Below are 57,219 nucleotides of genomic sequence, written 5' to 3' on the forward strand. Positions count from 1 at the left end.
TGGACTGAACTGTCCTCTTAAAGCCTGGAATTAAATGTGGCCAAAACACAAACAAGGATGCTCAGTCTTGTTCATATCCAAGGAAATGCAATTGGTGATCACATTGAAGTATTATTTTGTATTTAATTGGTAGAAGACCAACGTCTGCTAATACTGGCACTAGATCTGTACAATCTCTTACATTGTTGGAAAAATGTATGAATGTCTCGTAATGAAACAAAACAGCAACACCTGAAAACAATTGACAGGAAATTCACTAGTGCAGGGAAATACAGCAAATCCCAAGAGATTATACATTGTATGGTACTCTTTTTATGAAATTGAAAAACAGTATTAAACATTGTTTATGTGCATGTGCTTAAGGACAAAAGAACCAAACAAAACCGTGAAGGAATGTTCAGCAAATTTCCCAAGCAAATTTGTGATTGTAGTTAGTATACCAAGTTGGAATAGAAGAGGTTCAGTTTAATGTTTTTGGGTTAGGCATGCTGTCAAGGAATCCACTATAAACAAATACAAAGGAGCATTCTCCAGAGATTAATGACAATATTATGAACCAACAAATACAAATAATGAACTGAGTTTACATTATATCTAAATAAGAAAGTAAAGAAAACTAATTATTACATTGTAAAAGATCAGATAGCTGTAATATATAATTATAAATTTAAAAAGTTTTGCTAGTTATCCTTCTGCTAGAAAAATTACAGTTCACAGCATGGCTTCATAATCATTCTTTTCCTTGTGCATGAAAAAAAATGGACTTAATAAGAATTAAAAAAAAAAAAGTCAACTCGAGAAAGTCTGTCCTGTAGCAGGAGACAGTAACCACCTTCTGGACCTTGCAACAGCTGTGAGGCAAGGGAGCTCCTAGCGTCCTAATGACACAGTGCAGCTTGGCTCACCCTCAGAGGACACCCCCCAGAGCGTGGCTCACACCCGGGGGTGTGTCCTGCCCTGTGAGGGGCGTGTCCTCTGCGTGGGGGCGTGCCTTCGCAGGAAGGTGTATCTAGTTCCTATGGGGGCGGAACTGGAGGGCGGGCTGATTTCTCAAAGCCAGGCTGCACGTCGCCTTGTGGTGACGTCATCAGCGTCGCCCTGACTGAATCCAGTCGCGGAAGGGCGACTGGTGGCTAGTGTTTGGCTGAGGGGTGGTGTACTGCGGGCGGCATGCTACCGGCTGTGAAAACTGTGGATGCGGAAGAGGAGTACGCGGAGGATTGTCCCGAATTGGTCCCCATTGAGACCAACAGCCAAGGAGAAGAGGAAAGTCTTGACTTCATCATTAAGATCCCAGTCACTATTATCACCGGGTATTTAGGTAATTAAACAGTCGCTCAAAAAAGGCCGCGAACTGTGCTCTCGGCGGGGGGTGCTGCCGTGCCTTCTCAGGCACCCTGGCGTCCTGGCCGAGGACGAATGTCTTTCGACGTAGGGGCAGGGGTCTTTATTCCCTTCGCGTTTTCAAAGGTCGTTTTGAAACTCGGACTCTATTATCCTTGTGACCTCCTGATAACGTTGTCTTACGTTTGTGAAGCTCATCCACTTCAGTTTAGAATGGAAACAAAAGTAATCTTAAAAAAAAAAAAAAAAAGTCACCCGGAAAAAAAACCAAACTAAAACAAAACGATCTGTTGCTATTGAAGGGTGCCCCGATCAAGGGGGGAAAAAGCCCGTCTGTAGGACGTCTCGCGCCTTTGCGTAGTAGATTCTACTTCACAGGAACCAAACTCTTCCAGGCGTTCGTGGCAAGTGTTTACTGTCCCAGACTGTCCCCTCCCCCTTTTGAGGGCTGCTTGCAAAGCAGTGTAAGAGATTTAAAATAAGATCTTTGTCTTTCCTAAGCTGGGGCTGTTGAGGGTGCTCAGAGGATACTGAAAACACAGATTTGCGAACATGGTGCGGTTTTCTGAAGGACAGTTCATGTTTTCATAGGAAACCTTTACAAATCTCCTTTTAAAAACACTACAGTTAACAGGGGGGCAAGCAACAAACAAGTGACTAAAATATGGCAAAATAAAAATTGTGGAAAAATATGACTAAAGTGGTACTCTCATTCCTGGGTGCTGCAAGAGACAGGCTGGGACTTGGCACACCTTTTACATATGACTAAGAAATAGCTGGTGCCTCCACACCACTATTTTTTTTTTTCTTCTTTTAGAGTCAAACCAAGTATAGTCTAGATTTTACTTAGGCCTAATTTTTATACAGGAATAACGTTTTGGATTCAGAGGTTACCCTATAGACAATGAGCAATTTCCCCACCCAAAGAGTGTACTTCAGATTTGCCCCCTTTCTTTCTGCATTTTGTTTGCTGGTAGGTGAGAAGAGCAACGCAGGTGACGGTCTCAAGTTCTGTGTCCAGGGCTAACGCTGGCATCCATCCTCCTTGTTACTGACTGAACCTAGGGGACTGTTCGCCTCCTTTGCCAGTTTTTTCTTTTTGAAATTCAGGGAACACTGTTCCACTGGCCTCCTACGTTTTCTTTCTTAGTTTTCTATCTATTTCTCTAGCATCCATCCTTCAGTTTTGTTTCTGTATAGTTTCTGTTTTAATGTCCTACAGACATTTCCAGACTCAACACACCGTACACTAAATATCTCAAGTTCTGCTCCTGAGATTCCCAACCGTCTGCCACGCTAACAGTATCTCCTAACTACCACAGTCCTGAGCCCCCCTGGTCCTTCATACACTCATGTGCTAGCCCTACTGATTGGTACAAAGAGTTAGTTTGATTGTGTGACACCCTTTAGTGGCTTTTACTTGGATAACAGACAGTTCAGGGTCATTAGCAGGAATTCAAGGACCTCTGTGATCTGGTTCTTGCCTTCTTCCCTACCCTGTCAGATGGCCCAGCACATTGAACTAACTTACTTTCTTCCTTCCTTTCTTTTTTTTTTTCCTTCTTTCTTTCTTTCTTTCTTTCTTTCTTTCTTTCTTTCTTTCTTTTTTGGTTTTTCGAGACAGGGTTTCTCTGTGTAGCCTTGGCTGTCCTGGACTCACTTTGTAGACCAGGCTGGCCTGGAACTCACAGAGATCCACCTGTCTCTGCCTCCCTAAATGCTGGGATCACAGGCGTGCGCCACTGCACCTGACTTGAACTTTATTTTTTAAAGCAGTGGTTCTCAACCTTCTAATGCTGTGACACTTTGAAACACAGGGCATAAAATTATTTTGTTGCTACTTCATAACTGTATTTTTGCTACTGTAATGAATCATAATGTAAATAACTGGTCTGTAGGATGGTCTTGCTGACCCCTGGGGTCGCAACCCACAGGTTAAGAAGCACTAACTTAAAGGTATTGCTTGGAATATTTCTGCCTGTAACTCCTCTGGTTAGATAGCCCTCTTAAGTTCTCCATAGCATTTTGTATGTCTCCTGTTGAATGATCGACCTGTGACAAAATAGCTTTCTAATGATATCTAAGTTCGCCATCATTTCCCCGTCCCTTAACATTTTTAAGCTCCGTGGATGCAGAGACTTTAATTTGATGCATGGTAGATACTTTTGGATGAGTGTAAATTACATTTTGATGTCTTTTTCTCCATAACGTGGTTATTAAGATTTCAGGTGAAGTCTCTTACATTCATGGCTTTCAACTTTGTCATTGGCCTGTACATAATTATGTTTGAGGCCTCTAGTTTTAAGGATTTCCTCATTGTTCTATGTTCTTAAATCTGTCTATCCTACATGTCACCCTGCTATGTTGAACTATCCAAGGCATTTTAAAGATAAAGTGTCATCTCTTCAAAAACTTTTAAAAGGAATATGACCTAAAATATGTCCAGATACTCTCTAACTCTCTACTAGTTATACCCTAGGAAACTTACAAATGTATTTTAGTAGACATGTGCAAACTGTTGTGTAAAACTTTTTAGCATTACTGCTTGTGACAACAAAACATTGGGGGCAACCGAAATGTCCTACAGAAAAATGAAGGACACATTCCAATAATGGAACTACACTGCTGTGAAGTTAAACATATTTCATTATGAATGTTGAGATCTTTGGTTCACAAGATTAATGTTTTCTTCTGCTTGAGATGAACAACTAGGTTTGTTATGCCACCTGCTGGATAAAGTTAGTGTATTCTTACAAAGTTCTCTACTGAATAGTTTGTTGTATACACTTACTACCTCTGTACCCCATGTCATAAATCAGTTTTATAGTAATAGACTGAATAAGCATATTAAAAATAACTATATAGTCAACCTGAATTTGTAGCTAGTTCATGGATGTTAAAATAGGTTGAGAATAAGTTTAGGGAAGTAATCAAGTATTCTTTCTTAAGAAAGGGCATCATGAAAACGTTCTATATATTTTTTATTTTACAAATGACATTCATTTTTATTGAGAATAATTTTTAGACACCCTTTACTGCTGTATTATGTTATGCAGAAGACATTTTAGTTGTATTAAGTTAGAAAATTGACTCAACTTATAAGATTAGTTGCAGTTACTTATAAGATATACATAAATAATGTTAATTTTCAAAGATTGTTTTAATGTGTTCTGTAAAGTCCTCTCTACTATTATTAAATAGTAAAAAATGACACATAAGTTCTTAGAAACAACAGGACCTTTTACATTCTTTTTGTGTCTTCAAAATTAGTTTTTTACTTTTGTTGTTTTAATATGTCTTATAGGTGCTGGAAAGACAACACTTCTGAACTACATTTTGACAGAACAACATAATAGAAAAATAGCTGTTATTTTAAATGAATTTGGAGAAGGTAAGAAAAGCTTAGTAACTGTCATGGTGCAATAAGATTTGGGACTCTTTATTCCACTGCTGAGTTGATACTCTGTCCTTAAAAAATAAGATTAGAAAGCTGGGTATAATGGCACACACCTTTAGTCCCTGCACTGAAGGAAGAGGTAGGCAGATCGGATTGCTGAGTTCTAGGCTAGCCTGGTCTACAAAGCAAGACTAGGCTAGCCAAGGCTATACAGAGAAACTGTCTCTTAAAAAAAAAAAAGATTGGATGGTACTATACAATGAGGCCACTGTGAATAGTTTTAGAAACATAGGATTATGTTTTATTAAGCTGGCCTGGAATATGCATTATAGTGGCAAAAGAAACAAAGAGAGACCCTGCCTCACCCAGGTGAGAACCAACTCCCGAAAGTTTGACTTCAATAGTTTGTCCAAATCAAATACCTCTTATACACAAATAAGTAAAATACATCTAAAGAGATTAATTGATTGTGATTCAAAGTTTCCTGGCTGCTAAGGAAATTCTCTCTCTTTCTGAGCTATGCTTTCAGCCATTAAAAAAAAAGGAAGGATGGGCTGCAGAGATGAGATGGCTCAGAGGTTAAGAACACTGACTACTCTTCCAGAGGCCCTGAGTTCAATTCCCAGCAACCACATGGTGGCTCACAACCATCTATAATGTGATCTGATGCCCTCTTCTGTCCTGTAGGTATACAAGCAGGCAGAGCACTGTATACATAATAATAAGTAAATAAATCTTTTTTTTAAAATGGAAGGATTGGCTGGGTAGTGATGGTGCAAGCCTTTAACCCCAGTACTCGGGAAGAACAGGCAAGGGGATCTCTGTGAGTTGAGGCCAGCCTGGTCTACAAAGTAAGTTCTAAGACAGCCAAGACTACACAGAGAAACCCTGTCTCAAAAAACAAAAACAAAAACAAAAAAATAAATAAATAAATGGAAAAATTTCTAATAGTCCTTTTCTATTTTTTTGTTAATTGGTATTTTGTTGTACATATATTTGGTTATATTTATATTATAATGGTTATATTTACTTATTATTTCTTACAGTTTTCATCATTTTGCAGTTTTTATCGTTTTACATTTCACAATTTCCTTAGTACTTTATAATATTTTATGTAGCTTATTATTATGTAATACTCTATTGTCACCCAATTAAAACAAGAACAGAAAATATATAAGTGACTTTTTTTTTCTATTTAAAACTTTTCCCTGACATTGGTACATTGTATGTAAAACATATAAAATTATTCTTAAGACAAATATCTCATGTGTGCTTATTTCCCAGGTAAACCTTACTAAGAGACTTTTGAGACTTTTTATTGAATAAAAGTTTAATTTTTAAATGGCTACATGATAATTTGGCCAGAAACTTTTGTCAAAGTGAAGTAGAGTCTTAATCCATGTTTAGAGTCCTGAACAATTTAATCACAGGAAACACCAACTTAGTAAGGAATTAAAATGAAAACAATCTCATAAAAAAGCCAGCGTTTAAAAAGTATCTCAGTATATTTAGAAACTTGACAATGGATGAGAAGAAAAAATGTCTTCAGGGTAGCTTCTTTATTAAGAAATGGAATTGGACAAGTAAAAGTCCTAAGGAGGAAGAAAATAAGTTTACTAACTTTGAATTTGACTTCCCAGCTCATGGCTTTTTTTTTTTATGGCAATCATTTATTTCTTATTTCAAAAAGGTTGAATACTTAGGGTCTGGAGAGATGGCTCAGTGGGAACAGAGGAACAGAGTTCAATTCACAGCACTTATATGGTAGTTTACAACAGTCTGTAACACCAGGCACTTAGTGTCCTCTGTGGACTCCATGCACGATTGTGGTACATAGGCATACATGCAGGCAAAACACCAAAACACATAAAATTCAAATTAAGAGAGAGAGAGGGGTGGGGGAGGAGAGATTGAATAATTGGAAATAAGACTGTTGATACAGTAAATTCATAATACTCTTTTTTTACATATGAAAATAATTTTTAAAAATTCAGTGAAAGAATAAGCACATAGAAAATAGCAAGAAACACTTAAAGAAAATACAGTTGTCTTCCTAGGAATTTAAATTATGTATTTAATACTTTATAAATATGTTTCATGTGTTGCCTGCATGTATGTATACCATATGAATGCCTGGTGACTGTGGAGGCCAGGTGAGGGGTTAGGTCCCCTGGAACTGGAGTTATAGCTACCTATAAGCTGCAGTGCGGGTGCTAAGGATCAAGCCCAGATCCTCTGCAAGAGCAACAAGTTCTTTTCTTTCTAAGATTTATTGCAGCCGAGCGTAGTGGCGCACACCTGTAATCCCAGCACTCGGGAGGCAGAGGCAGGCAGATTGCTGTGAGTTCAAGGCCAGCCTAGTCTACAGAGTGACTCCAGGACAGCCAAGGCTAACACAGAGAGACCTTGTCTCAAAAAACAAAAAACAAAACAGAAAAAGATTTATTATGTATACAGTGCTCTGCCTGAATGTACACCTACAGGCCAGAAGAGGGCATCAGATCACATTATAGATGGCTGTGAGCCACCGTGTGGTTGCTGGGAATTGTACTCAGGACCTCTGGAAGAGCAGTTAGTGTTCTTAACCTCTGAATCATCTCTTCACTTCAATTAATGTAATTTTAAAAGTGTGTGTGTGTGTGTGTGTGTGTGTGTGTGTGTGTGTGTGTGTGTGTCTGTGTGTATATACAGTCCTTTGGAGGCCAGAAATGGCCCTTGAATGCCCTGGATCTGGAGTTACAGGTAGTTGTCACCATGTGGGTGCTGGGAACTGAACTCTGGTGCTCTGCAAGAGCAGTGCATGCTCTTACCCACTAAACCATCTATCTGTCCAGCCCTTATGTGTTTACATTCTTGAGAGAAAGTCTCACTGTGTAGCCCAGGCTGATCTGGAACTTGCTTTGGAGCCCAATTGTATCTTAAACTTCAGATCCTTCTGCCTCAGGCTCCTCAGTGTTGGGACTAGAGGTGTATACCATGCCTGGCTCTACTTAAATGCTATAAAAAGGAAAAATTCATCTAGCGTACCATACTTTAAATATTTACTGAATCAGATACTTCAGGTTTGATATTTGTTATTCAAAAGAAGAGAGAGTCTGGCTTGCACCACAAAAGAGTCATCAGTATACTTCTTGGGGCTTTTAAGCTGTTAATAGAACTTAGAGTCTTATTGATTGATTTAAAATTATGAAAGAATACATATTCTAAGCTATAGTTTCAGCATTGGAATCTACTTTGTTTCTGAACATCCTCCTCTTATTATTGCTTGACTGGTGAACGTAATCTAAAAACTGCTGTTTATATTTCTAGGGAGTGCAGTAGAGAAATCCTTAGCTATCAGTCAAGGTGGAGAACTCTATGAAGAGTGGCTGGAACTTAGAAACGGTTGCCTCTGCTGTTCAGTGAAGTAAGGAGTGTGTTTACGACACATACATTTCTGCCTGTATTTGTACCTATTTTCTTCTTGTCATTATTAAATATTGGACATTTTATTAGACTCTTGAATTAAACTTAGTGTACCTGGGAATATTTTTGTGTTGTGTGTTGACTATTTTAAGATGTTTGTAGAGATCATCTTAAACTGTTGGGGTAATCAGTTATTACTGTGTTTTTGGTGTTTCCAGGGACAATGGCCTTAGAGCTATAGAGAATCTGATGCAGAAGAAGGGGAAGTTTGACTACATACTCTTAGAGACCACTGGGCTAGCAGATCCTGGTAAGAAATGACATCGTTAGTCACTAGCATGTAGTGCGCTGATACCTTAGAGAAGTATTTTTAGCAAGTATTTTTTGCATATGTTTGTGTGGTGTGCATCCATGTATGTATGTGTGTTCAAAGTGTGTGCGCTTATATGTATGCAGGCTCACACAGAGACTTGAGGTTGACACATCTTCACTCACTTTCTGTCGGATGTATTGATGATGCAAGATCTCTTAGTGAACTGAGCTTGCTTCTTTCTTTCTGTCAGTCTTTCTTCCTTTCTTTCCCTCCTTCCTTCCTTTCTTTTTTTTCTTTGTAGCCTTGGCTGTCTTGGACTCACTTTGTAGACCAGGCTGACCTCGAACTCACTCAGATCCACCTGCCTCTGCCTCCCGAGGGCCGGGAGTACAGGTGTGGACACCACGCCCAGATGCCACTTTTGCTGGTCTGGCTAGCGGACTTGCTCCAGGGCTTCCCTGTCTCCAGCTTGTTTTTACTGACCTGCCATGATGGATTTGCAGGTGGGTGACCATGCCTACCTAGCTTCTGGGTGGACATTTTAGATCCAGTCTTGATAGTTGCATAGCAAGTTCTCTGCTTGTTGAGTCCTTTCACCAGCCCTAAAGCTTTAATTTGCATTTAATTTTTGTTGTTGTTCAAAGGAAAAGAAATTCTAGCTTGCATTGTGTAAGAGTCATGAAAAGCCATTAATAGAATTTAAAGTTTTACTGATTGGCTTAGAGTTGTTGGTAGGAATAAGTTATTATTTTTTATAAAGACTTATTTTTATGTATATATATATATGGTATACTATATGTGTTCGGGTTCCCCAAGAAGCCAGAAGTGGGCGTTGGATCCCCTGGAACTAGGGTTTCAGGTGGTTTTGAGCTGTCTGACATGGCTACTCTCGTGACTGGGTAGAGCATTATTAAAGTCTAATAAGGATTAGGCTCCAGGGAGCTGCAGTTAAGAGCACTGAATAGTCTTCCAGAGGACCCAGGTTCAGTCCTAGAACTAACACAGCAGCTCATCACCATCTGCAACTCCAGTTTTAGGGGATTCAATGCCCTCTTTAGGTCTTTGAGCCCTAAGCTTGTGTGTGGTGCGGATATATGCATGCAAAACACCTATACACATAAAAATAGTAATTTAAAAAATAATTAGGCCCCAGATGTTTGCATAATGCATCAAAAGTCACTGGGGTCAGGTTCCAAGTAGTTGTGGTTTGGTAAAAATGTGGAAACTTGGTTTTATTTTTAGCCATTTTTTCCTACACATTATTTAAGGATATTTTCATTTCAAATTATTTAGTTTTAATATTATGAGATCAATTTTTTCCATAGTGAATTTCATTTTGTTCTCTTAACTAGTCTAATTTTCTTTAAAAATTATATTAATTTGTTCATATATTTGTATTTACAAGGGAGGGAGGTTAGAGGAAATTAGGGAGGGGGCAAGAGATAGACTAATGAATATGAATAAATGTGAACAAATATGATTTTATGCTCTGGTACAAGTTTGGAGTGAACAACCTACATGAGTTATCTTTCTCTACCACCCTGGTTGGTTCTCTCTCTTTACAATGTGAGTCTTGGGACTTTAACTCAAGGTATCAGGTTTGGTCGTGTGCATGCACCCTTGCCTGCTGGGTGCCTCTCACTGGCTTCTAATTTTCATTTTTACTGTTCTTGGGTACCTTGCACATGCTAAGTAGGTTCTCTATGACAAAGCTATTCCCTTAGCCCTGTTTTAATTGTTCTGATTTATCTTTTACTCTGATCAACCTTCCCTTTCTTTATGTCAATAATCCCCTTCATATGCATTTATATATTCCTTATTATTGTAAATTATTTATTAGTTAAGTAATGATGCTGTTGAATTGATTCAAATTTATTTTATTAGTGCTCCAAGGCCTCTTTTTATATTACTTTATTCTTTTCTTGTGTTCAGGCTTGGTTTTGTGTTTTATTGCTTTCAATTTTTTTTGTTATGAAGAGCTACCTCAAATTTTTATTTTATTTTTCTTGGATTATGTTTCCTTGCAGAATGAATCCTTTGCTGTTTGTCTGTTCTAATACATTTCTCCACTCTTTTTCCCTTCCTGACATTCATCTGCACTTGATTTCCTCTGCTGTGATCACATGTGTGCATTTGTGTCTATGGTGGGGCGGTCAGAGGACTTTCCTCTACCTGTGTGCACTGATGGAAATTCCTCTTAATGTCTTCACTGTCTTACCCACGCATGTTTGTCTTCAGCACCGGCTTGAAAGCTGAATATTACTGGGACAGGTGAAGAGGGAAACTAATGGAAATGAGTGGATAGTCAGGCAGATGAGATCAGATGGCTATTAGCACCTGCTCTCAAATACCTAGCATTTGACAGTCTTGAGTGTGTTCTGCTTACCTAGAAGTACATAGCCAATCCTTGCTCCTGTGGGCCATCATTAGACCTCACAACCCTCGCTTCTTGGCTCTCAGTCCTACAAAGCAAATTCCCCCAAACATAGAAGTGGTTTAAAAAAATTTTTATTCTTGAAATACTTGTTGTCATTGACTTTTTCCCTTTCTTATTTTCTGATTAGTTCTACGTCTTGCCTTTTGGGGAGTTGCTTCTGATAAAAGCAGTAGGATTTTGTAAACTGTCTTCCACATCCTCTTTTGGGTGTGAGAACTGAGTTAGGAAAGACCACAGTAACTCATTGTCTTAGTCAGTATTGTATTGCTGTGGAGAGAAACTATGACCACAGCAACTCTTATAAAGGACAGCATTTAACTGGAGCTTGTTCACAGTTCAGAGGTTTAGTCTGTTATCCTCATGGCAGGGAACATAGCAGCACACAGGCAGCTATGGTAGCTGAGAGTTCTACATCCGGATCTGAAGGCAGCAGGAAGAGAGGCACTGGGCCTGGCTTGAACATTTGAAACCCCAAAGTTCACACTTCTAGTGACATACTTCCTCTAACAAGGCCACACCTACTCCAACAAGGCTACACCTCCTGATCCCTGTCAAGTAATGCTACTCCCTGATGACCAAACATTCAAATAGATGAGTCTTTGGGGACCATGTTTATTCAAACTACTATAACCACATAAAATTTTATTTCTATTTTGACTATTGCTTCTACATTTATGGTTCGGATATTGATCTTTTCTTATTTGGTTGTTCTAATAAAATTGTGATACTTAAAAAATTTTTTTTATCAGGTTTGAAGAAGAGACACTCTGTAATGTAGTTCAAAATGTCTTAACCTTGACACAAATGCCATGTTGGATTGGCCAGTTATCTTCTGTGAGGGGTGCTATCTTGAGCAGTTCGGAGAGTTCAACAGCATCCCAGGCTTCTACCTACTAGATCCCAGTAGAATATTCCTAGAAGCAACTAAAATTATCTTCCGATATTGCCTAATATTCCATGGGGAAAAGAATCTTCTGGTCCATACTCTTTTCTTCGCTACTCCTAAGCACCTGCATCTGTGGCTCAGATGGTTTTTTCTTGTTCATCCTGTAGGGACTGTAGCACCTATAAATGATGTCTAAAATAAAAGCTTGATACACATTTACAGTTCATCCTGGTAATAAGTAAGACTTAAAACCATTTGTTTGAATGAAAAGCAGTGAGTTTTTAAAGTTATAAAACTATGCCCATAACATACCTACATATTTGGCTAAGTGAAGAAATTAATATTTTGTATCAGTTTTTGATGTCATGATGCAGTAAAAACTTACTCATTTCTCTTTTATTAAAACCATGTTTTTAGCCAAGAAAGTAGAAATGATTCTTATTGGCAATTCAGTTGTTTCTCACTTAGGAGATTGACACTCTCCAGTTCTTAGCTAAATAATTGTCATGGTAAAGTAATTTCCTTGAAGAGGACAGACATTGATTCTTCTCCTGTTACTCACAAATCCTATTTCACTCAAATTGGAAAACTATTAAGTTTTTGGGGGAAAAATCAATAGGTATCAGGAACCCATTAGATCTTGTGGCCCTTGCTATATCTTGCATGAGTAATCACTGTAAACAGCTGACAGGTGTCTCACTGTGGACACAGAGTGATGCTGAGGGGAACCACATCTTGTCAGAGCAGGTGGACAGCTTTAGACAGTGGAATGAGTTCAGGAATCCTTGTTTGCCCCTGTGCTCATTCTTTTAGACAGCACCATCACTAACTGGGATAGTGATGCTTTGAAAGATCAAATACTTTCCCTTGCTGTCAGTTTCCTTTTTTTCTTTTTTCTTTTTGTGTTGTGGCACACTAATCAGGATGTGTGGCTTTGTGTTAAACAAGTTCCTGCCAAAAGCGATAATTTCTTTCTTAGGAATAATTTTTCTTCAGATGCAAGTTTTATGCCCAGTACTGATTAAATACATGATGACTAAGGAGTACCACTAGAGAACTTGTAATTTTTCTGGTTCTTTTTGTTCTATAGAGAGTGCAAGTGAATTTATTGTAATTTTTGGAAAATCACTTTTGCAAGTGATTTTTGGAGTTAATGCATTTTATCTCCTTTTTTCCTTGGGAGGGATTTATTATTTGTGAACTGTATGATAATCATTCAAGAAATGAGAAAAAGCATTCAGTGTGTACTCAGCTTTTGTGTCCAAATTGTTTCACAGTATTGATTAATAAATTATTTTGCCATCAGTAAAAGCATTATGTTTGATGAGTGTTAAGAGTTTATTGTGTTTGGAAATAGGGAAAGGAATAAGATGACTGCAGATCTTGAAAAGACCTATCTCTGCAATTCCCATGAAAAGATTGAAGTATAGGTTTAGTTTGGTTGCGTGTTTATCAGCTAATGAAAATTAAGACAGCTGAAATCATGTTTTGCAATTTGAAGAAATACTTTATTTGATGAATATTATTATACTATGTATTTTCAGGTGCAGTGGCTTCTATGTTTTGGGTTGATGCTGAGTTAGGGAGTGATATTTATCTTGATGGTAAGTTAAAATATTTTCTTTTGCTTTTAAGTCAAGATTTATGGTTGAGTCCATTTTGTTTATATTGTAGTTTTATTTCCTGTACCATTGCTCTTTTCAAACTTGTTTAGTTTTTGATGAATCTATTTTTTGTTCATAGGGGTTCTAAAGTCCTAGACAGTGATAACAGGATTGTAAAGTATTGATCTCAACTCTGGTTCAGGACTTCTACTGAAGCTTTCCTTTCAAAATGCTCTGTGACCCCCGTTGCCATGTGCACTTAGTATAATGCTAGAGCTTTGTGGTTAGTCAGGAGGACAATGGAAAGAATGATCTTTCAGTCTCTGCTTTCATTTTTACTTGAAAATCAGAATTAAAAATGCTTGTACACATACGCACTACTTAGCTCTTGTCATTCTGTATAAATTTATAAGCTTGATATTAATTCTTAGTGCAGCAATTCACTTTTCTTTTGTCATCTCTCCTTTTCCTTACATTTCTTTAAATTAATCATATAGACTTAGGGTAAAAATAGTTGAAGCTGGGTTTCACTGAGCAGTAATGTATATGGCATGTAGCTTGTTGAATTTTATGGACATTATCACATTCTGCTGTTATATTTTTAAAAACAATTTAACATATATTCAGAAATTGCTGAACTAATTGATCTTTCAAGAACTTAGGTATTTGCTGTGATGCTCTGTTTTTGTGAGCTAGGTAAATTTAGTAGAGGTTACAAATATATTATCCTAAGATTCTCAGACTCTTTAAACAATAATTTATTTAGAAAAACTTCATTTTGACCGTGAAAATAAAAATAACCTGTCCTATTTCACTATATGTTATGAAATGTGTCTTAGTATGTATGTATTTTAAACACCAAAGAAATTTTATTTTATTGTTGACTTAATTTTTAATTTTTATTTTATAGTTATCTAGTTTCTTAGGAACAGCTAGTCATTCAATTATATTTTAAACATATTTGCTTATTCCTGAGATTAAGTTAAATTATCACATTGGTAAGAGAAAAAAATACTTTATTGAATAGCATTTGTGAATTGAAGAATGTTTTAATTTTCCTTCTCAAATAGAATTGCATAATACTGATGGCTTTAAAGAGTGACTAAAGTGTTAATTTTTTTCTAGGTATCATAACTGTTGTAGATTCAAAATATGGATTAAAAGTAAGTTGAGCAAATAAAACTTGCTAATTGTCAAGAAGTAGGAATGTAGAGATTGGTTGTATTGTTTTCTGTTTCTGTTAAACTTTTCTTAAGAAAAATCTTTTTCAAAATAATAGTCCAAGTAAAAGATCTACTTGTTTGTGTGGTTTTTTTATTATGTGCTTTAAAACTTGGTATTTATTTTAGTCTGCTTTGGTGTTGTGATAAAAATTGGAGTTGCTATAATACTATTATATACTACTATATAATAATATAATATGATAGTATGAAGGTTACAGAGTCAGGATAAACTTTGGATATATGTTTCTTCTCACTAGAATCCATTCCCACTATTGGTTTTTATAGAAAAAGAGATCAGCCTAATAAAATATATGGGATCTTAGTTTTTATTATAAACTGTCAGGAAACACAAAGTATAAATTAGGCTTTTAAAATACAAATAATTGATTTATTTTATTTTGAGGATATAAAAATTAGTACATAATAAGAGGAGACTCTCAATTAAATGATATATTTCTATGTGAACTTTTGCTAACTTCTAAGGTCTTTAAATGTACCTATTTGATTTCAATTTATAAAATTCACTAAAATTCTTAAAAGCATATTGCTGCATAAAATAAGATAGTGCTTCTCAGGTTTTCAAGTGAACTGAGAAAATTTTTAAAGAAACAAATGTTGCAAAAGGCATTGAAGAAAAAGCTTGCCTCCGTCCTGGCATCAACCCTCCACCCACTGCCTATCTGGGCATATGGGTTGAGAGCAAAATAATAATTTCATGAAGGTTGCATATGGTGCATATACCTTTTGTCTCAGAACTTGGGAAGGTAGATAGAGGTGGATGTTGGTGAGATAGAGGACAACTTGATCCACATAGTGAATTTCAGGCCAGCCCGTGCTATATAGTGAGAAACAAAACAAAACAAAAACCCACAAAATTTCTTGGGAGTTTTAAAATCAGTGTTTAAAATTAGTTTAATATTTTACCCCTTGACTTAATTTTTATGTTGTTGTTTCTTCCAAATTTTCAATAAAATTATGTTTTAGGGAAACATAACAGGTCTGTCCAAATAGCTATCAGTCTACTTTACTGGTCCTTCCTACCCCTACTCTCAGTGCCCTAATTTGAGAAATTTCAATTCTGTTCTAGAGTTTAAAATTTAAATGTAGGAATACAATAGGAATAAACAAGATTGCAAATATTACAGTTTTATTCAGAAAATTTCTAAAGGCCCTTTGTGTGGATGTGGGTGTGAGTGTGTGTGTGAAGGGTCTACTGTTTAGCCTATGCAGTCCTGAACTTGGTATGGAACCTAGGCTGCCATCAAACTGTAATCTTCCTTCTTAGATCCTCTAAGTGCTGGGATCATAGCTGAGGGTCACCACACCTTATTTAGTGAGTCTTAAAAAAAAAGTTGTAATTTATTAAAAAACCCAAAACAAAACATTTAGCCAGCCTTTAATCCTAGCACTCAGGAAGGCAGAGGCAGGCAGATCTCCGTGAGTTCGAGGCCAGCCTGGTCTACAAAGTGAGTCTAGGACAGCCAAGGCTACACAGAGAAACCTCTCTCGAAAAAAAATTAAAACAAAACAAAACAAAAATATATTTAACTGCAGGTGTTCAAAGCTCGAGTAAGAGGGAGGGAGATAAAGGGAGTGAGGGAAAGAGAGAGAAACAAACTGACTTAGGAAAAGGACACTATATACCCATGTGTGGGTATGGGCTTCTCAAGAGAAAAAAGACACTTTAATGTCTGTTTTCAAAACATTTTTTCAAAACAAACAAAAAAACTGAATGGAAATAGTAAAAAACAAAAACCCACCAGAAAATTTCAAGTTCTTTATTTTAAACATTTTTATAGGCATGGTTGAATTAATTTCCTTTATAAGTTGATTCACAAATTTGGGGTATATAAAATAGCAGCTAGGACATTTCATTTGCTTTTTTTTTTTTTTGTATAGATTTAACATGTTATACCCAAAAATCAAACACGAGTGCTTTGTGTTTATAGAAATAGTTTTATATTTATAGTTGGATATAGAGAAGAATTAAATAGAATCTTTTTTACTTGAATGCTAGAGACCCCCCCAAAAAACAAAGCAATATTCTGAATAATGCAAACAGTATATCTTTAACCCCTTGCCACCTTGATAAAACCTCTTAAATTATTAAATCAATATACCTACACAAAACTGACATACTGTCAGGATAATGGAAACTTTAGATTTTCCAAGTCAGATGTCAGATAAATAACTTTGCCTTTATATAAAGAATTTGCCAACTTGTCCAATTCTTCTGGTTGCGAAGCTTGACCTCAGTAGCTGCTTGTGATTCAGAGAATTCTGAGGCAGTACAAGTAATGACAGTTGGATAATGGGCAGCAATTTAAGGGTGTCATGCTTCACAGAGCCAGCCCATCACAAGTAAAGCTGAGAAATGGTACCCTGTGGCCAGCCAGCCAAATTGAAACTGAAGTGGTAATTGATATCATAGGCTATCACTCTAATGGGATTGTCACCCATTGATCTGAAATATTCATTTTTTAATCATGGGCAAAGAATTGGACAACTTAAAATGACAGCTCTCTATTCTCAAGGCTTGACATCTAGGCCCTGACATTGTTCTTTTCAGTTCTACAAATGTGACAGCATTTAATGCAATAGAATCAATGGATGAAGTTTACACATAAAAGGTCAAGTAAGAGGTTTCTTTCTGAGTCTTCTGTTTTATTGCACAAGCTGTTGAAACAATTCACAATTCAGTCAGAAAACAGTTTGACTTGAAAAAGGCCAGAAAAATAAATAGACTGACATTATGCGATAATTTTTTCAAAGCTGAAACCACATTAGATCTCTAACCAGTCCCTTGTTTTTTTGTTTTTTGTTTTTTGTTTTTGAAAGTGCTGCTACTTCTCTCCTTTTTCTTTGTCTGATGTCTGACGTGTTTGACATTGGATTTATTTCGACTGTGGTCAGCACAGTTCTTTCTTAGCTAATGAATTTTTGGACCATTTTGATTTTTTGTTTGTTTGTTTGATCCTGCTTTTTTTTTTCTTTATTTCTGTGGGAAGGAGCTCCTGTAGCTCTTAAAGTTGTGACTAGTAATACTTTATTTTGAATGATTTTTTTTGTGTCTCCTAACTTTATTGAGCCATGAGTCACAAATAAAAATTATATAGATTTAAGGTATACAGTTTGCTACCCTGATATATCTGGGCATATGGAGTGAAACAATCAAGTACTAACCTTGTCCATCTGCTTCCATAGTTACCAGTTTTTGCTAGCATCTAGGGTGAGATCACTTGACAAATTTCTAGTGTTCAATCCCATAGTCTTAATTGTAGTTGCCATGCTGTAATTAGCTTTCCAGAATCAGCTTCCAGAATTTATTCCTTCTGAGAAATTAGGACTTGTATACACTGGTCATCCTCTCACACACCCCCTTCCTCCCTCCCTCCCTTCCTTTCTTTTGTTGTTTTGGTAATGGTTGTGGTTGTGGTTGCCTGCATTGGGAATTTGAACTTTTTGAATATGTTGGGTTGTTGAGTTTATTAGTACCAAAATTATTATTACTTTTTAAAAAGTACAAACAAAAGCTACATTGTCTAGCAGAGATGAGGTATCCATTGGAGATAGGCACTTTTTTTTTGGTTGTAAACCAAGCCTTTAACAGTTGAGCCATCTCTAAGCCCGAGATAGGTGCTTTTTAAAACATTTTATATAACTTTTTAAAATTGTATGCCTATGTAGGTAGAATAGAATATCAAAATTTACATTTTCTTATTTTATAAATAAAAGTCTGACTTACGACCAAATATCTTTTTTTTTTTTTTTTTTTTTTTTTTTTTTTTTTTTTTTTGAGAGAGAGGGTTTCTCTGTGTAGCCTTGGCCACGACCAAATATCTTTTGAGTGGCAAGATTTTGGTCTTTTTGCTAAGCTTGGCTAGGAGAGGTAGGAATTTCGTAAGAGAAATGGAGGGCTGATACTCAGAAAAGTAAGTGTTAATATGCACTTATTACTTTTTATATTAGGAAGCTTTCATGTGTGCATAGGCAGGGCGTTGTTCTCTTTCAATCACATGTATTTGTAATACTGGCAGGCTTGAAAAATACTTTAGTTTCAAAGAAAGTTACATAGGATCATCCAGAGGCAGATGTATCATTTTTTAGTAGATGAACTGCTCAGTGGAAAGATGTGTTGCTGCATGTTGTATAGCATTTTTCAAATAACAAAACTTATGTATCTATGTCAACAAATGGGAGTATTAACTATAGTTCATTCATAGACTGTTCTGAGACCTGATGATAGCTTTAGTTTCTAAATGCAGAGTATGCCATGCTGAATGGATTTGTTAATGGTAAGATGTCATGAATAATTATGAAAGCAGTATGAATATTGAACTTTTGGCATCTAAAGTATTGATACTATACATTCTATTCGTGTGCTCTATAATTGAGGAGTGAGTGTATAGTTGAATTTATAAAATTGTATTTATAAAAATGAAATGATTATGTCGTGGTTGTGATTTTGGTTCTGATTGGTTCTATTGCACCTAAATGGCAAATCTTGAGAAGAAAAAAGAATTGTCTCTGTAGTCTTACCTAAGTCTAGTAAATAATCACCAGTGTGTCTTAAGTTCTGAGCTGTAATAGTCAACTCCCCATGAATTTTGAAACTAGCCTGACGAAATACAATGTAATTTGTAAATAATGTTACATATTATTTTATGTAATTATTAATTAGCATTCTACATAAAAAGCTTTTAATAAAGATTTTAAATTGTGTTCACTTTACTTCTTCCAAACATGCTTTTAATAAAAACTAATCTGGCGGTGGTATGTAAAAAATACAGTATTCTGTGATGATGAAAGTATTAGATTTAAGTTTATATATACTGATCATTGTCATGATGCCTCAGTTAAAGTGTGTTAAAAATTAAGTAATTTATAAAGTTCACTTAAAATGTAAAGTGTTAATATAATCTAGTTGTCTGTAGTCCTCAGTAGTCATGTTTTTCTTACGATGGGGAGTCTCTATTGAGAGGTAAGATAATGAGGTTGAAAACATGAATTTGCAAGACAACCTCTGGTAACCCTTATAGCATAGATGACTTCAGATATAAATAGTATTGAGAGAGGGGCTGCTTCCAGAGATGAAAAGTACCTCATGACTTTCTAAGTCAGTAATATATAATAACTAACTAAAAAGTCTTTGATACATTTGTACTTAGTAATGGAACTTAAAGTCTCATTTAGACAAGACAGATTGCTTTAGAGTAAAATCCTCTGTGTTGGCATTCGATTTTTTTGTATTGTATTATAGTAATTATTTTAAAATTTTGTTTTGTTCAGCATTTAACTGAAGAAAAACCTGATGGCCTTGTCAATGAAGCTGCTAGGTATTCATATTTAAAGCTTATATTGATTGCTAACCAGCTAGACAAAAGAAGTTAATGTAAAGGAAAAGAAAAAATGTGATGATAGTTAAGGCAAATTCATTTTCTTTTCCTTTCACACGTTATTGCTGTCTACCCATCATGGACTTACAACTATCATTTTATTTAAGCCATTTATATTATGGGATAAGATGAATGGTGGGCTTAGGTCTTATTTGAGTTTAATGAACTTAGAAGATTTTAACATTTAGAAGCATTTTATTTTTATGCCTCTTTGGAATTGAAGTTAGTTTATTTTCTCCCAAACTGCCTCATTCTTCACTGTCACTCAGTACAGAGGAACAAATACTGAAATACTTTTGACTTTGCACTTAAAATAATTTTTAAGTATTTTTATATTCTTGTTTTGTCTGTAGACTTACAGGTATTTAGTTTTCTTACCATAAGCACATTTTCATTAATGGGATGAAGGTGTGAAACCAAATGTGCTGCAGGGTTTTGGGTTTTTATTTGTTTTTTGTTTTGTTTTGTTTTGTTTTGTTTTGTTTTTGCAGAGCTTAAGAGAGAGGCCTCCTGGGGTTTGTTACAGATGATCCTAACCTAGAAATTAAAGACTGAGGACAAATGATTCCTTGTTATCTTGGAGTTTGATAATTGAATTCTTTTGTAGCTCTTCCTAAATATTATGTTGTTATACAATTGTGGTTTAAGTTAGAATGAACTCAAATATGATTGTAACTTTTTTCTCACAAAATGGTTCTTGTAGAAAATATACCAAAGCCTAATAGGAAATATCAGGAAGTTGTGAAATCCATGGAAGGTAAAATAGAAGCTCTCCAATTTAAAGGTTGTGGCTGTTAATATTTAGAGATGGGTACATTTTGTCTTTAGCCACATAAAATTACTTAAACAAAAGTAGGACTATGTTATATATTCTGTAGTTATATTTTTTCAATTTTGCTTATGTTCTTTGATTTATACCATAAGAACAGGATTAGAAACTAGTAGTTGGGGCTGGCGAGATGGCTCAGAGGTTAAGAACACTGACTGCAAAAAAAAAAAAAAAAAAAAAAAAAAAAAAAAGAACACTGACTGCTCTTCCAGGGATCCTGAGTTCAATTCCCATCAACCACATGGTGGCTCACAACCATCTGTACTGTGATCTGATGCCCTCTTCTAGCCTACAGGTGTACATGCAAGCAGAGCACTGTATACATAATAATAAATAATAAATTTAAAAAAGGAAAGAAAGAAACTAGTAGTCCAATGGTTAGAATTTCCTGAAGAATTGAGGAAAATAATCTATTACGTTATATAACATTTTATCAGTTGAGTTATTTAACTGGACTTATGTGTATCTGTTTTACAACAATAACTCATATTCATAGTGATGAAGAAGGTATTTACTCAAGACCTTGTGTATTTTTATAATTTATTTATTTTTATTTTATGTGCACTGTATGTCTGTGGGTGTCAGATTTTGGAGTTACAGAGAGTTGTGAGCTGCCATGTGGGTGCTGGGAATTGAACCCGGGCCCTCTGGAAGAACACTCAGTGCTCCCAACTGCTAAGCCATCTCTCTAGCCCCTTGATGTATTTTTTAAGAGTAGTTTTTTTTTAAGTTAACTATTTGTGTTAAGGAAACTTTTTCTTTGAAAATTATCATAAATTTTATCATTTTATCAAATATGCTATCCTTATTCCCATCATAGTGGATACCTAAACTTAAAACACACACACACACACACACACACACACACACACACACACACACACACACACACACACACACACACACACACACACACACACACACACACCATGAACTTATTATTCCCTGATTAAAAGCTTATCTTCATAGTACCAGTAACAGATATTTTTTAAATGAGCTTACAAAGTGATGTATGAAGTTTTTCTGTAGAAATGAGTAGATTGGGAATAAACTGACCCAAAGCTAGTTCTTAAGTGAAATGTTGACTTAAATATATTGTTTCTATATGATTTTGTGATTTCCTAATATTTTTCTTCTGACACTTGTTCTTTGCTATTTTAGGCAAGTTGCTTTGGCAGACATGATTCTCATCAATAAAACAGACTTGGTTTCAGAAGAGGAGCTAAACAAATTAAGAACAACGATCAGGTATAATAGATAGCATTTGACTATTGTATTTTAAAAGCCAGAAGAAAGAGTTTTCAGTGTTTTTACCATAAAGAAATGATAAATGTTGGAAGGGAAACATGCGTTTACCTAAGTGTGGCAGCCTGTATGTCTTAAAGTATCACATGACACCCCATCATTATGTACAGGGTTTTTTTGGGGGGGGGGTTTTCCAGACAGGATCTCTCTGTGTTAGCGTTGGCTGTCCTAGACTTGCTTTGTAGACGAGGTTGGCCTTGAACTCACAGTGATCCACCTGCCTCTGCCTCCCGAGTACTGGGATTAAAGACATGCGCCACCACTCCCGGCTTTATGTACAGTTTTTATATGTCAGGTAAAAATAAGCCTAAATTCAAAAGAACAGTGAAAATTAGAAGTATATTAAATGCCTTCAGATCTAAATTTTAATTTGTAAAATATTTTTTCATGACTATTGCTCTATAGGAGCATAAGATAAGGTTCAAGGTTGACTTGCTTCCAGGATCATTAAATAATTACATATATTGTTCTTGGCTAACTAACTGTTAAATAAACAAATATATAAAATAATTCACTAGCACTTCCAAAACATAATTCAGAATTTTTAGGCTGATATTCTGGGTCCCCTGGCTCTTCTTTATAAGTTTTCATTTCCTGTTTGTCCTTTGACTTTTTTCCTAAGGTCAAGTTAACTCCCTAAGACAGTTAATTCACTTTTTCATGTTGTGCGTCTTACCAGGTCCCAACTATTATTTTCTCACTTGCCAGTTTCTGAGTCCTTCCCCTCCTTTATGATATATGATACTACATATTTCCATCTGGAGAGCCTGTTTTCTCTTTCCCTCCCATTCCATGATGAAGTCTTGTTCATACTGTGTCACTTCCCCTCGAGCCCTCCTTGACTTTAATGGTTTCCTCAGTTGTCAACTGCTTTGTCTTACAGCTTCCTTTATGTCTTCATTGCCTGTGCACAAGGCTAATCAAAACAGAACAATATGAATGATACTATGTTATTAATAAATATTCTAAATATCATTTTCCTGGCCACTTTTGGAAGCTCTCTTTCCTTTTGAAGCCAAAGATGGACTTTTCAAATAAGGGAAAAATCCAGAAACTGTATTTGGAATTATTTTTGTAAGATCTAAACTAGACAATACCATATATTTCCATAGCTTTCCTTGCAGGTCACTTTTAGTGACTATTAGAGCTTTTTATAATGGATTAGCACTACCATATTAAATCTAACTTCTGTTGGCCTCACATGTTGACTATAATACCACTAGTTTATATAGTATGTACTATAAAACTGAATCAAAAATGCATAACTCATTAAGAGGTAGTGATTTGTAGTGATTACAATTACAAAAGAAATTCATACTTTTCCTCTATATTTTTCTCTTATTTTAATAATATTTTTAGATTTTGCTGTAAGAAGTGTTTCATATAGAAGGCAGGGAATACTTCATAATGTTTAGGACTATGGATTGAAATCTGATTTAGTTATAATCCTTGATCTGTTTCTCACTGTTTCTTAGACGGTTTATTTAAGCTTCCTAAACATGCAAAGCAAGAATCAAACCTACCTTACAAGTTTGCTTTAAGTACAGGAGACCTGTGAAATTGCCGATGAGCTATGCATTGTGCCTGACACTTAGTGCGTGCTTCCTGAGCTATTATTACAGTGCAGGTTTGTTTCATTGAAAAGATTAAGACTCCTGTTATTAGTAGTTGGTAGTGGTTTGTTAGTAGTCAGTTAGTAGTCCCAAAGTGAGACCTACCTCAGAATCATTGTATGCAGGAAGGCTTATCCATGCGAACAAGCACCATATATTTTGGACATGTATCTGTAAAGAAAAGAGAATCGATGCTATAAAATACATAGGTGTTCACAGTATTTGAAGGAATTAAAGTGTTTTTGTGGCATGCAAATGGGAACCATTTTACTTTATTCTGGTGTTTTATATTCACCATTTCTACAATGTATATGTGTTAAAAGTTGGTTGTCTTGCAAAAGCTTTGAGTATGTAAGAACATTTGGAATTCCTCCTTTTTTCTTCCTTTTCTTTTTGGCAGTGCTGGAGGTTATGTGTGTCAAACATAGGGGTTTTGTGCATTTGTACCACTGAGCCAAATACTAAGCAAGGACTATATCACTGAGCCATATCCCTACCCTTTTCATAAGGTGAAGGACATTTTATAACTCACAGTCATACCTAGTCTTCCAGTTGTGTAGAAGGCTTTCCTTCCTTCCTTCCTTCTTTCTTTCTTTCTTTTTTTAAAAACAGGTTTTCTTAAATGCACACCTAGGTTGTGCCATATTTATGGTTTGAAGAGAAAGAATTCTAAGTAATTAGAAGGATAGGAAGAGAAAAAAATGCAAGTTCTCTGTTTTTAATTCTGTCTGCTTACTTTTTGTTTTAGGAATAATTGATTTTTGTGTGCTTTTTTTTAAAAAAATTACCATTTACTTTTTAACCCTTTCCTTTCACTTTTTATTTCAGATCAATAAATGGACTGGGAAAGGTTTTAGAAACTCAAAGATCAAGGTATTTTTTAAAGTTATTACTAGGAATTGAGGTGTTTGTCAGTTGGGAGGCTCTGGGTTTTACCATACACTGCATAAACTGCATAGTGAACATACCTATAGTCCCAGAACTTTGGATATAGAGGCAGGAGGCTAGAAGTTCAAGGTCATTCTTGACTGTATAGGAAGTTCAAGGACAAGTTGGGCTACGTGAGATGGAGGCCTGAAGAAAAGGGGAAAAAATCTATTATTAATATGAACAACAAATAACCAGGTTTTTGGTTTAAAATAGGCATTAAAAATTGATACGGGCTGCCGGGCGTGGTGGTGTACGCCTTTAATCTCAGCACGCAGGAGACAGAGGCAGGTGGATTGCTGTGAGTTTGAGGCCAGCCTGGTCTACAAAAGCTAGTCCAGGACAGCCAAGGCTACACAGAGAGACCCTGTCTCGAAAAACCTAAAAAAAAAAAAAAATTGTGTGGCTGGAGAGATGGCTCAGAGGTTAAGAGCACTGACTGCTCTTCCAGAGGACCCAGGTTCAATTCCCAGCACCCACATGGCAGCTCACAACTGTCTGTAACTCCAAGATCTGACACCCACAAACATACATGCAGGCAAAACACCAATGCACATAAAATAAAAAATAAATAAATCATTTAAAAAAATTGATATGAACATTGGTGTACACATCTTTAATCCCAGAAGAGAGGCAGAGGCAGGTGGATTTCTGAGTTTGAGGCCAGCCTGCTCTACAGAACAAGTTCCAGGATAGCCAAGGCTACATAAAAACCCTGTCTTAGAGAAAAAAATTTTTGATTATGATATAAAGTAAGACCTAAATATTGTTTGAATGTTCTTTATAAGTTAGTTTGGCCATACTAACTTATAATTTGCTGACAACTAAGAGCTATGATAATATAAATCTGGTAAAGCATGTTAAGAAGTCTTAATTTAAGGCCTTTAAATATGTTAGGTTATTAATAAATAAAGCTTTCCTGTTGCAAAAAAGCTGTAATAAAAATACATGAAAACTTTTAAGTTCTTAATGCATCCTTTTATTTATGTATTTATTTGCATCTTTTATAGCTTCTTTTTACTTATAGTTCTGTTCATAATGATGTGCATAATCTTCTAAAATAGTTGTACTCTTTTAAAAAAAAGCCTCTGTGAACTGTACTTTTGTAGATTGAACTTTTTGTTGTTGTTGTCATGGTTTCAGAAAACGTCAGTGCAAGAATATTTTGTTAAGCTCATGTTGTGGACAAGAATGGCTTAGTAGCCAGTAGACCCCCTGAGACTTACAGCTGGCAGCGTAGTGCCACCCAGCCTCGAGCTAAGTCTTCCACTGTCAAATGCAGAAGAGGCCTTAGCTGAGTGCTTGTCTGCAGTAGTAAAAATGTGAGGTGTTGACAGACTGCCAGAAGTGTGAGGCAGTAACAGCAGCAGCTGCTCTGAGCATGCACGCAGCTGGAGAATGAGTCTGGTATGCATTTGCAGGAGCTACAAATGCCTCTAGTGTGACCCTGCTACAGGCACTGTCAAGTAAATGTGCTTCCAGATTTTTCAGGTCCATTGTAGAAATCTGATAACCTAACACATACTCTGAGCCATTCCTCAGTATGTCTTTTTCCTATCACAGTCTACATTTTTCTTCTTGATTTTCTTTCTTTTGTAGATGACAGACAACCCCGTAGCATTTAAGTTAGCTTTTAAAAGTCATATGTATCAGTAACTGTGGTTCTGTTGTAACAGCATGTCTTCAGTTCATATTTTTTTTTGTTTCCACTTTGAAATTATCCATGTCCTAAATAAAATTCCCTCTTGATTAGCTTATTGTAATGGTTTTGTTTCTCATTTCTAACCTTTGTTCTCTTACAAGAATACCAATGCAGTCTTCTTACTTACAGATACATATGCAAGTGAGGAAACTCTTTCTCTTTTCTTTCTTTAGTATCTGCTATTGGCAGTGGTTCTGAGACTATGAAATAACATGTGCTTGCTAGGATCACGGGAGTTGAGTTAGAGACCATGAAGATCAGATATCTGTAGAAATCTTATATTGGATCATGAATCTTATATTAATTATTTCCTCAAATTCCTAGAGACATACAGCAACTTGAGCTTCTCAAGATTTAGTTCTTAGCAAAGTAATTGGAGTCATTATTTATTTTTAACATTTTAATCCCCTTAATATTTTGAGGTTGACAAAAGCTGGCAAGAGTGAAAGTGTTATAAGCACATGTAAACAAAGGCTCATCTTGGCTTTGTAAAACAGGGGTAAATATGTGTGATGTTGTCTTACTGGCAAGGTTTAAGCAGACTGGCAGGCAAATATAATTTCTAAGGTACTGCATAGACTTCAGAAGTAGGAGGGAAGGTTAAAAGGCATGCATTCTTATGTTTTCAGTACTTTTAAAGATTTTAGAGATTCAAGTGAATTGAATAGAAGAAAATAAAAACACAGCTGGGCAATAATAAGTTAACTAAATTTTTCACTAGTTCTAGGCTTTCAGGCTTTCAGGGTGGGTTCAGGAATTAAGTAACAGATAAGACAAAAGTACTTTTTTTTTTCTTTTTGAGACAGGGTCTCTCTGTGTAGCCTTAGTTGTCCTGGACTCACTTTGTAGACCAGGTTGGCCTTGAACTCACAGTGATCCACCTGCCTCTGCTGCCCTGAATGCTGGGATCACAGGTGTGCACCACCATGCCCAACTGACAAAAGTGCTTTTAAGACACTGGATTGATTTAGGGGAAACTGAGAAGTGGACAAGCAAAAGGCAACACCTTAGATATTATTAATGCATCACAAGAGAAATAATCACTGCACAGAGTTCTGCAAGAATAAGAAGGTAGAGGGATGACCATTCTATTTTTTCCTGATGAAATGTTGGGAAAACTTAACTCGAAAATGATCCCTGATTAGTCTGAATGGTGAATGAACATTTTTTCCCCACGTGGCCTGGAATATAGGTGATTTTCCAGGTATACAGAAGCCTTAATATTTTAGGGATAATATTTTAGGATGACTAGAATACATAGCTGCATGTAGTTGAGAGAAAAAGTATGTGAGTCTTCACAAAGGACCATGAATACTATGGTACATAGGATTTTCTCTTGTAGGCAATAGGGAGTTACTGAAAGATTTAAAAGCAGTGAGACAACTGAGGGGTGAAATCCCTGTGGCTTAGTCTCTGAAGTTTAGGGCATACAGGAAGGCTGTAAACAGTGTGTTTAGGAAGGGTGATGAATTTGGTTTTATAATCACTTGAATTTTAGAGCCTCTCAGAAAAACATTTGGAAGTTTAGTGCTAGAGTTTAGCACTAAGCTTTTGGAAATAACAGCAACTGTGGAGACCAGGTGAACCCTGTGGAGAGACTCATTGGATTCTAAAAGATGGCTCTTAGGAGACTCCATACAGTAGCAACAGCAAGCTCTCTGAGACAGTAAGAGAAAATGAACTTTTGAAGATTTTTTTTCCTCCCTTGATTTATTTTCCTATTTAGTTTAAAATGATAATGGTCGTTTGAGGTACTGTCTGAATGTCTTGGAGAATATCTGGTATTTTTATTTCTGTTTGTTTTAGGGGGGGATTGTTTGTCTTTTTGAGACAGGGTTTCTCTGTGTAGCCTTCCTTGGCTGTCCTGGACTCATTTTGTAGACCAGGCCTCTAACTCACAGCGATCTGCCTGCCTCTGCCTTCTGAGTGCTAGAATTAAAGCTATGCGCCACCACACCTGGCTGGTATTTTTATTTCTGAAAGAAGATATCAGACAAACTTTGAATGTCATGAAAAATACTAGACATGTGTTGAGTGAGTACAGACCTTCTTTTCCACAACAGTGCTAATTCGGGGGAAAGTTCATAAAGCTTCCATGTAGAAGCTCATGCCTTACTCTCTCCTTCTGACCATTGAGAATTTGGGGAGAGACCGACACTTTGTTGTCATTCTGTTGTTGGTACTTTCATTCTTAGAAGTACCTAAAAGTTTTCCCATATAAAGCAGAGTCATCACTAAATGATAGTGTTTTCAGGAATGCTGTTACAGTAAGGCAGGTGGTAGTGTATTTAGAAGGATGCTCACAGAATTGATACAGACTTTAGACTATTTTCTGAAGTGATATGATAAACTTGTGTGGTTGTAACCTGCCGTTATAAATATTGCTTAACTGTTAAGGTGGAAAAGGAAGTATGCTTATATTAGGGGTTTGACCTCTTGTTGTAAATTGATACTCAAAAATTTCTTCACTGAACATTTGCTTCCTTGCCTGATCATTTTCCTGGCTCAGCACATCTAGCATGTCTAGAATTTGAAGTGTTGACATAGTGTATTAACATAGAATATTGTGGTATTTGTTGTGTAATATGATGGGAATTTGTCTGTTATGCGAAGATAAGTGTTCATGGTCTTGTAGAGCGCTGTCTTGAGTATGTGGCTGGGTGCTGCAAGTGAACAAGGCAAGCACAGCTGGACAGCTCTGAGCTAAAGGAGATATTTTATCTCACGTTTGTATGCTTAATCAAACATCCTGAATGTAACAAATGAACTTTTTTTCCTTGTGAAAAATATTTACAAATCTCTGACAAGCTGCTTGGGTCTGGTATTGAAATATAATTGTACATTTGATTGTAGTTTCGTAGTGTTCTTTTAAATATTTTCTTCATATATGTAAACTACTGTTCATTTGTTACTTTTTTATTTCAAATTTGGGGTAATAGCTGCTTAGAAAAGTTTATTTAGGTAATTTTTAACTGAAAAAATATTTTAAGCTTTATAGAGTTAATATTGAAGGACAGTCAGAAGTGGAAAGGGAACTAATATTTTTGAAGCAGTAATAAGTAAAACTTTTTTGCTTGATGTTTACCATTCAATTACTTTAAAGAATTTTAGGTAGAATTTTATTTTTACAGTGTCTCTTTTTTCTTGCCTATCATTTAATGTATCACCCTATATATAATGTGCTGGTTGATCTTTTTTTAAAAAAAGATTTGTTTTTATTTTATGTATATGAATGTTTTGTCTGCATGTATGTATGTGTACCATTTGTGTGCCTTGTGTTCATGGAGGTCTGAAGAGGGCATCAGATCTCCTGAAACTGGAGTTGCAGAGAGTTATGAGCGCCAAGATGGTGCTGAGGACCAAACCTAAGTAGAGCAGCAGTTACTCTAGCCTCTTAGCCATCTCTCCAACCCCAAGGCTGAGTTATCTTTATCTCACATATTTTGATAAAAGATCCCTGGAGGTTTTTCCTCTTGAGATAAGGTCCATATAGCCCAGGCTGGCCTTGAGTTCGCTCTATGACCAGGGATGTCCTTGAGCTTCTGATCCTTTTATCTACCTCCTAAATGCTGAGGTTATAGGCCTGTGCCATTGTGCCCAATTTGAGATTTTATTGTTGATGAAGTATTTTATAGAATTTCCAACTGCTTAAATACATTTCTTTCCTTTTAGAGTTCATCTCTCAAATATATTAGATATTCATGCCTATGATACGCTCTCTGGAATAAGGTATGTTTTCAATATTTTGGTCATTTTTAATGTAATGTGGTTTATTCCAGTTTCCACTAAGATGTCATTTCTTTGGCATGAAAGTTTGTTTTTTGTTTTATTTCTGAAGCATGGTCTTACTTTGTAACCCAGGCTTGCCTTTAGGCTTATGATCCTCTGCCTCAGCTTCCCAACTACTGAGATTACAGGCAAGTACCACCACACCGGCTTAGAAAATCATTCCTGATTATGATCTTGAAAACTGTGATAACTGGTGTTTTGGAAATCACAGTGCATTTTTTTTCTACAGAAAATTTAATGTAAATCATAATTAAGCCTGGAAACTCATTAGTATTTCTGTGCCAATATTATAACACTCTCTCTAAAAATTAAATAAAATAAAATCTATGAAATCCATAGAAAAATCTAGCTGGCTGCTTTTCTTCCTTCCCCTTAGTAGTAGCTTCCAAGAGATGGAAAAAAAATCATTCCTGGATATCAGTGTGTTTTGTTGTTGTTTTGCCTTGAGACAGGGTCTTGCTATGTAGTGTTGGCTGGCCTGGAACTTGCTGTGGAGACCAAGTTGCCCTTGAACACACATAGATCTGCCTGCCCCTGCCTCTGGAGTAAAGGCATGTGCTACTGTGTCTGGCTCGATTATCTATTTTCCTAATTGTACTAAGAATATATAAGATCTCTAATAATATATTTTGAAGTTACAATACAGGATTGTTAACTTTAGTCATGATGATATATTATAACAGAGACTTGTGAAACTCACTGAATGACAAGTTCTTATCTTCCCCTCCTGGAAACCAATATGTTCAGTGCCTGCTTCAGTGGCTGTGGTATTGTGTTCTTCAGTGACATATGCAGGACTTCCTCCTTCTTCTTCTTCTTCTTCTTCTTCTTCTTCTTCTTCTTCTTCTTCTTCTTCTTCTTCTTCTTCTTCTTCTCTTCTTCTTCTTCTTCTTCTTCTTCTTCTTCTTCTTCTTCTTCTTCTTCTTCTTCTTCTTCTTCTTCTTCTTCTTCTTCTTCTTCTTCTTCTGCTTTTAAAGAATCTTTTATTTCTTAGTGTGTGCATTACAGGAAACAGAACACAAGAATCCAAGAACTAAGTCACCCAGTCACAAGCAGCTCAGCTGGTGTGTCCTTCTAGATTCTGCATCTTGTACATACACTTGGGTAATTGAGATTGTACAGCTTGTACCATGCTTTCCCCCACATCGTGAATATTCACCAACTAAAAACTCCACACTACATGAGCATTTTGATTCCCAAGAATACACCATGTCATCTCAATCTGTTAGACAAATTTGCAATCCTGTCTTCCTTGGCAAAAATTTCATAGACGACAAAAATGGCAGCAGGCCTCTAGATAGATGTATTGGCAAAGTTACAATTAAATTCTGCATTCCCTCAGTGCTCAGCTCACAAGGAAACACAAAGCAACAGACCACACTAAGTACAGCATTCTTAAATTTATCATCAGATCTGTACACTAACATATGAGGAAGAAGGGGTGTTCCCGTTCAATAAATGTATTCCTACGCAGTATCTGGAAGATGCGCCTATGGCAGGGCCGCTCAGGATGTCAGTCTTTCCTTTTTTTTTTCTTTTTTGGTTTTTTGAGACAGGGATTCTGTATAGCCTTGGCTGTCCTGGACCCGCTTTGTAGGCCTCGAACTCACATCAATCTGCCTGCCTCTGCTGGGATTAAAGGCGGCGTGTGCCACCATAGCTCAGCTGAGATGTTAGTTTCAATACAGCACTGCAGATCTTGCCCCGGGAGCCACTCTCTGCCCCTCCACAGTCAGCCTAGCAACATGAAGTAACTCACATGACTTCCTTCTTTTTAAAGTCTACTTACATCTACACAAACATGCGTTTATACAAAGAACACATTTATTTTATTCGTTCATCCAAAAATAAACATTTAGGCTGTTTCCACATCTTAGCTACTATAAGTAATGTTATAGTATCTTCTAAGTTTCATTTGTGTCTACTCAGTGTCACAAAAATGAACCTTCTCTCAGTATTTGGAGTTAGTAAGGCTGCTTTACTTATGAGTAGGCACAATGGGTGTTCTGTACTTGTGAAGATAGGACATGGTGTTTTATTGGACTTCTTTATCTTATAGAGAATTTTAACTCCCATCCATTTATTATGAATTTTAAAATAGGACTACTTTAGTGTCTAGAAGTATGAAATATTCAAGCTACTTCCTCATTTTTAAAAATTAAAATCCAGAGTGGCAGATATATCATCCTGCAAGTCAGGGGCTAGAACTAGCTATCCTAGAGGTTACATCATCAGGTAAGAACTGTTTTCATTCATTGCTTCTGGTGTTGGACGTTAGAGTAAGCCAGTAAAAATTAAAATGGCTGTTTCTGGAGTACCTGGGTAAAATCAATGTCTGCTTTTCTTGGTCTAGTTGGCAAGAAGATAGGGATGAGTACGCACTCATTTGAACATATCTCCATCAGAGCATCTGAGGGTTGCTTTCCACCGTGTGAAATCTTCTGCATCCATTTTCATGTTGTGCATTTTGAGCACTCGAGAGTTTTTTTAATACTTGATAATGGTGCATGTGTAATATAAAATCATTAGGAATTACACTGATTATTTTCACAGAGAAGATTCTGATTAATAAATTTTGGGTTTAAATAGTGTATACTTGTCCACTAGACTAGAGTACAGTTTGTTTTCTTTTTATAATAGGGACTAAATTAAGGACACACAATTCTGAGACTTGCTAGGAACTAACCGTAAAGGTTCCTTGTTAATTTGTTAGTTTTTGGTTTTTTTTTTTTCTTACTTGCATGTACTCAATGTCTAACAACACTGAAAAATGATTTTCCAACAATTTTCTAATCTCAATCTACTTTGGTTAAGAACAGTTATGTTTTAGCAACACTTAAAGGAATATGTATGTAATGTTGTCCCTCCATTGTAGATGAGGCCTTTGCATGCCTTTCTTTTTGCTTAGCTGTTAAGCAGGAGACTCCTTTCCTAAGCAACCAGCTGGGAAGGATTTAATTTGACACTTTCCCTCCTAAGACCCCCCAGTGTGAGTCATTCCTTACAGTAGTTCCTACAGCCTGAACTCGCTGTTATAATTTACCCCTCACTGTGTATCAAGACAGGACATCTGCAAGGCTTTAAGCCCCTTCCTTCCCTGCTGCCCTGTCTCCATCAGTGTCTAAATGTGTGCTACAGTTGTTATGGCCATAATTTGTTCTGCATTTTGGTCTTCTGGCTGGTCTCAGAACAGAACAATGCATTCCTAAGATTCTAACTTCAGTTCCCCCTTCTTTTTCCTTCTTTCTTTGTTTCTTTCTTTCTTTCTTTCTTTTTTTTTTAAGACAGCTCTGGCTGTCCTGGAACTCACTGTGTAGACAAGGCTGCCTTTGAACTCAAAGAGGTCTGCCTGCCTCTGCCTTCTGAGTGTTGTGATTAAAGGTGTGCACCTCTCTGCCTGGCTTCATTGTTTTTCTTTATTGGAACTGACTATATAGGAAATTTGTCCTTGGATTCTGTTTGTCCTTAAATAATAGATATGTCTGTCTAAGGGAAACCTTTAATAAGGGAAATTTTACATTTCTAACTTTTCCAAACTACCAACATATTTTATATTAGGAAGCATGGAGGAGAAGTAAGAAATTTAGAGTAATACAGAAAGACCATGTATATGTTTCTAAGTCTATTGAAATTATTGTATTAACCTACGGGAATTATAAGCATATTTAACAGTAGAATGTTGCTGAAATATTAGTTTTTTTCTTCATTGTATGATAACTTATGTGGTTTGTGCGCATTCAAAAACATGTTTTATAGCTTAGATCTCTCAGCTTTTCCATACATGAGTTGCATATATGTACAAATTTAAAATGTATAACGAATAAGTAAAGTCAGAACTTTGAGATATATTCAATTATGGAATGTTTGTTCCTTAATTGGCCTGAGTCTCTAGGTAATAGATAATATTAAATCAGAAGTATATTGACCGTTGAATCTATAATTGGTTGTTCTTAGTTTGCAGAAAAAACTACAGCATGTGTCAACAGAACCTCACCTTGATCAGGTAAAAATAAAAATTTAAAATATCTATTTCAACTAAGTTGACTCTACTTAGGATTTTTTTATTTAGGTCTCTTTCTAAAATATTATGTATAGACTAGGTTGGCAGTTTTAGAAGCTTTAACTATTTTTGAGGTTGTGTGATTTGGTTTAGCATGAAAATCTGTCACGTGTTAAGCTTTTCAATCCTCCTCTATGTTTTCTAATATTTTAGAAAATCTTGTATTTAAGCTTATTTTGATGAAAATTTCTATGTAAATGAAACCTGGAGGTTCTATCTGTAGTCTGCTTTAACTGTATGTTACTAATTGATTAAGGGAAAATAAAGGATGACTTATTTATATAATAGCTGCCCTTGAATTTTACCTTCAGTAGCTCCGTAAATTTGAACCCTACAAGGCATTTTTTTGTAATTTCCCCCAGGATGATATTTAAGATACTAGGAACAAAATAAATACATTTTCACTAAGCCATGTTTCTAAGCAAGTCCTAGAGGGGAGAACTTTAAGGTAACTCCTTGATTTCATGTAAAGCAGTGAAAGGACTTGGGAGTGAGCTGTGTGCCTGGCTCGTCTGTCTAGAAGCTGAAACTGAGTTCTCAAGTCTTTATCACTTGTAATGGGGCCAAGATAACAGCAGCCACTTGTACATTTATCTTCATTTTGGCTCACGTTCATAGGCGGCTGTACCACCATGTACATGGCACATTTCTCAGAGAACATAACATTTATTACCTCTAAAATGAGTGAGAAAAATAGTAAGTCCCTGTGGTGGAATTTGGGGGGAGATTAAGTGTATATAACATTTAGTAGCATCCTAGGATGAAATTGAAGCACATTCATTTTTTTTTACCATTTTTTTTCTCCTTTATTAATTTATTCTTGTTACATCTCAATGGTTATCCCATCCCTTGTATCCTCCCATTCTTCCCTCCCTCCCATTTTCCCCTTATTCCCCTCCCCTATGACTGTTCCTGAGGGGGATTACCTCCCCCTGTATATGTTCATAGGGTATCAAGTCTCTTCTTGGTAACCTGCTGTCCTTCCTCTGAGTGCCACCAGGTCTCCCCCTCCAGGGGACATGGTCAAAGGTGAGGCACCAGAGTATGTGAGAAAGTAATATCCCACTCTCCACTTTACTGTGGAGAGTGTTCTGTCCATTGGCTAGATCTGGGTAGGGGTTTAAGGTTTACCGCCTGTATTGTCCTTGGCTGGTGCCTTAGTTTGAGCGGGACCCCTGTGCCAAAATCTGCCTATCATAATGTTCTACTTGTAGGCTTCTAGGACCCTCTGGATCCTTCTACTTTGCCTTTCTCCCATGATTCTCTCATCTAGAGTCCCACTAGAATGTCCTCCCCTCTGTCTCAGTTTCCTGGTAAGTGAAGGCTTTCGTGGGACATGCCCCTTGGGCTAATATGCAGATATAAGTGAGTATATACCATTTGAGTCTTTCTGCTTCTGGGTTAACTCACTCATTATGATCATTTCTAGCTCAATCCATTTATCCACAAATTTCGGGAATTCCTTGTTTTTAACAGCTGAATAGTATTCCATAGTGTATATGTACCACAGTTTCTTTATCCATTCTTCTATTGAGGGACACTTAGGCTGTTTCCATGTTCAGGCTATTATGAATAAGGCTGCTATGAACATGGTTGAGCAAATTTTCTTGCTGTGTGCTGGAGCATCTTCTGGGTATATTCCAAGGAGTGGAATAGCTGGGTCTTGAGGAAGCCCTATTCCCATTTTTCTGAGATAGCACCAGATAGATTTCCAAAGTGGTTGTACTAGTTTGCATTCCCACCAGCAATGAAGGAGTGTTCCTCTCTCCCCACATCCTCGCCAGGATGTGGTGTCTCTTGAATTTTTGATCTTAGCCATTCTGATGGGTGTAAGATGGAATCTCAGAGTTGTTTTGATTTGCATTTCCCTGATGATTAAGGAGGTTGAGCATTTCTTTAAGTGTTTCTCAGCCATTTGATATTCCTCTGTTGAGAATTCTCTGTTTAGTTCCATGCCCCATTTCTCAATTGGGTTATTCGGTTTTGTGGTGTTTAATTTCTTGAGTTCTTTATATATTTTAGATATTAGACCTTTGTCAGATGTGGGGTTGGTGAAGATCTTTTCCCAGTCTGTAGGCTGTCGCTTTGTTCTCTTGACAGTGTCTCCTGCCTTACAGAAGCTTCTCAGCCTCATGAGGTCCCATTTATTAATTGTTGACATTAATGCCTGGGCTGTTGGTGTTCTGTTCAGGAAGTTGTCTCCTGTGCCAATATGTTCCAGGCTCTTTCCCATTTTTTCTTCTAAGTGACTTAGTGTCTCTGGTTTTATGTTGAGGTCTTTAATCCACTTGGATTTGAGTTTTGTAAAAGGTGACAAATATGGGTCCAGTTGCATTTTTTTACACATAGACATCCAGTTAGACCAGCACCATTTGTTGAAGATGCTATCCCTTTTCCATCGAATGGATTTGGCTTCTTTGTCGAAAATCAAATGACCATATGTGTGTGGATTCATATCTGGGTCTTCGATTCGATTCCACTGATCAACCAGCCTGTTGCTGTGCCAGTACCATGCTGTTTTAATTACTATTGCTTTATAGTACAGTTTGAGATCAGGTATGGAGGCTCCTCCGGAGCACCTTTTATTGTACAAGATTGTTTTAGCTATTCTGGGTTTTTTGTTTTTCCATATGAAGTTCAGAATTGAACTTTCAATGTCTTTAAAAAATTGTGTAGGTATTTTGATAGGGATTGCATTGAATCTGTAGATTGCTTTTGGTAGGATGGCCATTTTTCTTATGTTAATTCTCCCGATCCATGAGCAAGGTAGATCCTTCCATCTTCTCATGTCATCTTCAATCTCTTTCTTTAGGGTTTTGAAATTTTTTTCAAACAGGTCCTTCACTTGCTTAGTTAGAGTAACTCGTAAGTACTTTATATTGCTTGTGGCTAATGTGAAGGGTGTAGTTTTCCTAATTTCTTCCTCTGCAAGCTTGTCATTTGTGTATAGGAAGGCTACAGACTTTTTTTAGTTAATTTTGTATCCAGCCAATTTGCTGAAGGTGTTTATCAGCTGTAGGAGTTCTCCGGTGGAATTTTGAGGGTCACTTATGTAGACTATCATATCATCTGCAAATAGGGATAATTTGACTTCCTCCTTTCCCATTTGAATACCCTTGATCTCCTTTTGTTGTCTTATTGCTCTGGCTAGAACTTCGAGTACTATATTGAAGAGATATGGAGAGAGTGGGCAGCCTTGCCTTGTTCCTGATTTTAGAGGAATTTCCTTGAGTATCTCACCATTTACTTTGATTTTGGCTATTGGCTTCCTGTATATAGCCTTTATTATGATGAGGAAAGTGCCTTGTATTCCCGATCTCTCTAAAACTTTAAACATGAATGGGTGTTGGATTTTATCAAATGCTTTCTCTGCATCCAAAGAGATGATCATGTGGTTTTTTTTATTTTCAGTTTGTTTATGTGGTGGATTACATTGATGGATTTCCGTATATTAAACCATCCCTGCATGCCTAGAATGAAGCCTACTTGGTCATGATGAATGATATCTTTGATGTGCTCTTGTATTCGTTTTGCAAGTATTTTATTTAGTATTTTTGCATCGATGTTCATAAGAGAAATTGGTCTGAAATTCTCTTTCTTTGTTGAGTCTTTGTGAGGTTTAGGTATCAATGAGACTATGGCCTCATGAAATGAATTTGGTAATGTTCCATCCCTTTCTATCTTTTGGAGTAGCTTGAAGAGTATCGGTATTAGCTTGCCCTTGAAAGTCTGGTAGAATTCTGCACTGAAGCCATCTGGTCCTGGGCTTTTTTTGGTTGGGAGACTATCAATGATTACTTCAATTTCTGTAGGGGAAATGGGACTATTTAGCTTGTTTATCTGTTCTTCACTCAACTTTGGCAAGTGAAATTGATCAAGAAAATCGTCCATTTCCCTTAGATTTTCAAATTTTGTGGCATATATGCCTTGAAAGTAGGATCTTATGATTCTTTGTATTTCTTCAGTGTCTGTTGTTATGTCTCCCTTTTCATTTCTGATTTTGTTGATTTCAATACTGTCTCTCTGCCTTTTAGTTAGTTTGGCTAATGGTCTGTCTATCTTGTTGACTTTCTCAAAGAACCAGCTCTTGGTTTTGTTGATTCTTTGGACTGTTTTCTTAGTTTCTAATTTGTTAATTTCACCCCTGAGTTTGATTATTTCCAGATGTCTACTCCTTTTGGGTGTTTCTGTTGAAGCACATTCATATTGAGCTTCTAGGATCAGGACATTGTATTAGAAGTCTGGGGTTAAAAGATGAAAAAAATAGAGTCCTCATAAGAATCTTTATGATGGCCAGCATCTCTGTTCATTGTGTCCTGAATGCACCCCATCATATTTATAACAGCATGTAGTAAGATTTGTAATGCTTCCTCCTTGCATTATTCTACTTCTTTAAAAGTAGTTGTTCATTATGTAGCATAGGACTTGGTATGTAATTGCAGTTCAGTGAATATTTGTGAAAGGGTTGAAAAGCTGAGATTCTCAAACAGCAGTGTAATTCAGAAACACGTTTGGAGCATCCTGTCTGCCTTCCTGCCCTTCTTGCTATCCAAATTCAGATACTCTGTAGTCTCCTCCTCTCAAACCTCCAGAAGTGAGGCTTAGATTAACAGGCATATTAATCATAGTTTAACAATTTATTATAAATATGTTCACTGCTGTGCGAAATAAAGAGAAAATGGGTCTTTTGTATACCTCATTTAGTTTAAATGGTGTCAAGATTTTGCCAATTTTGTTTCATCTATTTTCCCAACATTTCTCTGCTGGAGTTTAAAATACGTATTTTTAAATAGTAATTTTCAGACATACATAAAAGTAGAATAACATAAAGAGCCTGTCTATACTTACACACTATATACACTCCTGCTTCAGTATGTTGAAGCAAACCCCAGACATTACATCATTGCACCAATAAATAGGGCATGTCTGTTTTTGTGAAAACTCAACATGAGATTGTGACATACTGTCTTGCTTTAAGTGCGTAAACATAGGGCACATAATATTCCAGAGGGATCTAGCATTCAAGCATGAACCTTTTCCCTGGGTTTAGTGGATCAGAGCCATAGAGGAGGAGCTGCATCCCTTCTTCACCCATTGGCAAGTTCAGGTTGAGTCCCCATCACAAGACAGGATCACCAAGAGAAAGCCTGCCATTTTTAACCTGGTTAGTGTATATGATATGGAAGCCTTCACAGTGAAATCCTTAAGGATTAGGTAAACTTGATTGTTTTTGTGTTAGGCTTAACAAATAATGAAGAGTTGTGAAGAAATAAGATAAGGAAAAAAGTATCCAGTACAACACTCTTTCCCAAAATATAGCTCTTCGGCATTTGAGAAACAGAAGCAGGAAAACTACTCTCATCCACCCCAGCCCTCCCCCGACTTTTCCCTGAAATAGGTCATAAAACATAAGACTGATTTTCTGAGCTGCCCTGTAACAGGTACTCTGAGTCTCATGTGATAAGTACCAAGAAAAAAAGAACATCTTTATTGGTAGGGAGGGGAAGAAGTCCTGAGTGGGGGCCTATGTGTTGTTGTCATAGGCACAGCCATGTCAAGAACCCCATAGCCTCAGGCTCAAAGGAGTGGCAAGGCCTTCTGTGGGGGCCAAGTGCAAGTGTTGACAGTGAGTGCAGAGAATGTCTACCCCTAACTAGATAGGGGGAGGGCTGGGGTGGGTGAGAGTAGTTTTCCTGCTTCTGTTTCTCAAATGCCAAAGAGCTATATTTTGGGAAAGAGTTGTTGTACTGGATACTTTTCTCATTGCTGTAACAAAATACCTGACGAGCAATTTAAGGAAGGAAGGAGGGAGGGAAGAATGGATGGATGGATAGATGGATAGATGGATTGATTTTGGCTTACAGTTTAAGGTGTGGAAGTCATGGCAGCAGGTCACATTGCATCTGCAGTCAGGAAGCAGAGAGAGGTGAATGCTGGTGCTCAGATTATTCTGTCCTTTTCCTTCCATCTAACACCCCAGCCTGTGGGATAGTAGTGGCCACATTCAGGGTGGCTCTTCCACCAGTTCAACATGCTTAATGTTTCCGTAGCAGGTTTTTTGTTTGTTTGTTTTGAGATTTGGTTTTTGTTTGTTTGTTTTTTGCTTTTTTTTTTTTTTAACCTTTAATGTGCATTGATGTTTTGTCTGCATGTTTGTCTGTGTGAGGATACAAGATCCCCTGGAACTGGAGCCACAGATAGTTTTGAGCTATTATGTGGGTGTTTGGATATTAACCCAAATCCTTTAGAAGAGCAGCCAGTGCTCTTAACTGTTGAACCATCTCTTTAGCCACTCCTTAATGTTTATAAATATAGTCAAATGCCAATGATGGTTAACCATCACAGCTATCCTGATCCTCATCAAAAGCTTTAGGAAAGAGAGTGGTTTTTATAGAAATTAAATTATGTAAGTTATAGTATGTAATTCAGTGTTATCTGTACACACACATATACACATCCATGTGTACGAACATCTACCTTTATATCTCCTACTCAGATCAATATAATAAGTGTTACCTAAAAATGTAGAGAAGTCCCTTATGTGCCTTCTGGTCAAAGAAAGGGTAGTAACCATTCTGACATGAATACTAAAGAGAACATTTGAACTAGTAGGGTTTTGTTGATTGCTTGGCTGGCTTGGGTTTTTTTGGGGGGTGGGGCGAGACATGGACGGATAGGGCTGGATACAGTAGGAAAGGAGACTCAATCCAGATGTTGAAAAGTGAGAATGTGCATCCAAGAGAAGCAGGCTTTTAGTGCAGAAGTCCGGCTGGGACTGCAGGTTTGTTCTAAGGCATTGTGTTCTAATGTGTAAGGCAGAGAAGGCTCACACTGCTGTGTGTTAGTGTTAAGAAACGGGGCTTGTCTTTGGGATCTATAGACCAAGCATGAAGATTCTGTCCCATGAGGTGAATGCCTGCTCTTTAAACAGGGTAAACCATGAGCTATCTGCACATGGACTAGTAAGAAAGAGGGAGAGGTGATGGGAAATGCAGACTAACTAGAGGGACTGAGAAAACTGTAGACACATCTGGAGGACAAAGAGATTTGAATGAAAATGCCACATGCTCAGCTTGGCATCTCAGGGCAGAAAATACCACAGAGGAAAGACTAGCCAAGGGCTGGGGCATGGAGGCAGAGGTATTTGCATTTGAGTGCGTTACTGGCCTTGGTTTTCCAGACTGAGAAACCATGTAGAAGTTATTGCATAGGAGGTCTTGCTTGCATAGGGTATAAAGCTGAGACTCTAGTGAATTAACTGGGAACATAAACCAAATCAACAAACTAGAATTACTGTTAATTTTATCTTGGGGATTTAGTAGACTTTAGTTTTCAGAATTGTTGCCTCGTTTTTCTGCTTTTGTTATTAGCCATAGGAAGACATGTAGTTTTTGATTCGAAACAAAACTAAATTTCAAACTCTAGTCTGAGGTTGGTAATACCTGAGATATGCTTTATATAAGTTATTGAAGTTTCCTTCCTGAGAAATACTTAATGTAATTCACTTTTTTATTTTATATCATTCCTGATAAAGGTGAGCTGAACTGGGAATATCGATGAGAAGACCCAAGAGACAGACTATGGGTAGCTTTATTTGTAGAAGGAATTTTGAATTCTGTGTTTCTACCACAATTTATAGCTTTCATCTTCTTTGAGTTTTCTTCATATGAAAAGAACTTAATTGGTACAAAAAGCCTCAATTCCAAAATAGGGACATTATACCTTGAACCCTATTATGTATCATCTTAATTTCAAGAATCAGTTGTGCCTATTGCTGGAGTTAATTATATATATAGGTATTTTAAAACACTAAGTGATAACTAGGTGTTGTGATGCTGGTCTCTAATGCCTCTATTACCAGGTCTGAGGAGGTTGATGTGGGAGGATCAACAGTTCAAAGCTGGCCTGGGTTACTTGAGACTGTCTCAGAAAACAAAAACTAACCCAGACAAAGCTACACCCCTAACCTGCAAATGAAAACAAAACTGCTTATAAAAATCTTTATGCTAACAGTAAAGCAGGGAGTGTATTGAGTTCTGTGTTGAGACATTCTTAGTAGTAAAAGCTAAGTTCAACTTGAATGAAATATATATATAAGGTTTTCAAGACAAAATTATTTTCTTTTGAAACTGATACATTCTGTTTCATTTGTTAACCTTTTAAAATATAACTAGATACAGGATTTTAGGCACTTTTAGTGATCTCTTTAATGAGGAAAATTAGCATTTTATGTAAATTCACAATATTACTTTGAACTACAAAAAACAGTTTTAAAGTAGGATATGTTTACTAAGATCTTTAAAAGTACCTTTATTGTTGTGGGAAACAACAACAACAACTGCTTAAGCTGAATTCTGTCCTCTAAAGAAATCCTCAGTGTGCATATGGCCAGTATTGTTTAGCTGTGTGAGTGTTGTACAGCAGGACTTTGTGTCTTGTCAGACTTAAACAGGACCTGCTGAACAGCAGCCCCTCAGTGCTGTCCCCACAGCACCACGTAGGCATCATTTTATTTTCTGATTTAAATATTTTAAGTTTATAATACAAGTGTACTCATTCAATATTTGTCTTATTCCTGGCTCATTTCAACTAGCATAGAATCCGCAGTGTTTATTCACATTTTACTCTGTGGCAGAATTTCCTTTGTTTTCTCTCCCCCTTCCTCCGTCTTGTAACAAACTACAGATAGAACCTTCACAATCTGTGTCTTCTGTTCTGTGTAACCAACTATAGTCCAAAATATTAAGGGGAAAATTCAGAGATAAGTAATTCATCAGTGTCTACGTGCTGTTCTGAGTGACATTATGAGTCCTCTCACCATTCTGCTGTGTCCTGAGAGCTGTGTGGATCATCCATTGTCTGCTGTATCCATGCTGAATACAGCACCTGTCCATCAGTGGCTTAGTTGGCATGATCTCCTGTCACGTATCGTAATGCTTATGTTCAAATGACCCTTATGCTACTGAATCACCTCCCAAAGCGCAAGACTAATAATGCTGGCAATATAGATGTGTCAAAGAGAAGCTGTAGAGTGCTCCCTTTATGTTAAAAGGTGAAAGTTCTTGATTTAATAAGAAAAGAGAAAATCATATATCGAGATTGCTAAGATCTATGGTCAGAATTAATCTTCTCTCTGTGACATTGTGAAGGAGGAAAAAGAAACTCATGCTGATTTTGCAGTTGGATTTAAACATGGGAATTACAACCATAGTATGGAAGTGCTTAGCTAGGACTGGAAAGGCATCGCCTTGTGGCTCAGTGATATCTGTAGTTTTATGCGAATACGTGAGCCACTGGATTGCAGGTCCACGGGTGAGGATAAGTGCTTTTCTCTGTCTTACATTTTAAAGTCCAACAGGCCTTTTAAAACAGTTTTCCTGCTGATGTCTGAGAAAGAAAGCAGTCTCCACTTTGCATATTGTTATCATCAGAGGATCGTCAGCATGTGGATAGCCTGACATTGATCTTTAATGCGTTATCTAATCTAAGTTTGCTTAAAAAACGATTCTGAAGCTGGGCATGCTGATGCACACCTGAAGCCCCAGCATGCTAAAGTTGAAACTTTGTGAGTTCAAAACCAGCTTGGGATACATAGCAAGCCCCTATTTGGTAACAGTGAAGCAAAAGTTAAATAAATGAATAAAACTACTGGCTTTTTAATATTTTCTTCTACAGTCTTATGTGGTGTTCTAAAATGCTTAGGGACATGAACATTTGTAAGAATTTACAAAGAGATGTACTCTCTTTCTTCCTTTAAAAATATTTTGAGCTTGGCTTTAGCATCTTACTATCCATGGTTGGAATGGTATTTTTTTAATAACATGCTTATAAGCCCTTTTCATCGATAAGTCTGAGGTTTAGGGTTCTATTGTTGGCAAAGGGATTCTTGAATTTATTCACATAACTAGTTAGAGAAGTCAGATCTGTTGCGGTCAAGAGGAAAAATAAGTCTGAATTTTTAAAGTCATGCTGTAAAGGACCTGAGCCAGAAACGTCACTGCTGCCAGCTTTCACTCAGCACACCGCTTGCTCGTTTAGAGACCAAACATGGCTTTCTTCCTGAGAGAGCAGAATTACACTTTTGTTTTGAGCAGTGCTTGTGGACCAGGGAAGTTTATTTTTCTGAGCTTCGTTTGCCCAACTTGTAAAGTAAATTAGTTATTCTTACTCCGCAAGATTGCTGTGAAAAGCAAAGAAAAGATGAGATGCCACAGGCATAGAGCACACATAAAACAGTGGTTTTCTTGCTCAGGACCCTTACATGAAAGGTTTTGGGGGAGTTGTTTGTTTGTTTTTGTAAATACTAAACTGTTGATCTACTGTGTAAATTGATAATTCTAAAATCACCAAAATAAGAGAGAAATAATAATAATAGTAAGCATGGCCTTTTTCTTTTTTCATCTTGAAATTCATTATAGTTTTTTAAATAGGTGAATTATTCTGTAAAAATTATGGATTATTCTCTTGATTTACAGAGTATTGTTACAATCACATTTGAAGTACCAGGAAGTGCAAAGGAAGAGAATCTAAATGTATTTATCCAGGTGAATGCAATTTTTAACTGATTAATGATTCATCATCTGCTTTGTTGCATAGTTGTTGCATTAGCAGTTCTTGGTCTTATGAAATTGTGTCGCCCGGTACAGAATCTCCTGTGGGAAAAGGATGTCAAAAACAAGGACGGCTGCTGCATGGAGGTCATACGGCTGAAGGTGCAGTGTGCATTTTGCCCTCACAGACTTTGGAGAGAGTATCGTGTGTGTGTGTGTGTGTGTGTGTGTGTGTGTGTGTGTGTGCGCGCGCGCTTTGTGAAAAGCATATTTGGTTTTAAACAGAAACACTAGTTTTAGTACAAATAACCTTTGTTCTCGTCATTCCCGTTGCTGAGAAGGAGCTCTAGAAATCACTGTAAAACCATGGTTTGCTTGCACAGCTTCACTTGGTGCTGCAGCTAAAACAGCTGTGCGCCTGGGACCATTAGCCAGCTCTGCTCTGCCAGGTGTTCCCAGCAGCTATCTGCCTCAGAAGTTTGACACTGTCAAAACTGTTCTTCTTTGCACACATGGGGCACTTAGAAAAATGGTTTATTTTTCTAAGAGTGCGTCATTTAACAGAGAAATAATGTTGAAAATTGTGCTGCTGCTGGATCTTACGTTACTTGATGCATTTGGCAGACACTAATTTTATACAAAGGTACAAAACACTGGAATTCTTGTTCAGTTTTTATAAAGCATTTCATATTACTTGACATTTGGATGTGTGTGTGCATTGGTGTGTGTTTGTCTGAATGTGGGCACACACATAACACAATGTGCAGGTGGAGGTCAGGGGACAACTTTCTGGGTATCAGTTCTCTCCTTCTGTGAGTTCTGGGAATTGAGCTCAGCTTGTCAAGTTTGTGAGGTAAGTGCCTTTCTTTACTCACTAAGCCAGCCGCCTTGCCAGCCCCAAATTGAACTTTTATTCAGATGAATATAGTAGTACCTTTTGATATTTGACCATTGCCTAAATTTATTATAATACTTTTTTCTAAGCAAATTCACCAACATAATACCTTAACTTTTCAATTTTTCTTTTTTCAATAAAATATTTTTTTTTTATTTTATGTATGAGTGCTTTATCTGTATGTACGCCTGCAGGCCAGAAGAGAGCATTAGAGGGTATAGATGGTTGTGAGCCACCATGTGATTGCTGGGAATTGAACTCAGGACCTCTGGGAAAGCAGACAGTGCTCTTAATCGCTGAACTCTCTCCCAAACCTCTAAAATTTTCTTGGTAAATTTATGAAAGAAGTGTAAGACCCTTAAATGTAGAGTAATTCCTATGATTTGGTGCAATAACAGATTTTTACCATTTTTAAATTTCTGTTGTGATAAATAACATTGAAAAATCCTAATATATTGATTTTTATCATTAGAAGAAGGTACCATTGCCAGTCATGGTGATTTACGGTCAGGCAAGTGGATCTCTGCAAGCTTAAGGCCAGCCTAGCCTGCACAGCAAGTTTCAGGCCAGCCAGGACTTGATAGCAAGACCCTGTCTCAAAACACAACAAAACAAAAAACAGAAATGAAGAAAAACTTTAATTATTTTAAAAACTTAGCCAGGTGTGGTGGCACACACCTTTAATCCCAGCACTCAGGAGGCAGAGGCTGGCAAATTTACGGGTTTGAGGCCAGCTTTGTCTACAGTGTGACAGCTGGGGCCACACAGAGAAACCCTCTGGGGATGCACATGCAGGAGAGAGGGGTCATTATATACAAAATTATTAGAAGTTTTAAGAAACTTTAAAAATGCAAATAATTGAAGCAAGTTATTTTCATAGCCTTGTTATGAGTTTGTTGTTTGAAAAATAATAATTTCAAATTGAAGTACTATTTCTGCTGCAAAGTTGATCTAGGGCTGAGTGGTCATTGTTCTTTGAGCAGGGGCTGGTGTCCATCAGAGACAAACCTCAGCAGATGATTGTGCAAGGCATTCATGAGCTGTACGACCTGGAAGAGAGCCTGGTGAGTTGGAAGGACGATGCTGAGAGAGCATGTCAACTGGTCTTTATTGGTAAGTTACAGGAATTTCTGGGGGAAAATACAAAAATAATTGAGAGGAGATGTAAGTGTGCTACTTAATAAGCTTGTGTGTTTGTCTGAACCACGGATAATGTAAGATTTTGCTAGGATTTTACTCTTCAGACAACTTAGAAAAGTGGTTACTTCAAGCGCTAACTTGATTTTAAGGTTTAACTAGAAAGTTGTAAAAGGAACCATGCAGTTACTGTGAATTTTGTAGATCACTAGAGAGCACCATGCTTTTAACGCTCCAGAATTGACAGGTAAGTGTTGGTTTGATGTATTTTGATGCTAATTAATAAAAGGCCATTACACCTGGGCAGGGCAAATGGGATAGGTGTGGCTAAGGATCCAGGGCTGGGCGAGACAGAGAGAATCTTGGGAAAAGAGGAGAGAAAAGAAGAAAGGCCGTGGGTTAGGTGGAGGAGAAGCACGAGGCTGGCATGGATGGTGATTTCACCCAGATAATGATAATTAGCAAGTATTTGAGGTTATGGATGGGAGGTGGCTTGAAAGAAATTATTAGAAGCAGATGGCATGGGATTGGGGCAGGTATGGGATACTTCCCACTATAGGAAGTAGTTTAGAGGATTAATATCTGCTCTGCCTCAGGTTAACTAAGGCTATTTTAAAATATAACAGGTGTCTGTGTCTTGATTGATTGCTAGTGGGTCAGAAAATGCTGCCATAATAATATTAGGCCCTAATGATAAACATTATTAGGCTGTACTGGTAATTTTACAACAACAGGTGAGCTACTGTTCTAATAAGCCTTGTGTAATTGCTGTTTTGTTTTATTCTCAGGCAGAAATTTAGATAAGAATATTCTTGAACAGCTCTTCATCACTGCTGTGGTAGAGGCAGAGGAGCAGAGGACAGCACCGGGCAAGGATCAAGTTTGTCCCTCACAATAGAGACTGTTTCTTACCAAAAGAACTCATAAGAAAAACAAAGATCAGTTTCCTACTGAATGTATTTCAATCCTGAATTCTTTGATGACCTGTGTTATAAGTTGGGAGTGTACTTTATGATAGTATTTATTTTATAAAATGCATAAAATCTTAGTAAATTATTATAAAAAAACATTTGATAATCGTACCATAAAATTCTTTCTCTTAAGTTTCTTTCTTTCTTCCTTTCTTTCTTTATTTATTTTTATTTTGAGGCAGGGTTTCTCTGTGTTTTCTTGGCTGTCCTGGACTAACTTTGTAGACCAGGCTGGCTTTGAACTCACAGGGATCCACCTGCCTCTGTTTCCTGAGTGCTGGGATTAAAGGCATGTGCCACCATGCCTGACTTTCAGGTTTCTTTTTGAGAAAAGTATTCACAATGATTTCAGAATTTCCTTTGGAGTTTAAATGTGAATGCTGACAACTTACCCATCATTATTTGTGAAAAAAGGCTTGGACATTTTTATTGCCTTTAAAGCTTGAGATAATTGCAGAGATATCATGATTACATTGGTAGTAACAACTACAACAACAACAACAAACCAAATGCTGTCACTGTATTTTTAGAAAAAAGGTTTAACCTTTATTTTTATGTTATGTGTATGGGCATTTTGCCTGCATGTATGTTTGCACCATGCGTATCCATTGCATGAGGAGTCCAGAAGAAGGCACTTGATCCCTTGGAACTGGAGTCACAGATGATTGTAACTCTCCATGTGTGTGCTGGGAATTAAACCCAGGACCTCTGGGAGAGCAGCCAGCACTCTTAACCACTGAGCCATCTTTTCAGCTCTGTCACTGTGCTTTTAATGGAATGCATCTTTAGTGTTTCTAAAGAGGAAGAAATTTGAGTCAAAGAAAAAAATCATCTCTTAAAATCAGGACCAAACCTCACTGATAGTGCAATGATACTTCGGCTCTTTTTTCTTTATTGTACTTAGAAGTTTTTAATTGCAGAGCTTGAAACATTAGTTTTATTGCTGGCATTAAATTCATTTTGCCTATTTTGAACTGTGTTAGTTTTCTGTATATTCTGAAAAGTAATGAGGTGCACTCCCTCTACTAGCCGTAACTTAAGATAACTATTTATTTGTATATATGTATATTACAGTACATGTGTGCTTGCGTGTGTGTGTGTGTGTGTGTGTGTGTGTGTGTGTGTGTGTTTGTGTGTGTGTGTGTGTGTGTGTGTGTGTGTGTGAGAGAGAGAGAGAGAGAGAGAGAGAGAGAGAGAGAGAGAGAGAGAGAGAGAGAGAGCGCTTCTGGAACTTCCAGCCAGTTCTCCTGTTTCTGTGTCCCATCTCACTATAGCAGTGCTAGAGCTGGGATTATAGACCCAAAACAAGTCTGAATTCTAATTGCCAAAGCTCTAGGGCAAGCACTTTTGCCTGTAGCTCAGCCATCTTTCTGGCTTCACAATAACTTTTTAAAAAGATTTCTAAAAACTACATATATGTATGCATATGAACATGTATGCATGTGAAATGAACATGTGTGTTGGTGCCTGTGGAGACCTGAAAAAGGCATCAAGATTCCTTCGAGCTGGGGTAATGTGCAGTTGTGAGTCACTGTGCATGCTGGCATTTGAACTCAGTTCTTTTGCACATTAACAGTAAGGGCTCTTTTTTTTTTTATTAGAAAAATGTTTTTATTTCATCTCCTTTAATGCATCATATTGTCCCGGAAACACTTTTGCATATGTATCTGAAATGGCATAGCACCACATATATTGTTTAAAGGCAAAGGACCACTAGAGGAACTGACCAGCTGTCCAAATTTCTCAGCTCTCGGCATCTTACTTTTCAATTTACTTTAACTCCTGAAAATCTGAACTATCATGTCTAGAAATGACAGGGGCTGTGTTAGTTAAGGGTCTCTAGAGCAGTGGTTCTCAACCTGCCAAATACTGCCACCCTTTTATACAATTCTTCATGTTGTGTTGACCCCACCCATGAAATTGTTGTCATTGGTATCTCATAACTATAATTTTGCTACTGTTACAAACTGCAGTATAAACATCTGATATGCAAGCCCTGTGAAAGGGTCATTCAACTACCTTTAAAACTTCGTAAGTAGGAGTAATTCAAGAATCCACTGACTTCTTAAAGGTACTAGTCCATCAAGTAACCTCCCATGAATACAATAGCCACAAAGAAATTCGACAGGACACAGACAAAGCCAACAAAGAGAAGAAACCTATTGAATTAGAATATTTGGTGTGTTGGATCTGTCCAGGATGAGGAAAATAAACTACCCATTTTCCTTCCATAATATATTGTCTATTCACTATGTAGCTTCTGGTGTCTGTATTTATCAGACACTGAGATTCGATAACAACACATGGAGATTCAGTAATAATATCATAGATCCTCCATTGGTGTGTAAGGAAGACCCCTCGGCACATGTCGAGCTAGAAGGTGGCTTCTAGCTTCAGGTTGGGGCATTCGAGCCCTAGGAACTGGAATTGGTACAGAGTCTCCATGTTGGTGGTGGTAGTGCTTTGGCCTCCAGCTTAGCAGGAAGACTTCTGAATTGCCGAGCCATCCCTCCAGCCTGTCAGATAACTTTCTATAGTTAATGGTTTCTGTGTAAATCATTGGTGTGTCTGTGTGCAGCAATTCAGTTTTCTCCTATTCTTACTAAAAGCCATGTCAGCACTACTGCTCAGAATGTATAGGTGGAATATAATGCAGAATTTTCCTAAACCAACATTTACTGAACACCAGAGAATGCTATTAAAATGACTTTGGGTTTACCCCACCCTCAGGTTGTAGTCAGTTAATTACTTTTGAGAAAAGGCCTCACTCACTGGGTTATCTATACACGCCTCCCAAATGCTGAGCAGTTGTACTGGCTAAGAAGAGGAGGCTAGCGGATTCAGCAATCTTCAGCTGATAGTCGCTGCTATTTGTTGTGGTGTATCAGTGAAGAAGAAACTGAGCTCTATTTTTAAAGTTTTTCTTTTCACTCATCTCTGAAGTGTTTTCTTTTAGTTCATGTTTTAGAAAATATACTTGTTTTTAGCCGTGAGCTTTCCAATTGATGTTAGCTAATATTTGATTCAGATCTGGGCTTTAAATTTATTCATAATTACTTTTTAAAATTATACCACAATAATGTTACTTGGCAAATAATAAGTGTTTAAACTTATGTGTTCTGGAACATGAAAAGGAACTTGTAGTTTGTATACCTTGTGGGTGAAATATACAAATTTATATAGTCTTTTTTTAATTTTTTTATTTTTTTGGTTTTTCGAGACAGGGTTTCTCTGAGTAGCCTTGGCTGTCCTGAACTCACTTTGTAGACCAGGCTGGCCTCGAACTCACAGTGATCCACCTGCCTCTGCCTCCTGAGTGCTGGGATTAAAGGCGTGCACCACCATGCCCGGCAATCTATACACTCTAAAAATTACTTTTTATTTATGTGTATGTGTATATCTATGTGTGAGAATGTGCATGTGTGATGCGAGTATGTGTCCCATGCTGCCAGAATCCAGGATGCCCTGGAGCTGGAGTTACAGGCTGCTGGATGTGGGTGGTAGGAGCCGGACTCAGGTCTTCTGCAGGAGCAAGTGTTCTTAACCCCTGAGCTCTCCTCGACTGGTAACCACACTCTTGTCTGTCTTTGTAAGACTCACGCGTGCGTTGCCTTTGTTTCTCACCGCACATGCGTTGCCCACAACATTGTCGTTTAAAAGCACAGGGCCTCCTCTTCGTTCCTGTCACTAAGAAGTATTCTTTTGCTTACACATTATGTTTCCAAAGTGAAAGAGATTAGAGCCAGAGTCTACAGTAGTTGAAACTTAGAAACTTGCCACAGATAGGCTCAAGGCTTTAATTTTTTTTTTTATGTGTTAAATAAAATATATGTGATGATGCAATTTGCTTAACATTTTAGGATATTTCTATGATAACCCGTATAAACCTTATTCTTTTATCTGCTGCATAAAAAAAAATTCAGAGTACAGCATAAAATGCATCCTGTTTTAAAAGTTTCTTGGGAGCACTCAGTTTGCTTGGTATTGGCGCCTGGGCGCACAATGGGCAAAGCCAGGCTCTCAAAACACATAGTTCAGTGGAAGAGCCAACTCCCACTTATTTATATAAGAAAGTAGGAGGTAGAACTAGGCCACCTGATGAAAGTAAAGGCCAGCTTTAGCTAGAGTGCTCCTGGAAGGCCTCTGTGCAGAGGTGATCCTTAGAGAACGGAATCACAAGGGCTCACTCCTATGGGAGCTGAGGGGAGGCGTGGCTCTAGGAAGAGAAAACCTTTAGGTGGGTAGCAGCACAATGTGCTATATATGCATAAAGGAGACAGGAGTAGCTGAATGTTAAAAAGCAAGAGTATAATATAGAGTGGCTAGGTTTGCTGCTCCTGGTGGGACAAAATAATTATTGAATTTACTGTGTAGCCTAGGCTGGCCTGAAACCCTCAAGCATGCAGACATCTGTTTGCCTCTGCCCCCAAGCGCCCCCACATTATATTTTTAAAAATTACCATTTGGGTGGGTGGGAGGTACAGCTGTGGCATATGTGTAAAGGTCCAAGGACAACATTGTGGAATTGATTTTCTCCTTTCACATGTACATGATTTCCTGGTGTTGAATCAGGCCATTGGCGTTATTCGCTGAGCCATCTCATTGGCCCTTGGATTACTCTAAGCTGGGATGTGACTAGAGCATTGAGAGCTGGGAGATGATTTGAGTGTGAGCTGTGTGAGCAAGCAGTTGTCCCTGTTTTAAAATTGAAAGTGGTGCTGGTTCTGAACATTACCATGCACACCTCTATATGAAGATTGAGAGAGAGAGAGAGAGAGAGAGAGAGAGAGAGAGAGAGAGAGTGAGTGTGTGTGTGTGAAGTCTTAGCATGTAGGTTTTACACATTTAAATTTTTGATGGCTATTGATAAACTACCCTTCCAAATCTATATCTCCCCTTTATTCACTAGTATATGAAAGTACCCATTTCCCTAAATACAATTGAACCATATATTAGCTTCTGTGATCTGAGTGGACAGGCACATCACTTTATATTTTATTTTGTATTGCATATTATTTTTATTTATTAAAAAATGTATATTATCCTGCCTTTTTTCCCCCAGAATGAAGTATTTCCCAGTGATAAGACTTTGGATCTTGCTTCAACTATTCTAAGGACATTTACATTTTGTTTTGTTTTGTTTTGTTTGTTTGTTTGTTTGTAATGCAGTATGTTGTGGGCCACCAGAGGGATCCTATAGATCCACAAACATCACAGGCTATTGCAAATACTCTTGGTTACTCTCTACCACCTGATGGTAAGACCCCACTGTTGAGGACACCCATATTTATGGCACAGAACATAGAGCAGTCAGGCTGGTACTTTCACTCCTATTGGCTAGCACTTAACAGTGCTGAGAAGTGCTGTGCGTGCTACCAGAGGAGAAAGGTAATTAGCAGTTTGACCCAACTATGAATCCTGCTTGCTACTATGATTTGCCTGCAAGATATACTGATGCAGCAGTGGCATAAATGCTATGGAAGAACTAACTTTTTTTTAAGGCCCATTTCATGGATTGGAACCCATACCTGACTGACACTGTTAATGAGCCCAAGAACCTGAGACTAGCTAGGTCCTGTGCTCGAGGGAAACCTACTCTATTCTCCTAAAGTGGCATAGCAATAAAACAACTCCTAGTGATATTTACTATATGCATAGAGCAGTATATTTATTAACCCTCATCAGGGAAGCTTCTTGTAGTAGATGATAATTAACAAAGAAAGACTCACAATTCAACAATCTGTAGAGTATAAGAGACTTTGGAGTGCTCAGTCCTAAATGGGATGTCTACCACACTCCTCCCCTCAGAACTCTGGTCTATGCAGAAGAGGGAGCTTATTCCTAATAAACTTTGTTAATTCTTTTTTTTTTTTTTAAGATTTATTTACACAGTATTCTGCTTGCATGTGTGCCTGCCACCAGATGAGGGCACCAGATCTCATTATAGATGGTTGTGAGCCACCATGTGGTTACTGGGAATTGAACTCAGGACCTTTGGAAGAACAGCCAGTGCTCTTTACCTCTGAGCCTTCTCTCCAGCTTGTTAATTCTTAATAAACTAAGAATTTTGGTTACATATAAAATTAATAATGTGGGCCACCCTTTGCAGTGGAAGGCTTGCAGAGTTATATGATGGTTGTGGTCAAGGTTGAGACATGGTTTACCTAGGACTTTATAGTTTACTGCAGAATATAGGACCAAAGTATATTTTACTGAGCTGCTGTCTCCCTGTTTATAAAGTGGAGATGATACAATTCGCCATGAACTTTCCCAGGGATTAAATGTCAACTGTACTGAATACACGATCCCAGCAAATATGAATCTCCACTTTCTAGCAAGGTTTGCTGTACAATTCAGCTTCTACATACAAGCAGACCTTTTGGGAGATTTTTTCCCCAGCTTTAAGTAAAAGGAAGCAAGAAAATTGGTACCAACTTTAAAAGAGTTGCTCAAGTGTCAGCATAATTGTGTGGGAAAACTGCATGATTGACAGCTTGGTAAAACCTTGGAGCTTCATGCCTTAGTGTTCCTGTCTGGGTGGCTGTCAGTGTATAAGCCAGAAAAGATCCTCTAAATTACTCGCCAAAGCAGACTTGGGGGCTCAACTGCCTTCCCTGCTTATAAATCCAGATTTTCCAAGTTATTTGTTATTATTATTTTATCTTTTGGTCTGGGATAATAGCTCCATAGTAGAGGATGTGCCTAGTTAAGTAGAAGGGAGACAAGCTCCACTACCAAACATTATTCAAACTAAGAAACTTTATAAGTCTCCTCATGGGCGTTTGTATAGGAATTTAAGTTTAATAAAAGTACCTCTCTGGGATCTTTTTAAATCTTTTTTTAAAAGTTTTTTCATTTTTAAAGAGTTACTTATTTATTTTATGTATATGAGTGCTCTCTCTGCGTGTACTCCTGAATGCCAAAAGAGGATATCAGATCCCAGTATAGATGGCTGTAAGCCACTATGTGGTTGCTGGGAATTGAACTCAGGACCTCTGGAAGAGTAGACAGTGCCCTTAACCATTGAGGCATCTCTCCAGTCCCCTTTTGGGGTCTTTAATTCCTAGATTGAAGTTTGAAGGCAATAATAAGAAAACAAAACAATGAAAGATGTCTAAAGAAATGATACGTAACATTTCATGATAGTACAGGCATGGTGACAATCTGTGAGTTGGGTAATTATTCCCTTTAGCTTCCTAGTCTAGGTGGGAAAATAATGTTTAGATTGCACTGAAAGAACTTTTCCATGTATATAAATGCTTGTGGACATGGTTGAAAGAAGTGGATTCTGCCTTAAAATGCTGTTATTTTCTCAGAATGAGGCTTTTTTTTTTTTTAAACTAGTATTAGTTCTGGAAAAACAATGAGCAAAACTGTTTAGTCTTTGGAGATAGGCGATGACAAAGCACTTTTGAATTCCCACAGTTCTGCACCTCCCTTCAAATGTCCAGGAGTGTAAGGGAAGACTGGAAGCTTCAGGCAGCATCAAGGAGGTGAACAGCGTGAGTCCTTTCTTTTGTTTTTTAGAATGAGGAGCCACAATGGGCTTCCCCCAGGGCAGCTGGCTTAGTTTTCATTGCTGTAGCCATTCAGTTCACAGTCACTTTTACTAAAGTATACAGTTCACTAAGCATACAGTAGGACACTATTACTGGTATCCAATGCAGAACATTATAATTAACTTCCAAAGAAGCCCTAGGTCCCTTGACAAATACTTCCCATCTTCCTTACGCTAATCTCCGAGCAGTTCCTTTAACTTAGCATGTTTCTTCAGGCCCAATACTTTACTCCGTAGTGCTGAATATTCTGTTATGTGGTTACATCACACTTTGTGTGACTACTGGTCAGCTGACAGATAACTTGCGTTCTTATGGCTTTTAGGGCCTTCTGTTTAATCACCCCACCCCCTGCATGATGGGGAACTGAGTATAGGGCTTCACACGCTCCAGGCGAGCTCACTGCTGCTGAGGTGTAGCCTAACTGTTCTAGTCTGCTGTGTTAAACCACTGATCAGAAGTGACTCAGGGGAGGAAGGGCTTTGTGTTGTCTTCCAGGCGGTAGTCCATCATTGAGCAAAGTCAGGGTAGGAACTTGGAGGGGAAACCATGAGGAACAAGGCTGGCTAGCTTATGCTTAGCCTGCTGCTTTGTGCAGTCCAGGCCCACCTGCCCACAGTAAGTGTGCCTGGGCAGAGGGGTATTGTAATAAACATGTCAGGGCTTGTTTCAAAGCCCAGTGTAGGACATGTCAGGGCTTGTTTCAAAGCCCAGCGTAGAAAATAGCTGACAGCCCAAAAAGCTGACGTCTGACCAGATGTGTGAGTGATAGATAAAACCTTAGTAGTAAGTTCTGACCTAGGAGCAGCCAGGACTGCAAGTTAGTGATAAGAGTGACGCAGAAAGCTAGATGTGTGAATTAGAGAGGGTAAGGTAAAAGTTAGTATAAAAACCCTGAGAAGGAGCAGCCAGCTCTCTCGCTCTTCGCTCTCTTCACTCTCTTCGCTCGCTAGCTCTCTCTCTCTCGCTGTCACCATGATTACCTAAAATGCTACCAGCCGATGGGCGCTCTCCCAGGACAGAGCAGACAGACATGCTGTCAGAAAACAACCCGAGAACTGAATCAAGTCGCAGCAGCGAACCTGTTCGGCAGAACTTCGCGATATCAGGTCGTATACCCTAATGGCATAAACTCCCAGAACATTGATATTATAAGATGCTAAATGCTACTCCTATTAGAATTAAGATAGTTTTAAGAGTGTAATGAAATGGTATTGGTGGCTTGGCCTTGGAGCCTTAGCCGCTGCCCTTTGCTGTAGTTGCCTTTGTATTGCTAATAAACCTCTCTTGTTAATCGTACCACTTGCTCTTGGCCTGACTCTTTTGTTCCGGATTCTGAGTGTAAACTCTCTGCTCGCGACAGGTATGGGGGAAGGGGGCACTTCAGTCATCAGTCAAGACACTCTCTCACAGATGTGACTACAGGCCAGTCTCATCAAAGCAATTTTTCAATTGACATTCCCTCTTCCCAGGAGACATTAGGTTGTGTCAAGTGACAGCAAAAACTACCTGGTATACCAGGCCTTCTTTTCACTTAGAGGTAAGAGCTTACATAGTTTCCCATGCTGGTCTTAAACTCATTCTTAATAGCCCAAGCAGGTCTTGAACCTGGAATCCTCTTGGCCTAGGTGCTCTAGAGTAGCTGAGGTTGTAGGCTTGATTCCTGAAAACTGGGTAAATTTTAAGAATTAGTTGTGTATGTGTGTGCACATGTGGAAGCCAGAGGACAACACCCTTTGTTTGTTTGTTTGTTTTTCGAGAAAGGGTCTCTCTGTGTTAGCCTTGGCTGTCCTGGTCTTGCTTTATAGATCAGGCTGGCCTCGAACTCACAGCCATCTGCCTGCCTCTGCCTCCCAAGTGCTGGGATTAAAGAAGTGTGC

At 37.5% G+C, this 57,219-nt stretch overlaps 1 protein-coding gene across 1 annotated transcript; it reads left to right on the forward strand.

Moving 5' to 3' along the window:
- Positions 1 to 1,071: 1,071 nt before the first annotated feature.
- LOC311591909 (zinc-regulated GTPase metalloprotein activator 1) lies at positions 1,072 to 48,753 on the forward strand. The gene is made up of 15 exons (XM_084771737.1): positions 1,072 to 1,321; positions 4,649 to 4,735; positions 8,051 to 8,147; positions 8,365 to 8,456; positions 13,327 to 13,386; positions 14,512 to 14,549; positions 19,899 to 19,945; positions 21,996 to 22,082; positions 24,581 to 24,625; positions 30,054 to 30,110; positions 34,125 to 34,173; positions 44,706 to 44,774; positions 44,877 to 44,942; positions 46,659 to 46,788; positions 47,601 to 48,753. The coding sequence occupies exons 1-15, from the start codon at positions 1,171 to 1,173 to the stop codon at positions 47,708 to 47,710; spliced, it is 1,185 nt and encodes a 394-aa protein (XP_084627863.1). The 5' UTR covers positions 1,072 to 1,170; the 3' UTR covers positions 47,711 to 48,753.
- Positions 48,754 to 57,219: the final 8,466 nt, after the last annotated feature.

Source organism: Acomys minous (assembly GCF_964271855.1).
Source record: "Acomys minous genome assembly, chromosome: 2".
Lineage (NCBI taxonomy): Eukaryota > Metazoa > Chordata > Mammalia > Rodentia > Muridae > Acomys > Acomys minous.

What these genes read in the sequence shown, in the direction of transcription:
- LOC311591909 (XM_084771737.1), top strand. Translation starts at nt 1,171, where the DNA reads ATGCTACCGGCTGTGAAAACTGTGGATGCGGAAGAGGAGTACGCGGAG. An exon ending in AAATTAAGAACAACGATCAG is followed by an intron (nt 22,083 to 24,580) that starts GTATAATAGATA and finishes TTTTTATTTCAG; the next exon opens with ATCAATAAATGGACTGGGAA. An exon ending in CAGAACCTCACCTTGATCAG is followed by an intron (nt 34,174 to 44,705) that starts GTAAAAATAAAA and finishes CTTGATTTACAG; the next exon opens with AGTATTGTTACAATCACATT.